The sequence below is a fragment of the Heptranchias perlo genome, chromosome 20, assembly GCF_035084215.1.
Source record: "Heptranchias perlo isolate sHepPer1 chromosome 20, sHepPer1.hap1, whole genome shotgun sequence".
Taxonomy (NCBI): Eukaryota; Metazoa; Chordata; class Chondrichthyes; order Hexanchiformes; family Hexanchidae; genus Heptranchias; species Heptranchias perlo.
Window position 1 is genome coordinate 16128787 of NC_090344.1, and position 72089 is coordinate 16200875.

Genomic DNA, 72089 nt, shown 5'->3' on the forward strand with positions numbered 1-72089 from the left:
TAAATATGAGCTAGTCACGAATAAATCCAATCGGAATTGAAGAGAAACATCTTTACTGAAAGTTTGGTAAGAATGTGAAACTCCCAACAAAAGGAATAGTTCAGGCGAATGGCATAGATGCTTTAAAGGGGAAGCAAGATAAGCAGATGAAGTAAAGGGCAGGGTGATCGTGTGAGATGAAGTAGGGAGGGAGGAGGCTCATGTGGAGCGGAAACATCAGGATGGAACAATCGAGATGAGTGGACTTCTCAACTGCTGTCGGCATAACGTAACAGAACAGAAGCAAAAATCCAGCTTCTGCAGGGAGGGTACACTTACCCTACGCATCACACGATAAGCAATTACAATGCAAAGGGGTACCTGGATTTGAACCAAATACCTCATAATCTGAAGTCAAATGGTCTGCCACTGAACTACACCCCCACAACCAGCCCCGCTTCTTACACACACAAGGTAACGGAGCTCAGTACTTGGCAGTGATCAATGTTGAAAAACCAACATGAAAAGAAGCTTTATCAGTTATTCAGGGAGACAAATCACTCGGGCAATCAGTCATGTTTCATGAATAGAGTGAGTGACACTATTGTGTACAGATGCGATGCACAACCCAATATGGAAAGCATTGTCACGAAGCTTCAGTGAACACATCCTTACCAGAGAACACGGAACATGAAGCTCCAGACAAACGAAATCTGAATTTCAACCAGACTTTTCGCCAGCTGCAGTCAAATGCTCTCTCACTCTGCTCTGACCCCGCTCTTTACATCGTTACAGTCAACACAAGAAACACCAGGTTCAATGTGCAGTTTCACAAGATCATGCTATCAGTGCCATATATTCAAGTGTACAGAATATCGAATCAATGTAATAAATAAACATCCAGCAGGCATGTGCAAGAGCGGACAGGAGGAGATAGTGTGTGAAGTGACTGTAATATTTGTTAAGTCAATAGATTCATTTAAAGGTTACGGAACAGAAGTGGGACTTAACGAAAGGGAAAGTGTGTAAATTGCATCCTGGCCATGAAATAAGAAGCTGTGAGTGTCGAAAGTGTGACGTCGCCAGGAAATAAAAGTGGAAAATGCTGAAAGCTTCTATTTGGCCCGCGGATGCTCGCAGAGAGTGCTGGCAATAGGCGTGTGGCCGTCTTTCTCAATTATTATTTTAAACCTTATCACTAGTGCCTCGATATTCGCCTACACTTACTTCTATCTCCTCCGTTTCATTTCCCATTACTAGATCCAGCAGTGATTCCTCTCTTGTCTGCCTGTCTCTGTTTTGTAATGTTATCACTCCTGTCTGCTCTCCATACCTCCCTCTCGCTCTCACTCATTCAGTCACTCGCACAATCACGAACACGCTAATTCACTCACTCTATCCATCCCTCATTCCATCCTTCCCTCACTCCCTCCATCCCTCCCTCAGTCACTCACAAACTAACACCCTACCTCAATCCCTCCAACGTAAAAGATTGAGAAAGACATAAGTAAGACAAAGACCAAATTAATAGATTGGAAACAAATTATTTTTGATGGGGTGAGATTGGAACCTCGGAAGGTGAACTTGGAAAAAATCTTGACACAGATGGAGAACAGGTTTTGGGAAATATTTGAAACGGTGATCAATAGAGTTGAAGAAAACTATATTCCTCTAAAGAAAACAACAAATAGTCAATAATGAAACATTGTGGATGAATAAAGAGATAAGGGTAAAATTGAAATTAAACAAAGGCATCTTCGAATCACATGGACAATAAAGGAAAGGATGATAAAGGGGAAATGAAGATGTTAGGAAGGATGTCAAAAAGCAATCAGGAAAGCAGAAAGGAAATACAAGATTAAATTATCAAGAAATAGTCAATTATTCCACTGCAACGTCAATAACATCAGGATAGGGAAAGGGCCAACAAGCGATACACAATATAAGCTCAGAGCTAATAACAGTGAAATGGCTGGAATATTGAATAGTTACTTTGCCTCAGTATTTATCAGGGAGACTATACATGCTTAACATAACTTCTCCGCTTTTCAATTCTGTCCCCCTGGAAATGAACCCCAGTGCTTGGCTTGTTTTTATTTATGTCGTCGCCACTTTTAGTGATTTGTGTACCTGTAGTCCGAGATCCTTGGTTAAACCACACTTGGAGCACAGTGAACACTTCTGGTCTCCCTGTTATAAAAAGGATATCGAGGAATTGGCGAAGGTGAAAATAATGATGATGCCAGAACTGAAAGATAATACCTGTCAGGATAGATTTAACAGGCTGATGGCTGACATGATGGAGGTCTTTGGATAATGAAAGGATTTGATTGGGTCGACGGAGAGAAAATGTTTCCACTCGTAGGGGACTCTAAAACTATCGGTTATAAGATAGTCACTAATAAATCCAATAGAGAATTCATGGGAAACTTCTTCACCAAAGAGTTGCAATAATGTGGAATTCGCTACCTTAAGGAGCAGTTGAGGCAAATAACATCGATACATGAAATGGCAAACGAGATAAACACACGGGGCGAAAGGAATGGAAGAGTGTGCGGATGGGGGCAAATGAAGTCGGGAGGGAGATGTCTTGTGTGAAGCATGAAGACTGGCACAGACCCGTTGGGTCAAAAGGCCTGGATCTGTGCGGCAAACTCAATCGAAACAACGACAGCGACAGATTGATGATTTTCTGAGTCCCCAAAAGAAGCACTTAGAATGTGCAAGGGGGCGCCTGGATTCGAACCAGAGACCTCTTGATCTGCAGTCAAATGCTCTACCACGGAGCTACACCCCCACATCTGTTGACCACTCTTGCACGCACAATGTAATGGAGCTCAGTAGCTGGCTGTGACCAATGTTGATATTACCAATATGAAAAGAAGCTTCATGAGTTATTCTGGGAGACAAATAATTACGGCAATCAGAAATGTTTCATGAATGGAGTGAGTCACATTATTGTGTACAGATGCGATGCACGACCCAACTTGGAACGCCTTGTCTCTCGGCTTCAGTGAATACATCCTCACCACAGAACGCGGAACTCGAAGCACCAGCCAAACAACATCAGAATTTCAAGCAGAGGTCTTCAGCTTCTTTAAATCCTCTGTCAATGTGATCTGCCCCCATCGCTTTGGATACTTGCAGCCAACAAAGGCAGTGCCAGGTTCAATGCGTGGTTTTCCAAGATCATGCTATCAGTGCTATATGTGTAAGTGCACAGAATATAATAAAGATGCATCCAGCAGGCATGTGGCAAGTGTGGCAGGAGGAGCTAATGTGTGTAGCAACTGTAGTTAGGAGGCAATGATGGATCTGGTTCTAGGGAATGAGATAGTTAATGTGGAGCAAGTGTCCCTGGGGGAGCATTTAGGGAATAGCGAACAGAGTATCATGAGGTTTAGAATAGCAATGGAAAAGGAGAAGGAGTAATCTGGAGTAAAAACACTTAATTGGAAGAGGGTCAATTACAGAGGGTTGAGAACTGATCCGGCCCTGGTAAAATGGAATCAAAACTGTAATCGAGCAATGGGCGGCTTTTGAAGAGGAGGTTTTTCGGGTACAGTCTGTGTACATTCCCACAAGAAGCAACGAAAGCCAGAGCTCTCTGGATGACGTAGGAGATAGAGAATAACATGAAGCAGAGGAAGTGGACGTATGGCAGATGTCAGGTTGATAATACAAGTCAGAACCAGGCTGAGAATGGAAAGTTCAGAGGTGAAGTGAAAAAGGAAACCACACTTGGAGTAACGTGAACAATTCTGGTCGACACATTATAAGATGAATAAAGAGGAATTGGCAAAGCTGAAAAAAAGATTCACAAGGATAATTATAGAACTCGGAGCATATACTTCTCAGGAGGACTAAACAGGTTGAAGCTCTTTTCTCCAGAAAAGGGAAGACTGAGGGGTGACCTGATAGAGGTCTTTAAGATTTTGAAAGGATTCGATTGGGTGGCCAAGAAAAAAACTGTTCCATTTGTGAGGGAATTCAAGAGAATCTTCTTTACCCAAAGGGCGGTAAGAATGTGGAACTCGCCACCAAAAGGAATCGTTGAGGCAAATGGCATAGATGCTTTAAAGGGGAAGCTCGATGAAGAGATGAAAGAGAAAGGAATGTATGGCTGATAGAACGAGATGAAATATGGCAGGAGGAGACTCATGTGGTGCATAAATACCGGAAGTGACCAATCGAGACAGCAAACCTGTTTCTCTGCTGAAGCTTCAATGCAAACAACAATCCTGCTGCTACAGGGAATTCAGACTTACTGTATGAATCACAAAATCATTTAGAAAGAAGAGGGAGTATCGGGATTTAAACCAGCGATCGCTTGATTTATAATTAAACACTGCAATTAAGCAATGCACACACTGACATCGTCCACAGACAAGGGAATGCAACAGAGTTCAGTACCTGGCAGTCATCACTGTTGAAAGAACCAATCTGAAAAGAAGCTTCATCAGTTATTCTGGGAGACAAATAATTACAGCAATCAGAAATGATTCATGAACGGATTGAGTCACACTATTGTACACAGATGCGATGCACAACCCAACATGGAAAGCCTTGTCACTAAACTTCAGTGAACACATCCTAACCACAGAACGTGCAACTGGAAGCACCAGACAAACGACACCTGAATTTCAACCAGATGTTTCTCCAGCAGCAATCAAGTGCTCTCTCACTGTGCTCTGCCCCAATTCTGTAGATCGTTACAGTCAACACAAGAAACAATAGGTTCAATGTGCAGATTCACAAGATCATGCTCTCAGTGCCATATATGTAAGTGTACAGAATATCGAATCAATGTAATAAATAAACATCCAGCAGGCATTTGGCAAGAGCGGACAGCAGGAGATAGTGTGTGAAGTGACTGTAATATTTGTTAAGTCAACAGATTCATTTACAGGTTACAGAACAGAAGTGGGACTCAACGAAAGGGAAAGTGTGTAAATTGCATCCTGGCCATGAAATCAGAAGCTGTGAGTGTCGAAAGTGTGACGTCGCCAGGAAATAAAAGTGGAAAATGCTGAAAGCTTCTATTTGGCCCGCGGATGCTCGCAGAGAGTGCTGGCAATAGGCGTGTGGCCGTCTTTCTCAATTATTATTTTAAACCTTATCACTAGTGCCTCGATATTCGCCTACACTTACTTCTATCTCCTCCGTTTCATTTCCCATTACTAGATCCAGCAGTGATTCCTCTCTTGTCTGCCTGTCTCTGTTTTGTAATTTTATCACTCCTGTCTGCTCTCCATACCTCCCTCTCGCTCTCACTCATTCAGTCACTCGCACAATCACGAACACGCTAATTCACTCACTCTATCCATCCCTCATTCCATCCTTCCCTCACTCCCTCCATCCCTCCCTCACTCACTCACAAACTAACTCCCTACCTCAATCCCTCCACCGTAAAAGATTGAGACAGACATAAGTAAGACAAAGACCAAATTAATAGATTGGAAACAAATTATTTTTGATGGGGTGAGATTGGAACCTCGGAAGGTGAACTTGGAAAAAATCTTGACACAGATGGAGAACAGGTTTTGGGAAATATTTGAAACGGTGATCAATAGAGTTGAAGAGAACTATATTCCTCTAAAGAAAACAACAAATAGTCAATAATGAAACATTGTGGATGAATAAAGAGATAAGGGTAAAATTGAAATTAAACAAAGGCATCTTCGAATCACATGGACAATAAAGGAAAGGATGATAAAGGGGAAATGAAGATGTTAGGAAGGATGTCAAAAAGCAATCAGGAAAGCAGAAAGGAAATACAAGATTAAATTATCAAGAAATAGTCAATTATTCCACTGCAACGTCAATAACATCAGGATAGGGAAAGGGCCAACAAGCGATATACAATATATGCTCAGAGGTAATAACAGTGAAATGGCTGGAATATTGAATAGTTACTTTGCCTCAGTATTTATCAGGGAGACTATACATGCTTAACATAACTTCTCCGCTTTTCAATTCTGTCCCCCTGGAAATGAACCCCAGTGCTTGGCTTGTTTTTATTTATGTCGTCGCCACTTTTAGTGATTTGTGTACCTGTAGTCCGAGATCCTTGGTTAAACCACACTTGGAGCACAGTGAACACTTCTGGTCTCCCTATTATAAAAAGGATATCGAGGAATTGGCGAAGGTGAAAATAATGATGATGCCAGAACTGAAAGATAATACCTGTCAGGATAGATTTAACAGGCTGATGGCTGACATGATGGAGGTCTTTGGATAATGAAAGGATTTGATTGGGTCGACGGAGAGAAAATGTTTCCACTCGTAGGGGACTCTAAAACTATCGGTTATAAGATAGTCACTAATAAATCCAATAGAGAATTCATGGGAAACTTCTTCACCAAAGAGTTGCAAGAATGTGGAATTCGCTACCTTAAGGAGCAGTTGAGGCAAATAACATCGATACATGAAATGGCAAACGAGATAAACACACGGGGCGAAAGGAATGGAAGAGTGTGCGGATGGGGGCAAATGAAGTCGGGAGGGAGATGTCTTGTGTGAAGCATGAAGACTGGCACAGACCCGTTGGGTCAAAAGGCCTGGACCTGTGCGGCAAACTCAATCGAAACAACGACAGCGACAGATTGCTGATTTTCTGAGTCCCCAAAAGAAGCACTTAGAATGTGCAAGGGGTCACCTGGATTCGAACCAGAGACCTCTTGATCTGCAGTCAAATGCTCTACCACTGAGCTACACCCCCACATCTGTTGACCACTCTTGCACGCACAATGTAATGGAGCTCAGTAGCTGGCTGTGACCAATGTTGATATTACCAATATGAAAAGAAGCTTCATGAGTTATTCTGGGAGACAAATAATTACGGCAATCAGAAATGAATCATGAATGGAGTGAGTCACATTATTGTGTACAGATGCGATGCACGACCCAACTTGGAACGCCTTGTCTCTCGGCTTCAGTGAATACATCCTCACCACAGAACGCGGAACTCGAAGCACCAGCCAAACAACATCAGAATTTCAAGCAGAGGTCTTCAGCTTCTTTAAATCCTCTGTCAATGTGATCTGCCCCCATCGCTTTGGATACTTGCAGCCAACAAAGGCAGTGCCAGGTTCAATGCGTGGTTTTCCAAGATCATGCTATCAGTGCCATATATGTAAGTGCACAGAATATAATAAAGATGCTTCCAGCAGGCATGTGGCAAGTGTGGCAGGAGGAGCTAGTGTGTGAAGCAACTGTAGTTAGGAGGCAATGATGGATCTGGTTCTAGGGAATGAGATAGTTAATGTGGAGCAAGTGTCCCTGGGGGAGCATTTAGGGAATAGCGAACAGAGTATCATGAGGTTTAGAATAGCAATGGAAAAGGAGAAGGAGTAATCTGGAGTAAAAACACTTAATTGGAAGAGGGTCAATTACAGAGGGTTGAGAACTGATCCGGCCCTGGTAAAATGGAATCAAAACTGTAATCGAGCAATGGGCGGCTTTTGAAGAGGAGGTTTTTCGGGTACAGTCTGTGTACATTCCCACAAGAAGCAACGAAAGCCAGAGCTCTCTGGATGACGTAGGAGATAGAGAATAAAATGAAGCAGAGGAAGTGGACGTATGGCAGATGTCAGGTTGATAATACAAGTCAGAACCAGGCTGAGAATGGAAAGTTCAGAGGTGAAGTGAAAAAGGAAACCACACTTGGAGTAACGTGAACAATTCTGGTCGACACATTATAAGATGAATAAAGAGGAATTGGCAAAGCTGAAAAAAAGATTCACAAGGATAATTATAGAACTCGGAGCATATACTTCTCAGGAGGACTAAACAGGTTGAAGCTCTTTTCTCGAGAAAAGGGAAGACTGAGGGGTGACCTGATAGAGGTCTTTAAGATTTTGAAAGGATTCGATTGGGTGGCCAAGAAAAAAACGGTTCCATTTGTGAGGGAATTCAAGAGAATCTTCTTTACCCAAAGGGCGGTAAGAATGTGGAACTCGCCACCAAAAGGAATCGTTGAGGCAAATGGCATAGATGCTTTAAAGGGGAAGCTCGATGAAGAGATGAAAGAGAAAGGAATGTATGGCTGATAGAACGAGATGAAATATGGCAGGAGGAGACTCATGTGGTGCATAAATACCGGAAGTGACCAATCGAGATAGCAAACCTGTTTCTCTGCTGAAGCTTCAATGCAAACAACAATCCTGCTGCTACAGGGAATTCAGACTTACTGTATGAATCACAAAATCATTTAGAAAGAATGACACTTTTTGATTGGTGTGATGCTGTCCCAACATCGTATAAGATATGCGATTTGAGAACCTTTTCATTCAATCATCTGACGAAGGAGATAATCTCCGAAAGCTTGTGATTTTAAAATAAATTTGTTGGACTATAACCTGGTGTTGTAAGATTCCTTACATTTGTCCACCCCAGTCCATCACCGGCATCTCCACATCATATTTAGAAAGAAGAGGGAGTATCGGGATTTAAACCAGCGATCGCTTGATTTATAATTAAACACTGCAATTAAGCAATGCACACACTGACATCGTCCACAGACAAGGGAATGCAACAGAGTTCAGTACCTGGCAGTCATCACTGTTGAAAGAACCAATCTGAAAAGAAGCTTCATCAGTTATTCTGGGAGACAAATAATTACAGCAATCAGAAATGATTCATGAACGGATTGAGTCACACTATTGTACACAGATGCGATGCACAACCCAACATGGAAAGCCTTGTCACTAAACTTCAGTGCACACATCCTAACCACAGAACGTGCAACTGGAAGCACCAGACAAACGACACCTGAATTTCAACCAGATGTTTCTCCAACAGCGATCAAGTGCACTCTTACTGTGCTCTGCCCCAATTCTGTAGATCGTTACAGTCAACACAAGAAACAATAGGTTCAATGTGCAGATTCAGAAGATCATGCTCTCAGTGCCAGATATGTAAGTGTACAGAATATCGAATCAATGTAACAAATAAACATCCAGCAGGCATTTGGCAAGAGCGGACAGGAGGAGATAGTGTGTGAAGTGACTGTAATATTTGTTAAGTCAACAGATTCATTTACAGGTTACAGAACAGAAGTGGGACTTAACGAAAGGGAAAGTGTGTAAATTGCATCCTGGCCATGAAATCAGAAGCTGTGAGTGTCGAAAGTGTGACGTCGCCAGGAAATAAAAGTGGAAAATGCTGAAAGCCTCTATTTGACCCGCGGATGCTCGCAGAGAGTGCTGGCAATAGGCGTGTGGCCGTCTTTCTCAATTATTATTTTAAACCTTATCACTTGTGCCTCGATATTCGCCTACACTTACTTCTCCTATCTCCTCCGTTTCATTCCCCATTCCTAGATCCAGCAGTGATTCCTCTCTTGTCTGCCTGTCTCTCTTTTGTAATTTTATCACTCCTGCCTCCTCTCCACACCTCCCTCTCGCTCTCACTTATTCAGTCACTCGCACACTCACGAACACGCTAATTCTCTCACTCCTTCCCTCCTTCCCTCACTCCCTCCCTCACTCACTCACACATCACTCCCAACCTCAATCCCTCCACCGTAAAAGATTGAGAGAGACATCAGTAAGACAAAGAACAAATTAATAGATTGAAAACAAACTATTTTTGAGGGGGTGAGATTGGAACCTGGGAAGGTGAACTTGGAAAAAATCTTGACAAAGATATAGAACAGGTTTTGGGAAATATTTGAAACGGTGATGAATACAGTTCAAGAGAAATACATTCCTCTAAAAAAAACAACAAATAGTCAATAATGAAACATTGTGGATGAATAAAGAGATAAGGGTAAAATTGAAATTGAACAAAAGCATATTCTAACTACATGGACAATAAAGGAAAGGATGATAAAGGGGAAAATGAAGACGTTAGGAAGGATGTCAACAAACAATCAGGAAAGCAGAAAGGAAATACAAAATTAAATTATCAAGAAATAGTCAATTATTCCACTGAAACGTCAGTAACATCAGGATAGGGATAGGGCCAACAAGGGATACACAAGATATGCTCAGAGGTAATAACAGTGAAATGGCTGGAATATTGAACAGTTACTTTGTCTCAGTATTTATCAGGGAGACTATACATGCTTAACATAACTTCTCCGCTTTTCAATTCTATCCCCCTGGAAATGAACCCCAGTGCTTGGCTTGTATTTTTTAATGTCGTCACCACTTTTAGTGATTTGTGTACCTGTAGTCCGAGATCCTTGGTTAAACCACACTTGGAGCACTGTGAACACTTCTTGTCCCCGTATTATCAAAAGGATATCGAGGAATTGGCGAAGGTGAAAATAATGATGATGCCAGAACTGAAAGATAATACCTGTCAGGATAGATTTAACAGGCTGATGGCTGACATGATGGAGGTCTTTGGATCATGAAAGGGTTTGATTGGGTCGACGTAGAGAAAATGTTTCCACTCGGAGGGGACTCTAAAACTATCGGTTATCAATATAAGATAGTCACTGATAAATCCAATCGAGAATTCATGGGAAACTTCTTTACCAAAGAGTTGCAAGAATGTGGAATTCGCGACCTTCAGGAGCAGTTGAGGCAAATAACATCGATACATGAAATGGCAAACGAGATAAACACACGGGGGCGAAAGGAATGGAAGAGTGTGCGGATGGGGGCCAATCAAGTCGGGAGGGAGGTGTCTTGTGTGAAGCATCAAGGCTGGCACAGACCCGTTGGGTCAAAAGGCCTGAATCTGTGCGGCAAACTCAATGTGAACAACAACAGCGACAGATTACTGATTTTCTGAGCACCCAAAAGAAGCACTTAGAATGTGCAAGGGGGCACCTGGATTCAAACCAGAGACCTCTTGATCTGCAGTCAAATGCTCTACCACTGAGCTACACCCCCACATCTGTTGACCAATCTTGCACGCACAATGTAATGGAGCTCAGTAGCTGGCAGTCACCAATGTTGATATTACCAACATGAAAAGAAGCTTCATCAGTTATTCTGGGAGACAAATAAATACAGCAATCAGAAATGAATCATGAACGGAGTGAGTCACACTATTGTGTACAGATGCGATGCACAACCCGACATGGAAAGCCTTGTCACTAAACTTCAGTGAACACATCCTCACCACAGAACGCGGAACTGGAAGCACCAGACAAACGACACCTGAATTTCAACCAGATGTTTCTCCAGCAGCTGTCAAGTGCTCTCTCACTGTGCTCTGCCCCTAGTTCTGTAGATCGTTACAGTCAACACAAGAAACAACAGGTTCAATGTGCAGTTTCACAAGATCATGCTCTCAGTGCCATATATGTAAGTGTACAGAATATCGAATCAATGTAATAAATAAACATCCAGCAGGCAAGAGTGGACAGGAGGAGATAGTGTGTGAAGTGACTAATATTTGTTAAGTCAACAGATTCATTTACAGGTTACGGAACAGAAATGGGACTTAACGCAAGGGAAAGTGTGTCAATTGCATCCTGGCCATGAAATAAGAAGCTGTGAGTGTCGAAATTGTGACGTCGCCAGGAAATAAAAGTGGAAAATGCTGAAAGCCTCTATTTGGCCCGCGGATGCTCGCAGAGAGTGCTGGCAATAGGCGTGTGGCCGTCTTTCTCAATTATTATTTTAAACCTTATCACTAGTGCCTCGATATTCGCCTACACTTACTTCTCCGATCTCCTCCGTTTCATTCCCCATTACTAGATCCAGCAGTGATTCCTCTCTTGTCTGCCTGTCTCGCATTTGTAATTTTATCGCTCATGACTGCTCTCCCTGCCTCCCTCTCGCTCTCACTCATTCAGTCACTCGCACACTCACGAACACGCTAATTCACTCAATCTATCCATCCCTCATTCCCTCCTTCCCTCACTCCCTCCCTCACTCACTCACACATCATTCTCTACCTCAATCCCTCCACCGTAAAGATTGAGAGAGACATCAATAAGACAAAGACCGAATTAATAGATTGGAAAAAACTATTTTTGAGGGTGTGAGATTGGAACCTGGGAAGGTGAACTCGGAAAAAATCTTGACAAAGATATAGAACAGGTTTTGGGAAATATTTGAAACGGTGATCAATAGATTTCAAGAGAAATTCATTCCTCTAAAAAAAAAGCAACAAATATTCAATAATGAAACATTGTGGATGAATAAAGAGACAGAGATAAGGTAAAATAGAAATTGAACAAATGCATATTCTAACTGCATGGACAATAAAGGAAAGGATGATCAAGCGGAAAATGAAGACGTTCGGAAGGATGTCAACAAGCAATCAGGAAAGCAGAAAGGAAATACAAAATTAAATTATCAAGAAATAGTCAATTATTCCACTGAAACGTCAATAACATCAGGATAGGGAAAGGGCCAACAAGCGATACACAAGATATAGTCAGAGGTAATAACAGTGAAATGGCTGGAATATTGAATAGTTACTTTGTCTCAGTATTTATCAGGGCGACTATACATGCTTAACATAACTTCTCCGCATTTCAATTCTATCCCCCTGGAAATGAACCCCAGTGCTTGGCTTGTTTTTATTTATGTCGTCGCCACTTTTAGTGATTTGTGTACCTGTAGTCCGAGATCCTTGGTTAAACCACACTTGGAGCACTGTGAACACTTCTGGTCTCCCTATTATCAAAAGGATATCGAGGAATTGGCGAAGGTGAAAATAATGATGATGCCAGAACTGAAAGATAATACCTGTCAGGATAGATTTAACAGGCTGATGGCTGACATGATAGAGGTCTTTGGATAATTAAAGGGTTTGATTGGGTAGACGTAGAGAAAATGTTTCCACTCGTAGGGGACTCTAAAACTATCGGTTATAAGATAGTCACTAATAAATCTAATAGAGAATTCATGGGAAACTTCTTTACCAAAGAGTTGCAAGAATGTGGAATTCGCTACCTTAAGGAGCAGTTGAGGCAAATAACATCGATACATGAAATGGCAAACGAGATAAACACACGGGGCGAAAGGAATGGAACAGTGTGCGGATGGGGGCAAATGAAGTCGGGAGGGAGGTGTCTTTTGTGAAGCATGAAGGCTGGCACAGACCCGTTGGGTCAAAAGGCCTGGATTTGTGCGGCAAACTCAATCGAAACAACGACAGCGACAGATTGCTGATTTTCTGAGTCCCCAAAAGAAGCACTTAGAATGTGCAAGGGGGCGCCTGGATTCGAACCAAAGACCTCTTGATCTGTAATCAAATGCTCTACCACTGAGCTACACCCCCACATCTGTTGACCATGCTTGCACGCACAATGTAATGGATCTCAGTAGCTGGCAGTCATCAATGTTGACATGACCAATATGAAAAGAAGCTTCATGAGTTATTCTGGGAGACAAATAATTACGGCAATCAGAAATGTTTCATGAATGGAGTGAGTCACATTATTGTGTACAGATGCGATGCACAACCCAACTTGGAACGCCTTGTCTCTCGGCTTCAGTGAATACATCCTCACCACAGAACGCGGAACTCGAAGCACCAGCCAAACAACATCAGAATTTCAAGCAGAGGTCTTCAGCTTCTTTAAATCCTCTGTCAATGTGCTCTGCCCCCATCGCTTTGGATACTTGCAGCCAACAAATGCAGTGCCAGATTCAATGTGTGGTTTTCCAAGATCATGCTATCAGTGCTATATGTGTAAGTGCACAGAATATAATAAAGATGCATCCAGCAGGCATGTGGCAAATGTGGCAGGAGGAGCTAATGTGTGAAGCAACTGTAGTTAGGAGGCAATGATGGATCTGGTTCTAGGGAATGAGATAGTTAATGTGGAGCAAGTGTCCTTGGGGGAGCATTTAGGGAATAGCGAACAGAGTATCATGAGGTTTAGAATAGCAATGGAAAAGGAGAAGGAGTAATCTGGAGTAAAAACACTTAATTGGAAGAGGGTCAATTACAGAGGGTTGAGAACTGATCCGGCCCTGGTAAAATGGAATCAAAACTGTAATCGAGCAATGGGCGGCTTTTGAAGAGGAGGTTTTTCGGGTACAGTCTGTGTACATTCCCACAAGAAGCAACGAAAGCCAGAGCTCTCTGGATGACGTAGGAGATAGAGAATAAAATGAAGCAGAGGAAGTGGACGTATGGCAGATGTCAGGTTGATAATACAATTCAGAACCAGGCTGAGAATGGAAAGTTCAGAGGTGAAGTGAAAAAGGAAACCACACTTGGGGTAACGTGAACAATTCTGGTCGACAGATTATAAGAAGAATAAAGAGGAATTGTCAAAGCTGAAAAAAAGATTCACAAGGATGATTATAGAACTCGGAGCATATACTTCTCAGGAGGACTAAATAGGTTAAAGCTCTTTTTTCCAGAAAAGGGAAGACTGAGGGGTGACCTGATAGAGGTCTTTAAGATTTTGAAAGGATTCGATTGGGTGACGGAGAAAAAAACGTTTCCATTTGTGAGGGAATTCAGGAGAATCTTCTTGACCCAAAGGGCGGTAAGAATGTGGAACTCGCCACCAAAAGGAATCGTTGAGGCAAATGGCATAGATGCTTTCAAGGGGAAGCTCGATGAAGAGATGAAAGAGAAAGGAATGTATGGCTGATAGAACGAGATGAAATAGGGCAGGAGGAGACTCATGTGGTGCAGAAATACCGGAAGTGACCAATCGAGATAGCTAACCTGTTTCTCTGCGGAAGCTTCAATGTAAACAACAATCCTGCTGCTACAGGGAATTCAGACTTACTGTATGAATCACAAAATCATTTAGAAAGAAGAGGGAGTATCGGGATTAAACCAGTTATCGCTTGATTTATAATTAAACACTGCAATCAAGCAATGCACCCACTGACATCGTCCACAGACAAGGGAATGAAACAGAGTTCAGTACCTGGCAGTCATCACTGTTGAAAGAACCAATCTGAAAAGAAGCTTCATCATTTATTCTGGGAGACAAATAATTACAGCAATCAGAAATGATTCATGAACGGATTGAGTCACATTATTGTGTACAGATGCGTTGCACAAGCCAACATGGAAAGCCTTGTCACTAAACTTCAGTGAACACATCCTTACCACAGAACGTGGAACTGGAAGCACCAGACAAACGACACCTGAATTTCAACCAGATGTTTCTCCAGCAGCTATCAAGTGCTCTCTCACTGTGCTCTGCCCCTAGGTCTGTAGATCGTCACAGTTAACATAAGAAACAAGAGGTTCAATGTGCAGTTTCACAAGATCATGCTCTCAGTGCCATATATGTAAGTGTACAGAATATCGAATCAATGTAATAAATAAACATCCAGCAGGCATTTGGCACGAGCGGACAGGAGGAGATAGTGTGTGAAGTGACTGTAATATTTGTTAAGTCAATAGATTCATTTACAGGTTACGGAACAGAAGTGGGACTTAACGAAAGGGAAAGTGTGTAAATTGCATCCTGGCCATGAAATAAGAAGCTGTGAGTGTCGAAAGTGTGACGTCGCCAGGAAATAAAAGTGGAAAATGCTGAAAGCCTCTATTTGACCCGCGGGTGCTCGCAGAGAGTGCTGGCAATAGGCGTGTGGCCGTCTTTCTCAATTATTATTTTAAACCTTATCACTAGTGCCTCGATATTCGCCTACACTTACTTCTCCTATCTCCTCCGTTTCATTCCCCATTACTAGATCCAGCAGTGATTCTTCTCTTGTCTGCCTGTCTCTCTTTTGTAATTTGATCACTCCTGCCTGCTCTCCATACCTCCCTCTCGCTCTCACTCATTCAGTCACTCGCACACTCACGAACACGCTAATTCACTCACTCGATCCATCCCTCATTCCCTCCTTCCCTCACTCCCTCCATCCCTCCCTCACTCACTCACAAACTAACTCCCTACCTCAATCCCTCCACCGTAAAAGATTGAGAGAGACATCAGTTAGAGAAAGACCAAATTAATAGATTGGAAACAAACTATTTTTGAGGGGGTGAGATTGGAACCTGGGAAGGTGAACTTGGAAAAAATCTTGACAAAGATATAGAAAAGGTTTTGGGAAATATTTGAAACGGTGATTAATGGAGTTCAAGAGAAATACATTCCTCTAAAAAAAAACAACAAATAGTCAATAATGAAACATTGTGGATGAATAAAGAGATAAAGGTAAAATTGAAATTGAACAAATGCATATTCTAACTACATGGACAATAAAGGAAAGGATGATCAAGCGGAAAATGAAGACGTTCGGAAGGATGTCAACAAGCAATCAGGAAAGCAGAAAGGAAATACAAAATTAAATTATCAAGACATAGTCAATTATTCCACTGAAACGTCAATAACATCAGGATAGCGATAGGGCCAACAAGGGATACACAAGATATACTCAGAGGTAATAACAGTGAAATGGCTGAAATATTGAATAGTTACTTTGTCTCAGTATTTATCAGGGAGACTATACATGCTTAACATAACTTCTCCGCTTTTCAATTCTATCCCCCTGGAAATGAACCCCAGTGCTTGGCTTGTTTTTATTTATGTCGTCGCCACTTTTAGTGATTTGTGTACCTGTAGTCCGAGATCCTTGGTTAAACCACACTTGGAGCACTGTGAACACTTCTTGTCCCCCTATTATCAAAAGGATATCGAGGAATTGGCGAAGGTGAAAATAATGATGATGCCAGAACTGAAAGATAATACCTGTCAGGATAGATTTAACAGGCTGATGTCTGACATGATGGAGGTCTTTGGATAATGAAAGGGTTTGATTGGATCGACGTGGAGAAAATGTTTCCACTCGTAGGGGACTCTAAAACTATCGGTTATCAATATAAGATAGTCACTGATAAATCCAATAGAGAATTCATGGGAAACTTCTTGAACAAAGAGTTGCAAGAATGTGGAATTCGCTACCTTAAGGAGCAGTTGAGGCAAATAACATCGATACATGAAATGGCAAACGAGATAAACACACGGGGCGAAAGGAATGGAAGAGTGGGCGGATGGGGGCAAATGAAGGAGGGAGGGAGGTGTCTTGTGTGAAGCATGAAGGCTGGCACAGACCCGTTGGGTCAAAAGGCCTGGATCTGTGCGGCAATCTCAATTTTAACAACGACAGCTGCAGATTGCTGATTCCCCAAAAGAAGCACTTAGAATGTGCAAGGGGGCGGCTGGATTCAAACCAGAGACCTCTTGATCTGCAGTGAAATGCTCTACCACTGAGCTACACCCCGACATCTGTTGATTACTCTTCCACGCACAATGTAATGGAGCTCAGTAGCTGGCAGTCACCAATGTTGATATCACCAATCTGAAAAGAAGCTTCATGAGTTATTCTGGGAGACAAATAATTACGGCAATCAGAAATGTTTCATGAATGGAGTGAGTCACATTATTGTGTACAGATGCGATGCACGACCCAACTTGGAACGCCTTGTCTCTCGACTTCAGTGAACACATCCTCACCACGGAACGCGGAATTCGAAGCACCAGACAAACAACATCAGAATTTCAAGCAGAGGTCTTCAGCTGCTTTAAATCCTCTGTCACTGTGCTCTGCCCCCAGCTCTTTCGATACTTGCAGTCAACAAATGCAGTGCCAGGTTCAATGCGTGGTTTTCCAAGATCATGCTATCAGTGTCATATATGTCAGTGCACAGAATATAATAAAGATGCATCCAGCAGGCATTCGGCAAGTGTGGCAGGAGGAGCTAGTTTGTGAAGCAACTGTAACCTATTAGTTAGGAGGCAATGCTGGATCTGGTTCCAGGGCTTGAGATTGTTAATGTGGAGCAAGTGTCCTTGGGGGAGCATTTAGGGAACAGCGAACACAGTATCATAAGGATTCGAATAACAATGGAAAAGGAGAAGTATTAATCTAGAGTAAAAATACTTAATTGGAAGAGGGTCAATTGCAGAGGGTTGAGAACTGATCCGGCCGTGGTAAAATGGAATCAAAAGTGTAATCGAGCAATGGGCGTCTTTTGAAGAGGAGGTTTTTCGGGTACAGTCTGTGTACATTCCAACAAGAGGAAAAGTTCGGGCAACTGAACCCAGAGCTCTCTGGATGACGAAGGAGATAGAGAATAAAATGTAGCAGAGGAAGTGGCCGTATGGCACATGTCAGGTTGATAATACATGTCAGAACCAGGCTGATAATGGAAAGTTCAGAGGTGAAGTGAAAAAGGAAACCACACTTGGAGTAACGTGAACAATTCTGGTCTCCAGATTATAAGAAGAATAAAGAGGAATTGGCAAAGCTGAAAAAAAGATTCACAAGGATGATAATAGAACTCGGAGCATATACTTCTCAGGAGGACTAAACAGGTTGGAGCTCTTTTCTCTAGAAAAGGGAAGACTGAGGGGTGACCTGATCGAGGTCTTTAAGATCATGAAAGGTTAGATAGGGTAGACGGAGAATGTGGAACTCGCCACCAAAAGGAATAATTGAGGCAAATGGCATAGATGCTTTAAAAGGGAAGCTAGATAAAGAGATGAAAGAGAAAGGAATGTATGGCTGATCGAACGAGATGAAATCGGGCAGGAGGTGACTCATGTGGTGCATAAATAACGGAATTGACCAATCGGGATTGCTAACCTGTTTCTCTGCTGAAGCTTCAATGCAAACAACAATGCTGCTGCTGCAGGGAATTCAGACTTACTGTATGAATCACAAAATCATTTAGAAAGAAGAGGGAGAATCGGGATTTAAACCAGCGATCGCTTGATTTACAATGAAACACTGCAATTAAGCAATGCACCCACTGATATCGTCCACGGATGAAGTAATGCAACGGAGTTCAGTACCTGGCAGTCATCACTGAAGTGAGAACAAATCTGAAAAGAAGCTTCATCAGTTATTCTGGGAGACAAATAATTACAGCAATCAGAAATGATTCATGATCGGAGTGGGTCACAATATTGTGCACAGATGCGATGCACAACCCAACATGGAAAGCCTTGTCACTAAACTTCAGTGAACACATCCTTACCACAGAAGGCGGAACTGGAAGCACCAGACAAACGACAACTGAATTTCAACCAGATGTTTCTCCAGCAGCTGTCAAGTGCTCTCTCACTGTGCTCTGCCCCAATTCTGTAGATCGTTACAGTCAACACAAGAAACAATAGGTTCAATGTGCAGATTCACAAGATCATGCTCTCAGTGCCATATATGTATGTGTACAGAATATCGAATCAATGTAACAAATAAACATCCAGCAGGCATTTGGCAAGAGCGGACAGCAGGATATAGTGTGTGAAGTGACTGTAATATTTTTAAGTCAACAGATTCATTTCCAGGTTACAGAACAGAAGTGGGACTTAACGAAAGGGAAAGTGTGTAAATTGCATCCTGGGCATGAAATAAGAAGCTGTGAGTGTCGAAATTGTGACGTCGCCAGGAAATAAAAGTGGAAAATGCTGAAAGCCTCTATTTGACCCGCGGATGCTCGCAGAGAGTGCTGGCAATAGGCGTGTGGCCGTCTTTCTCAATTATTATTTTAAACCTTATCACTAGTGCCTCGATATTCGCCTACACTTACTTCTCCTATCTCCTCCGTTTCATTCCCCATTACTAGATCCAGCGGTGATTCCTCTCTTGTCTGCCTGTCTCTCTTTTGGAATTTTATCGCTCCTGCCTGCTCTCCCTGCCTCCCTCTCGCTCTCACTCATTCAGTCACTCGCACACTCACGAACACGCTAATTCACTCACTCTATCCATCCCTCATTTCCTCCTTCCCTCCCTCTCTCACTCACACTTCACTCCCTACCTCAATCCCTCCACCGTAAAGATTGAGAGAGACATCAGTAAGACAAAGACCAAATTAATAGATTGGAAACAAACTATTTTTGAGGGGGTGAGATTGGAACCTGGGAAGGTGAACTTGGAAAAAATCTTGACAAAGATATAGAACAGGTTTTGGGAAATATTTGAAACGGTGATCAATAGAGTTCAAGAGAAATACATTCCTCTACAAAAAACAACAAATAGTCAATAATGAATCATTGTGGATGAATAAAGAGATAAGGGTTAAATTGAAATTGAACAAATGCATATTCTAACGACATGGACAATGCAGGAAAGGATGATAAAGGGGAAATTAAGACGTTAGGAAGGATGTCAACAAGCAATCAGGAAAGCAGAAAGGAAACACAAAATTAAATTATCAAGAAATAGTCAATTATTGCACTGAAATGTCAATAACATCAGGATAGGGATAGGGCCAACAAGGAATACACAAGATATGCTCAGAGGTAATAACAGTGAAATGGCTGGAATATTGAATAGTTACTTTGCCTGAGTATTTATCAGGGAGACTATACATGCTTAACATAACCTCTCCGCTTTTCAATTCTATCCCCCTGGAAATGAACCCCAGTGCTTGGTTTGTTCTTTTTTTGTCGACACCACTTTTAGTAATTTGTGTATCTGCAGTCCTAGATCCTTGGTTAAACCACACTTGGAGCACTGTGAACACTTCTGGTCTCCCTGTTATAAAAAGAATATCGATGAATTGGCGAAGGTGAAAATAATGATGATGCCAGAACTGAAAGATAATACCTTTCAGGATAGATTTAACAGGCTGATTGCTGACATAATAGAGGTCTTTGGATAATGAAAGGGTTTGATTGGGTCGACGTAGAGAAAATGTTTCCACTCGTAGGGTACTCTAAAACTATCGGTTATCAAGATAAGATAGTCACTAATAAATCCAATCGAGAATTAATGGGAAACTTCTTTACCAAGAGTTGCAATAATGTGGAACTCGCTATCTTAAGGAGCAGTTGAGGCATATAACATCGATACATGAAATGGCGAACGAGATAAACACACGCGGGCGAAAGGAATGGAAGAGTGTGCGGATGGGGGTAAGTGAAGTAGGGAGGGAGGATTCTTGTGTGAAGCATAAAGGCTGGCACAGACCCGTTGGGTCAAAAGGCCAGGATCTGTGCGGCAAACTCAATATAAACAACGACAGCGACAGATTACTGATTTCCCAAAAGAAGCACTTAGAATGTGCAAAGGGGCGCTTGGATTCGAACCAGAGACCTCTTGATCTGCAGTTAAATGCTCTACCACTGAGCTACACCCCCACATCTATTGACCATTCTTGCACGCACAATGTAATGGAGCTCAGTAGCTGGCAGTCACCAATGTTGATGTTACCAACATGAAAAGAAGCTTCATCAGTTATTCTGGGAGACAAATAAATACAGCAATCAGAAATGAATCATGAACGGAGTGAGTCACACTATTGTGTACAGATGCGATGCACAACCCAACTTGGAACGCCTTGTCTCTCGGCTTCATTGAATTCATCCTCACCACAGAACGCGGAACTCGAAGCACCAGCCAAACAACATCAGAATTTCAAGCAGAGGTCTTCAGCTGCTTTAAATCCTCTGTCACAGTGCTCTGCCCCCAGCTCTTCAGATACTTGCAGTCAACAAATGCAGTGCCAGGTTCAATGCGTGGTTTTCCAAGTTCATGCTATCAGTGTCATATATGTAAGTGTACAGAATATAATAAAGATGCATCCAGCAGACATTTGGCAAGTGTGGCAGGCGGAGCGAGTGTGTGAAGCTACTGTAACCTATTCGTTAGGAGGCAATGCTGGACCTGGTTCCAGGGATTGAGATAGTTAATGTGGAGCAAGTGTCCTTGGGGGAGCATTTCGGGAACAGCGAACAGAGTATCATAAGGATTAGAATAACAATGGAAAAGGAGAAGGATTAATCTGGAGTAAAAATACTTAATTTGAAGATGGTCAATTTCAGAGGATTGAGAACTGATCCGGCCCTGGTAAAATGGAATCAATCGAGCAATGGGCGGCTTTTGAAGAGGAGATTGTTCGGGTACAGTCTGTGTACATTCCCACAAGAGGAAAAGGTAGGGCAACTAAAGCCAGAGCTCTCTGGATGACGAAGGAGATAGAGAATAAAATGAAGCAGAGGAAGTGGCCGTATGGCAGATGTCAGGTTGATAATACAAGTAAGAACCAGGCTGAGAATGGAAAGTTCAGAGGTGAAGTGAAAAAGGAAACCACACTTGGAGTAACGTGAACAATTCTGGTCTCCAGATTTTAAGAAGAATAATTGGCAAAGCTGAAAAAAAGATTCACAAGGATGATAATAGAACTCGGAGCATATACTTCTCAGGAGGACGAAACAGGTTGGAGCTCTTTTCTCTGGAAAAGGGAAGACTGAGGGGTGACCTGATAGAGGTCTTTAAGATTTTGAAAGTGTTCGATAGGGTAGACGTAGAAAAAACGTTTCCATTTGTGAGGGAATTCAGGAGAATCTTCTTTACCCAAAGGGCGGTAAGAATGTGGAACTCGCCACCAAAAGGAATAATTGAGGCAAATGGCATAGATGCTTTAAAAGGGAAGCTCGATGAAGAGATGAAAGAGAAAGGAATGTATGGCTGATCGAACGAGATGGAATCGGGCAGGAGGAGACTCATGTGGTGCATAAATACCGGAATTGACCAATCGAGATAGCTAACCTGTTTCTCTGCTGAAGCTTCAATGTAAACAACAATCCTGCTGCTACAGGGAATTCATACATACTGTATGAATCACAAAATCATTTAGAAAGAAGAGGGAGTATCGGGATTTAAACGAGCGATCGCTTGATTTACAATGAAACACTGCAATTAAGCAATGCACGCACTGATATCGTCCACGGATGAAGTAATGCAACTGAGTTCAGTACCTGGCAGTCATCACTGAAGTGAGAACCAATCTGAAAAGAAGCTTCATCAGTTATTCTGGGAGACAAATAATTACAGCAATCAGAAATTAATCATGAACGGATTGAGTCACACTATTGTACACAGATGCGATGCACAACCCAACATGGAAAGCCTTGTCACTAAACTTCAGTGAACACATCCTAACCACAGAACGTGCAACTGGAAGCACCAGACAAACGACACCTGAATTTCAACCAGATGTTTCTCCAGCAGCGATCAAGTGCTCTCTCACTATGCTCTGCCCCAATTCTGTAGATCGTTACAGTCAACACAAGAAACAATAGGTTCAATGTGCAGATTCACAAGATCATGCTCTCAGTGCCATATATGTATGTGTACAGAATATCGAATCAATGTAATAAATAAACATCCAGCAGGCATTTGGCAAGAGCGGACAGCAGGATATAGTGTGTGAAGTGACTGTAATATTTTTAAGTCAACAGATTCATTTCCAGGTTACAGAACAGAAGTGGGACTTAACGAAAGGGAAAGTGTGTAAATTGCATCCTGGGCATGAAATAAGAAGCTGTGAGTGTCGAAATTGTGACGTCGCCAGGAAATAAAAGTGGAAAATGCTGAAAGCCTCTATTTGACCCGCGGATGCTCGCAGAGAGTGCTGGCAATAGGCGTGTGGCCGTCTTTCTCAATTATTATTTTAAACCTTATCACTAGTGCCACGATATTCGCCTACACTTACTTCTCCTATCTCCTCCGTTTCATTCCCCATTACTAGATCCAGCAGTGATTCCTCTCTTGTCTGCCTGTCTCTCTTTTGTAATTTTATCACTCCTGCCTGCTCTCCACACCTCCCTCTCGCTCTCACTCATTCAGTCACTCGCACACTCACGAACACGCTAATTCTCTCACTCTATTCATCCCTCCTTCGCTCCTTCCCTCACTCCCTCCCTCACTCACTCACACATCACTCCCAACCTCAATCCCTCCAACGTAAACGATTGAGAGAGACATCAGTAAGACAAAGTCCAAATTAATAGATTGGAAACAAACTATTTTTGAGGGGGAGAGATTGGAACCTGGGAAGGTGAACTTGGAAAAAATCTTGACAAAGATATAGAACAGGTTTTGGGAAATATTTGAAACGGTGATCAATAGAGTTCAAGAGAAATACATTCCTCTAAAAAAAAACAAATAGCCAACAATGAAACATTGTGGATGAAGAAAGAGATAAGGGTAAAATTGAAATTGAACAAATGCATATTCTAACTACATGGACAATAAAGGAAAGGATGATAAAGGGGAACATGAAGACGTTAGGAAGGATGTCAACAAGCAATCAGGAAAGCAGAAAGGAAGTACAAAATTAAATTATCAAGAAATAGTCAATTATTGCACTGAAATGTCAATAACATCAGGATCGGGATAGGGCCAACAAGGGATACACAAGATATACTCAGAGGTAATAACAGTGAAATGGCTGGAATATTGAATAGTTACTTTGTCTCAGTATTTATCAGAGAGACTATACATGCTTAACATAACTTCTCCGCTTTTCAATTCTATCCCCCTGGAAATGAACCCCAGTGCTTGGCTTGTTTTTATTTATGTCGTCGCAACTTTTAGTGATTTGTGTACCTGTAGTCCGAGATCCTTGGTTAAACCACACTTGGAGCACTGTGAACACTTCTGGTCTCCCTATTATAAAAAGGATATCGAGGAATTGGCGAAGGTGAAAATAATGATGATGCCAGAACTTAAAGATAATACCTGTCAGGATAGATTTAACAGGCTGATGGCTGACATGATAGAGGTCTTTGGATAATAGAAGGGTTTGATTGGGTCGACTTAGAGAAAATGTTTCCACTCGTAGGGGACTCTAAAACTATCGGTTATAAGATAGTCACTAATAAATCCAATAGAGAATTCATTGGAAACTTATTTCCCAAAGAGTTGCAAGAATGTGGAATTCGCTACCTTCAGGAGCAGTTGAGGCAAATAACATCGATACATGAAATGGCAAACGAGATAAACACACGGGGCGAAAGGAATGGAAGAGTGTGCGGATGGGGGCAAATGAAGTCGGGAGGGAGGTGTCTTGTGTGAAGCATGAAGGCTGGCACAGACCCGTTGTGTCAAAAGGCCTGGATCTGTGCGGCAAACTCAACAGAAAAAACGACAGCGACGGATTACTGATTTTCTGAGTCCCCAAAAGGAGCACTTAGAATGTGCAAGGGGGCGTCTGAATTCGAACGAGAGATCTTTTAATCTGCAGTCAAATGCTCTACCACTGAGCTACACCACAACATCTGTTGACCATTCTTGCACGCACAATGTAATGGAGCTCAGTAGCTGGCAGTCACCAATGTTGATATTACCAATATGAAAAGAAGCTTCATGAGTTATTCTGGGAGACAAATAATTACGGCAATCAGAAATGTTTCATGAATCGAGTGAGTCACATTATTGTGTACAGATGCGATCACAACCCAACTTGGAACGCCTTGTTTCTCGGCTTCAGTGAATACATCCTCACCACAGAACGCGGAACTCGAAGCACCAGCCAAACCACATCAGAATTTCAAGCAGAGGTCTTCAGCTTCTTTAAATCCTCTGTCAATGTGCTCTGCCCCCATCGCTTTGGATACTTGCAGCCAGCAAATGCAGTGCCAGGTTCAATGCGTGGTTTTCCAAGATCATGCTATCAGTGCCATATATGTAAGTGCACAGAAAATAATAAAGATGCATCCAGCAGGCATGTGGCAAGTGTGGCAGGAGGAGCTAGTTTGTGAAGCAACTGTAGATAGGAGGCAATGATGGATCTGGTTCTAGGGAATGAGATAGTTAATGTGGAGCAAGTGTCCTTGGGGGAGCATTTAGGGAATAGCGAACAGAGTATCATGAGGTTCAGAATAGCAATGGAAAAGGAGAAGGAGTAATCTGGAGTAAAAACACTTAATTGGAAGAGGGTCAATTACAGAGGGTTGAGAACTGATCCGGCCCTGGTAAAATGGAATCAAAACTGTAATCGAGCAATGGGCGGCTTTTGAAGAGGAGGTTTTTCGGGTACAGTCTGCGCACATTCCCACAAGAAGCAACGAAAGCCAGAGCTCTCTGGATGACGTAGGAGATAGAGAATAAAATGAAGCAGAGGAAGTGGACGTATGGCAGATGTCAGGTTGATAATACAAGTCAGAACCAGGCTGAGAATGGAAAGTTCAGAGGTGAAGTGTAAAAGGAAACCACACTTGGAGTAACGTGAACAATTCTGGTCGACAGATTATAAGAAGAATAAAGAGGAATTGGCAAAGCTGAAAAAAAGATTCACAAGGATGATTATAGAACTCAGAGCATATACTTCTCAGGAGGACTAAACAGGTTGAAGCTCTTTTCTCTAGAAAAGGGAAGACTGAGGGGTGACCTGATAGAGGTCTTTAAGATTTTGAAAGTATTCGATTGGGTGGCCAAGAAAAAAACGGTTCCATTTGTGAGGGAATTCAAGAGAATTTTCTTTTCCCAAAGGGCGGTAAGAATGTGGAACACGCCACCAAAAGGAATCGTTGAGGCAAATGGCATAGATGCTTTAAAGGGGAAGCTCGATGAAGAGATGAAAGAGAAAGGAATATATGGCTGATAGAACGAGATGAAATAGGGCAGGAGGAGACTCATGTGGTGCATAAATACCGGTAGTGACCAATCGAGATAGCTAACCTGTTTCTCTGCGGAAGCTTCAATGTAAACAACAATCCTGCTGCTACAGGGAATTCAGACTTACTGTATGAATCACAAAATCATTTAGAAAGAAGAGGGAGTATCGGGATTTAAACCAGTGATCGCTTGATTTATAATTAATCACTGCAATTAAGCAATGCACCCACTGACATCGTCCACAGACAAGGGAATGCAACAGAGTTCAGTACCTGGCAGTCATCACTGTTGAAAGAACCAATCTGAAAAGAAGCTTCATCAGTTATTCTGGGAGACAAATAATTACAGCAATCAGAAATGATTCATGAACGGATTGAGTCACACTATTGTGTACAGATGCGTTACACAAGCCAACATGGAAAGCCTTGTCACTAAACTTCAGTGAACACATCCTTCCCACAGAACGTGGAACTGGAAGCACCAGACAAACGACACCTGAATTTCAACCAGATGTTTCTCCAGCAGCTATCAAGTGCTCTCTCACTGTGCTCTGCCCCGAGGTCTGTAGATCGTTACAGTTAACATAAGAAACAACAGGTTCAATGTGCAGTTTCACAAGATCATGCTCTCAGTGCCATATATATAAGTGTACAGAATATCGAATCAATGTAATAAATAAACATCCAGCAGGCATTTGGCAAGAGCGGACAGGAGGAGATAGTGTGTGAAGTGACTGTAATATTTGTTAAGTCAATAGATTCATTTACAGGTTACGGAACTGAAGTGGGACTTAACGAAAGGGAAAGTGTGTAAATTGCATCCTGGCCATGAAATAAGAAGCTGTGAGTGTCGAAAGTGTGACGTCGCCAGGAAATAAAAGTGGAAAATGCTGAAAGCCTCTATTTGGCCCGCGGATGCTCGCAGAGAGTGCTGGCAATAGGCGTGTGGCCGTCTTTCTCAATTATTATTTTAAACCTTATCACTAGTGCCTCGATATTCGCCTACACTTACTTCTCCTATCTCCTCCGTTTCATTCCCCATTACTAGATCCAGCAGTGATTCCTCTCTTGTCTGCCTGTCTCTCTTTTGTAATTTTATCACTCCTGCCTGCTCTCCCTGCCTCCCTCTCGCTCTCACTCATTCAGTCACTCGCACACTCACGAACACGCTAATTCACTAACTCTATCCATCCCTCATTCCCTCCTTCCCTCACTCCCTCCATCACTCCCTCACTCACTCACACACAAACTCCCTACCTCAATCCCTCCACCGTAAAAGATTGAGAGAGACATAAGTAAGACAAAGGCCAAATTAATAGATTGGAAACAAACTATTTTTGAGGGGGTGAGATTGGAACCTGGGAAGGTGAACTTGGAAAAAATCTTGACAAAGATGGAGAACAGGTTTTGGGAAATATTCGAAACGGTGATCAATAGAGTTCAAGATACCTATATTCCTCTAAAGAAAACAACAAATAGTCAATAATGAAACATTGTGGATGAATAAAGAGATAAGTGTAAAATTGAAATTGAACAAATGCATATTCTAACCACATGGACAATAAAGGAAAGGATGATAAAGGGGAAAATGAAGACGTTAGGAAGGATGTCAACAAGCAATCAGGAAAGCAGAAAGGAAATACAAAATTAAATTATCAAGAAATAGTCAATTATTCCACTGAAACGTCAATAACATCAGGATAGGGAAAGGGCCAACAAGGGATTCACAAGATATACTCACAGGTAATGACAGTGAAATGGCTGGAATATTGAATAGTTACTTTGCCTCAGTATTTATCAGGGAGACGATAGATGCTTAACATAACTTCTCCGCTTTTTAATTCTATCCCCCTGGAAATGAACCCCAGTGCTTGGCATGTTTTTATTTATGTCGTCGCCACTTTTAGTGGTTTGTGTACCTGTCGTCCGAGATCCTTGGTTAAACCACACTTGGAGCACTGTGAACACTTCTGGTCTCCCAATTATCAAAAGGATATCGAGGAATTGGCGAAGGTGAAAATAATGATGATGCCAGAACTGAAAGATAATACCTGTCAGGATAGATTTAACAGGCTGATGGCTGACATGATGGAGGTCTTTGTATCATGAAAGGGTTTGATTGGGTCGACGTAGAGAAAATGTTTCCACTCGTAGGGGACTCTAAAACTATCGGTTATCAATATAAGATAGTCACTGATAAATCCAATAGAGAATTCATGGGAAACTTCTTTACCAAAGAGTTGCAAGAATGTGGAATTCGCGACCTTCAGGAGCAGTTGAGGCAAATAACATCGATACATGAAATCGCAAACGAGATAAACACACGGGGGCGAAAGGAATGGAAGAGTGTGCGGATGGGGGCCAATGAAGTCGGGAGGGAGGTGTCTTGTGTGAAGCATAAAGGCTGGCACAGACCCGTTGGGTCAAAAGGCCTGGATCTGTGCGGCAAACTCAATGTGAACAACGACAGCGACAGATTACTGATTTTCTGAGCACCCAAAAGAAGCACTTAGAATGTGCAAGGGGTCACCTGGATTCGAACCAGCGACCTCTTGATCTGCAGTCAAATGCTCTACCACTGAGCTACACCCCCACATCTGTTGACCATTCTTGCACGCACTATGTAATGGAGCTCAGTAGCTGGCAGTCACCAATGTTGATATTACCAACATGAAAAGAAGCTTCATCAGTTATTCTGGGAGACAAATAAATACAGCAATCAGAAATGAATCATGAACGGAGTGAGTCACACTATTGTGTACAGATGCGATGCACAACCCGACATGGAAAGCCTTGTCACTAAACTTCAGTGAGCACATCCTTACCACAGAACGCGGAACTGGAAGCACCAGACAAACGACACCTACATTTCAACCAGATGTTTCTCCAGCAGCTGCCAAGTGCTGTCTCACTGTACTCTGCCCCAATTCTGTTGACCGTTACAGTCAACACAAGAAACAACAGGTTCAATGTGCAGTTTCACAAGATCATGCTCTCAGTACCATATATGTCAGTGTGCAGAATATCGAATCAATGCAATAAATAAACATCCAGCAGGCATTTGGCAAGAGCGGACAGGAGGAGATAGTGTGTGAAGTGACTGTAATATTTGTTAAGTCAATAGATTCATTTACAGGTTACGGAACTGAAGTGGGACTTTACGAAAGGGAAAGTGTGTAAATTGAATCCTGGCCATGAAATAAGAAGCTGTGAGTGTCGAAATTGTGACGTCGCCAGGAAATAAAAGTGGAAAATGCTGAAAGCCTCTATTTGACCCGCGGATGCTCGCAGAGAGTGCTGGCAATATGCGTGTGGCCGTCTTTCTCAATTATTATTTTAAACCTTATCACTTGTGCCTCGATATTCGCCTACACTTACTTCTCCTGTCTCCTCCGTTTCATTCCCCATTACTAGATCCAGCAGTGATTCCTCTCTTGTCTGCCTGTCTCTCATTTGTAATTTTATCACTCCTGCCTGCTCTCCCTGCCTCCCTCTCGCTCTCACTCATTCAGTCACTCGCACACTCACGAACACGCTAATTCACTCACTCTATCCATCCCTCATTCCCTCCTTCCCTCACTCCCTCCCTCACTCACTCACACATCACTCCCTGCCTCAATCCCTCCACCGTAAAGATTGAGAGAGACATCAGTAAGACAAAGACCAAATTAATAGATTGGAAACAAACTATTTTTGAGGGGGTGAGATTGGAACCTGGGAAGGTGAACTTGGAAAAAATCTTGACAAAGATGGAGAACAGGTTTTGGGAAATATTTGAAACGGTGATCAATGGAGTTCAAGAGAAATACATTCCTCTAAAAAAACAACAACAAATAGTCAATAATGAAACATTGTGGATGAATAAAGAGATAAGGGTAAAATTGAAATTGAACAATTGCATATTCTAACTACATGGACAATAAAGGAAAGGATGATGAAGGGGAAAATGAAGACATTCGGAAGTATGTCAACAAGCAATCAGGAAAGCAGAAAGGAAATACAAAATTAAATTATCAAGAAATAGTCAATTATTGCACTGAAATGTCAATAACATCAGGATAGGGAAAGGGCCAACAAGGGATACACAAGATATACTCAGAGGTAATAACAGTGAAATGGCTGGAATATTGAATAGTTACTTTGCCTCAGTATTTATCAGGGAGACTATACATGCTTAACATAACTTCTCCGCTTTTCAATTCTATCCCCCTGGAAATGAACCCCAGTGCTTGGCTTGTTTTTTTTATGACGTCACCACGTTTAGTGATTTGTGTACCTGTAGTCCGAGATCCTTGGTTAAACCACACTTGGAGCACTGTGAACACTTCTGGTCTCCCTATTATCAAAAGGATATCGAGGAATTGGCGAAGGTGAAAATAATGATGATGCCAGAACTGAAAGATAATACCTTTCAGGATAGATTTAACAGGCTGATGGCTGACATGATGGAGCTCTTTGTATAATGAAAGGGTATGATTGGGTCGACGGAGAGAAAATGTATCCACTCGTAAGGGACTCTAAAACTATCGGTTATCAATATAAGATAGTCACTAATAAATCCAATGGAGAATTCATGGGAAACTTCTTTACCAAAGAGTTGCAAGAATGTGGAATTCGCTACCTTAAGGAGCAGTTGAGGCAAATAACATCGATACATGAAATGGCAAACTCGATAAACACACGGGGCGAAAGGAATGGAAGAGTGTGCGGATGGGGGCAAATGAAGTAGGGAGGGAGGTGTCTTTTGTGAAGCAAAAAGGCTGGCACAGACCCGTTGGGTCAAAAGGCCTGGATCTGTGCGGCAAACTCAATTTTAACAACGACAGCGACAGATTGCTGATTTTCTGAGTCCCCAAAAGAAGCACGTAGAATGTGCAAGGGGGCGCCTGGATTTGAACCAGAGACCTCTTGATCTGCAGTCAAATGCTCTACCACTGAGCTACACCCCCACATCTGTTGACTACTCTTGCACGCACAATGTAATGGAGCTCAGTAGCTGGCAGTCACCAATGTTGATATTCCCAACATGAAAAGAAGCTTCATCAGTTATTCTGGGAGACAAATAATTACGGCAATCAGAAATGTTTCATGAATGGAGTAAGTCACATTATTGTGTACAGATGCGATGCACAACCCAACTTGGAACGCCTTGTCTCTCGGCTTCAGTGAATACATCCTCACCACGGAACGCGGAATTCGAAGCACCAGCCAAACAACATCAGAATTTCAAGCAAAGGTCTTCAGCTGCTTTAAATCCTCTGTCACTGTGCTCTGCCCCCAGCTCTTTAGATACTTGCAGTCAACAAATGCAGTGCCAGATTCAATGCGTGGTTTTCCAAGATCATGCTATCAGTGTCATATGTGTAAGTGTACAGAATATCATCAAGATGCACCCAGCAGGCATTGGGCAAGTGTGGCAGGAGGAGCTCGTGTGTGAAGCAACTGTAACCTATTAGTTAGGAGGCAATGCTGGACCTGGTTCTAGGGATTGAGATAGTTAATGTGGAGCAAGTGTCCTTGGGGGAGCATTTCGGGAACAGCGAACAAAGTATCATAGGATTAGAATAACAATGGAAAAGGAGAAGGATTAATCTAGAGTAAAAATACTTAATTGGAAGAGGGTCAATTACAGAGGGTTGAGAACTGATCCGGCCCTGGTAAAATGGAATCAAAACTGTAATCGAGCAATGGGCGGCTTTTGAAGAGGAGATTGTTCGGGTACAGTCTGTGTCCATTTCCACAAGAGGAAAAGGTCGGGCAACTAAAGCCAGAGCTCTCTGGATGACGAAGGAGATAGAGAATAAAATGAAGCAGAGGAAGTGGCCGTATGGCACATGTCAGGTTGATAATACAAGTGAGAACCAGGCTGAGAATGGAAAGTTCAGAGGTGAAGTGAAAAAGTAAACCACACTTGGAGTAACGTGAACAATTCTGGTCGACAGATTATCAGAAGAATAAAGAGGAATTGGCAAAGCTGAAAAAAAGATTCACAAGGATGATAATAGAACTCGGAGCATATACTTCTCAGGAGGACTAAAGAGGTTGGAGCTCTTTTCTCTAGAAAAGGGAAGACTGAGGGGTGACCTGATAGAGATATTTAAGATTATGAAAGGGTTCGATAGGGTAGACGTAGAAAAAACGTTTCCATTTGTGAGGGAATTCAGGAGAATCTTCTTTACCCAAAGGGCGGTAAGAATGTGGAACTCGCCACCAAAAGAATAATTGAGGCAAATGGCATAGATGCTTTAAAAGGGAAGCTAGATAAAGAGATGAAAGAGAAAGGAATGTATGGCTGATAGAACGAGATAAAATCGGGCAGGAGGTGACTCATGTGGTGCATAAATACCGGAATTGACCAATCGAGATAGCTAACCTGTTTCTCTGCTGATGCTTCAATGTGAACAACAATCCTGCTGCTGCAGGGAATTCAGACTTACTGTATGAATCACAAAATCATTTAGAAAGAAGAGGGAGTGTCGGGATTTAAACCAGCGATCGCTTGATTTGCAATGAAACACTGCAATTAAGCAATGCACACACTGATATCGTCCACGGATGAAGTAATGCAACGGAGTTCAGTACCTGGCAGTCATCACTGAAGTGAGAACCAATCTGAAAAGAAGCTTCATCAGTTATTCTGGGAGACAAATAATTACAGCAATCCGAAATGATTCATGATCGGAGTGAGTCACAATATTGTGCACAGATGCGATGCACAACCCGACATGGAAAGCCTTGTCACTAAACTTCAGTGAACACATCCTCACCACAGAAGGCGGAACTGGAAGCACGAGACAAACGACACCTGAATTTCAACCAGATGTTTCTCCAGCAGCTGTCAAGTGCTGTCTCACTGTGCTCTGCCCCTAGTTCTGTAGATCGTTACAGTCAACACAAGAAACAACAGGTTCAATGTGCAGTTTCACAAGATCATGCTCTCAGTGCCATATATGTAAGTGTACAGAATATCGAATCAATGTAATAAATAAACATCCAGCAGGCATTTGGCAAGAGCGGACAGGAGGAGATAGTGTGTGAAGTGACTGTAATATTTGTTAAGTCAACAGATTCATTTACAGGTTACGGAACAGAAGTGGGACTTAACGAAATGGAAAGTGTGTGAATTGCATCCTGGCCATGAAATAAGAAGCTGTGATTGTCGAAAGTGTGACGTCGCCAGGAAATAAATGTGGAAAATGCTGAAAGCCTCCACTTGGCCCTCGGATGCTCGCAGAGAGTGCTGGCAATAGGCGTGTGGCCGTCTTTCTCAATTATTATTTTAAACCTTATCACTAGTGCCTCGATATTCGCCGACACTTACTTCTATCTCCTCGGTTTCATTTCCCATTACTAGATCCAGCAGTGATTCCTCTCTTGTCTGCCTGTCTCTCTTTTGTAGTTTTATCACTCCTGCCTGCTCTCCCTGCCTCCCTCTCGCTCTCACTCATTCAGTCACTCGCACACTCACGAACACGCTAATTCACTCACGCTATCCATCCCTCATTACCTCCTTCCCTCACTCCCTCCCTCCCTCCCTCACTCACACACTCACTCTCTACCTCAGATTTCAGTGAACACATCCTTACCACAGAACGTTTGTCTGGAAGCACCAGACAAAGGACACCTGAATTTCAACCAGATTTTTCTCCAGCAGCTGTCAAGTGCTCTCTCACTCTGCTCTGCCCCTCGCTCTGTAGATCGTTACAGTCAACACAAGAAACAACAGGTTCAATGTGCAGTTTCACAAGATCATGCTCTCAGTGCCATATATGTAAGTGTACAGAATATCGCATCAGTGTAATAAATAAGCTTCCAGCAGGTATTAGGCAAGTGTGGACAGGAGGAGATAGTGTGTGAAGCGACTGTAACATGTGTTAAGTCAAAATATTCAGTTACAGGTTACGGAAGAGAAGTTGGTTTATCAAATGGAAAAGTGTCTAAATTGCAGAATTCAAATCCTAACCATGAAATAAGAGACCGTGAATGTCCAAAGTGGACAATGCTCAAAAGCCTCTGTTTGACCCTCCGGATTCGAATAGAAATTGCTGGCCACAGGCTTGTTGCCGTGTTTCTCAATCATTATTTTAAATCTTGCCGTTTGTGCCTGGCTGTTCTCCTACACTTACTTCTCTTACCTGCACCGTTTCATTTTCCATTATTGGATCAAGCAGTGATTCTTCTCTTGCCCACCTATCTCCCTTTTATCATTACGTCGTTCCTGCCTGCTCTATTCGTCACCCTCTCGCTTTCACTCATTCATTCACTCAAACGCTCACGAACTCACTCACTCCCTCCCTCCCTCGCTCACTTCCTCCCTCCCTCACTCACTCACACACTCACTCCCTCCCTCAATCCCTCCTCAGTAAAATATTTAGAAATACTTAAGTAAGACAAATAACAAATTAATTGATTTGAAACAAACTTATTTTGAACGGATTGGAATAGAACTGGGGAAGTTGAAAAAAATTGACAAAGAGATAGAACAGGAGTGGGAAATATTTAAGAAGGTGATTAATCTCTCTCTGGCACTCCCTCAAAGTGGAGAGGGGACGGGAATGGAAGGGTGAGATGAACGAGGGAGGAAGAGGGCCTGTGTGGAGAATGGACGCTGGCATCGAACAAGTGGGCAAAATGGCCAACTGTGGACTCAATGTGAATAACAATCCTGCAGCTGCAGGAACAGACTGACTGCATGACTTCCGACAGGGAACAATTAAAAGACAGAGGGGGCGCTTGGATTTGAACCAAAGACCTCTTGATCTGCAGTCAAATGCTCTACCGCTGAGCTACACCCCCGCATCTGCGTGAAGTGTTAGCACACACAAGTCAATGGAGTCTCGCACCTGGCCATCATCAACATTGATCGCACCATTCTGAAAAGAACCTTCATGAGTTATTCTGATAGGCAAGAATATGACTCCACCTCCAGAGCCTGACCCGTCCCTCAGAATCTAACTCTTCCCTTCGATTCTGCCTCCGCCCTCAGAATCTGACACGGCACTCAGTGTCGGATCCCCTCCCCCAGCCTTTGACCTCTTCCCCAGAGTCTGACCCTTCCCCAGAGTCTGACCCTACCTCCCGAGTCGGACTCCTCCCCCAGAGTCTGAACCTTGCCCCAGAATCTGACACCTCCCCCAGAGTCTGACCCGACACCGAGTCTGACTACTGTCCCAGAGCCTGACTCCTCCCCCAATGACTGACTCCTCCCCCAATGACTGACTCCTCCCTCAATGACTGACTCCGCCCGAAGAGCCGGACACCTCCACAGCGTCTGAGTCCTCCCTCAGAGCCTTACTCCTCCCTCAGAGTCTAACTCCTCCCCAGAGCCTTACTCCTCCCTCAGAGTCGGTCCCCTCCCCCGAGTCTGACTGTTCCCCCAGAGCCTGATTCCGCCTACAGAGACTGACTCCTCCCCCAGAGCCTGACTCTTCCCCAGAGCTTTAATCCTGCCTCAGAGCCAGACACCCACCCCGACCCGATAATCTGACTCTTCCCCCAGAAAGTGAACCCACCACTGTATCTGACTCCGCCCTCAGGGCCTGACCCTGAAGAGGAGAGATTGGGTTGACTCGGCCTGTATTCACTCGAATTTAGAAGAATGAGAGCTGATCTCATTGAAACAAAAAAATTCTGACAGGACGAGACGGATTGGATACTGGGAGGATGTTTCCGCTGGCCGAGGGGTCCAGAACAAGGGGTCACAGGTCCGGGGTAGGACATTTAGGACTGAGATGAGGAGAAATTTCTTCACTCAGACGGTGGTGAACCTGTGGAATTCTCTACCACAGAAGGCTGTGGAGGCCAAATCACTGAATAATTTGAAGAATGAGAGAGATCGATTTCAAGACACTGAAGGCATCAAGGGGTATGTGGAGAGAGCGGGAATATGATATTGAGATAGAGGATCAGCCATGGTCATATTGAATGGCAGAGCAGGCTCGAAGGGCCGAATATGCTCCTATTTTCTATGTTTCTTCGCCGGAGCAGCAGACGAGGGAGAAAAGAACGGAAGGGGAGGGAGATCACGTGAGATGAAGTCGGGTGGGAGGATGCTTGTGTGGAGCATCAACGATGGCAGAAACCAAACGAGTGGGCCTGTTTCCCTGCTGTCGACTCGATGTAAACAACAATTTTACTGCTGCAGTGAAGGCAGACTGAGTGCACGGTTCCCAAGGTAAGAAGTAAAAGGTGCAAGGAGGCGTTTGGATTTGAACCGAAAATCTTGTAATCTGCAGTTATATGCTCTAACACTGAGCCACACCTTGACATCTGTGATGATTTGGTGCACTTACAAACTGATGAAGCTTCTTTTCAGGTTGGTTATATTAACATTGCTGACTGCCAGGTACTGAGCTCCGTTACGTTTTGTGAGCAAGAAATCATCACAGATGTGGTGGTGTAGCTCAGTGGTAGAGCATTTAACTACAAATCGTGATGTCGTTGGTGCAAATCCAGATATCCACTCTCCCTTTTTTAACTGCATCCTGTTGGGAGTCATTCCGTCGGTCTACCTTCCCTGCAGCTGCAGGTTTGTTGTTTATGTTGAGCAAAATTGAGTCGACAGCAGAGAAACAGGCCACTCGGCCCAACTGGTCTATGCTGACACTGATGCTCCACAATAGCCTCCTCCCTCCCTACTTCATCTGACCCCATCATCATATCCTTCGATTCATTTCTCTCCCATATGATAATCCAGCTTCCACTAAAATGCATCTACAATATTCCCCTCAACTATTCCTTGTGGTAGCGAGTTCCACATTCTCACCGCTCGCTGGGAAAATAAGTTTCTCCTGAATTCCCTATTGGATTTATCAGTGACGATCTTATATTGATGACCTATGCTTTTGGACTCCCCAACAAGTGGAAACATTTTCTCTGTGTCTAAAATGTTTATAATCTTAAAGACCTCGATCAGGTCACCCCTAAGCCTTCTCTTTTCTAGAGAAAGGAGCCCCAGCCTGTTCAATCTTTCCTGATAGATGTCTCATCTCAGTTCTGGTATCATCCCAGTAAATCTTTTACGCACCTTCTCCAATGCCTCGATATCCTTTTTATAATATTGTGTAATTTTATTATTTTATGTATTGTCTACAGATGGGGATGGGCAACCCAATGGTGTTTCAATGTTGACTAGTTTGTTTTTTGAGGAATATATTTCTGCTAAACTCTATTGATCTCCGTTTTCAATATTTGCCTCTGCTGTTCCATCTCTTTGTCTGTCAAAATGTTTAACAGTTTATTTAACGTAGTTCCAATCTCATCCGCTGAAAATTAGCTTTGTTCCAATCTATTACTTTGTCTTACTAATGACTTTCTCAATCTCTTCGGGTAGAGGGATTGTGGGAGTGAGGCAGTGAATGAGTTAGTGTGTGAATGAGTGAGTGTTTGAGTGATTGAATGCGAGAGGGAGGCAGGGAGAGCAGGCTGAAGCGATGAAATGATAAAACAGAGACAGGCAGACAAGAGAGGAATCACTGCTGCATCTAGTAATGGGAACTGAAACGGAGGAGATAAGAAATGTCAGTTTCGGGGAACATCTAGGCAATAGCGATCATAACATAACGAAGTTTCGAATAATGATTGAGAAAGACGGCCACAAGCCTGTCGCCACCAATTTATGCCTCCATCTGACGGAAAAAATGAGACTTTTCAGAATTTTCCACTTTCTTTTCCTGGAGGATTCACACTTTGGACACTCACAGCCTCCTATTTCATGGCCAGGTTGTGAATTCTGCATGTTACACACTTTTCCATTCATTGAGGCCCACTTCTGTTCCGCAACCTGCAATCGAATGTATTGACTTCAAACAACTTACAGTCACTTCACACACTGTCTCATCCTGTCCACACTTGCCTAATACCTGATGGACGATTATTTATTACATTGATGCGATATTCAGTACACTTCCATATATGGCAGACAGAGCATGATATTGTGAAACTGCACATTGAACCTGCTGTTTCTTGTGTTGGCCGCTGGGGCAGAGCACAGTGAGATTGCATTTGACTGCAGCTGGAGAAACCTCTGGTTGAAATTCAGGTTTCGTTTGGCTGGTGCTTCTTGTTCCGCGTTCTGTGGTGAGGATGTGTTCACTGAAGCTTAGTCACAAGGCTTTCCATGTTGGGTTGTGCATCGCACCTATACACAATAGTGTGACTGACTGCATTCAGGAAACATTCTGATTGTCATAGTTATTTGTCTCCCAGAATAACTTATGAAGCTTCTGTTCAGGTTGGTTATATCAACAATGGTGACTGCCAGATACTGAGCTCCGTTACCTTGTGTGTGCACGAAATCATCACCGAGCATTTAACGGCAGATAAAGAGGTCTCTGGTTCAAATCCAGTTTCCTCTTTTTAAATTCTTATCTCGGGAATCAGACACTCAGTCCGTCCTTCCCTGCAACAACAGAATTGATGTTTTTATCGAGTCTACAGCAGGGAAGCAGGCCACTCATCTCCTTTGGTCAATGCCGCTGTTGATGCTCCACACGAGCATCCTCCCTCCACACTTCATCTCACCCAATCACACTCCCCTTCCGTCACTGTCCCCCAACCTGTGCTCATCCATCTTCCCTTTCACCCATCTGTCCTGTTTGCTCCGACTTCTCCTCCTGGTGGCGAGTTCCACATTCTCACCACACTGGTGACCATCTTATAGCGATGACCTCTCGTTCTGGTCTTCCCCACATGATGGAAACATTTCCTCCACCCCAGTCCACCTTATTAAAGCCATTATTTATTTTAAGGAAAGTGTTTATGATCTGGAATGCGCTGCCTCATTCGGACAGTGGATGCAGATTCAATTGCAGCTTTCAGAAAGGTAATTGGATAAACACTTGAAGGGATTAAAATTGCAGGGCTACGGGGAAAGAGCGGGGGAATGGGACTAACTGCATTGCCCTTACAAAGAGCCGGCACGGGCTCGATGGGCCAAATGGCTTCCTTCTGTGCTGTAACCAATCATTGATTCTATAATTCTACGTCTGCACAGTGACTGATCAAAGTCAAGCAAACTGAGTCATTGGGAGGAGTCAGACTGTGGGGGAGGATTCAGGCTCTGGGGGAGGAGTCAGTGTCTGGAGGAGGACTCAGGCTCTGAATGAGTTATCAGGCTCTGGTGGAGGAGTTAGACTCTGTAGGTGGAGTCACACTCTATGGAGGGGTTAGACTCTGGGGCAGGCGTCAGACGCGAGGAGCGGGGTCCGAATCTGGGGTAGAAGTCCAGTCTCTGGGTTTGGAGTCAGACGCCGAGGGCGGGGTCAGACTCTGGGGGATTGCTCAGGCAAAAGGGAATAGAAAGAGGTTTGGGGCAAAAGGGAACAGGAAGAGGTTTGGAAGGATGTCAAAAAACAATTCAGAAAGCGATGAGAAACAAGGAAATTAATTCTTAAGGAATATAAAATGAAATAGAAAATTATTCGACAGACACATCAATAACAAAAGTATACTTGCCAGATTATTAGGACCACTAGGGGATACATAAGATAGGGTAAACGTAGAGAAAATGTTTCCACTTGTGGGGAGTCCATTACTGGAGGTTATCAATATCAGATAATCTAATAAATCCACAAAGGAATTCAGAAGAAACTTCCTTACCCAAAGGGTTGTAAGGATGTTGAAAAGGCTATCAAATGGAATAGTTGAGTTAAATAACTTCGATGCATTGAAGGGGAAACTAGATTAGCACACGAAGGAGAAAGGAATGGAAGCTGGATGGGGAGTTTTAGATGAACGAGTCTGGATGCTGACATAGAACACTTGAGCCAAATGGCCTGCTGTAGACTCAATGCAACTCAACGTAAATAACAAACCTGCAACTGCAGGAACAGACTTACTGTATGACTCTCTGGAGAAAACATTTTAAAGATAGAGAGGGCGCCTGAAGTTGAATCAAAGACCGCTTGTTCGCCAATCAAATGCTGTACTACCGAGCTAAACCCCCACACCTAGGCGGTTTTTTGCACACACAAGGTAATGGAGCTCAGTACCTGGTCATCATCAATATTGATATCGCCATGCTGAAATGAAACGCCATCAGTTATTCTGAGAGACAAATAACTACGACAATCAAAAATGTTTCATGAATGAAAAGAGTCACACTATTGTGTACAGATGCGATGCACAACCAGACATGGAAAGCCTTGTCACTAAGCTTCAATGAACACATCCTGACCACAGAACGTGGAAATAGAAGCACCAGACAAACGACACCTGAATTTAAACCAGAGTTTTCTCCAGCTGCGGTTAAATGCTCTCTCACTGTTCTCTGTCCCAAGCTCTTTAGATCGTTGCAGTCAACACAAGAAACACTAGGTTCAATGGGCCGTTACTCAGTGCCATATATGTAACTGTACAGAATATCGCATCAATGTAATAAATACGCATCCAGCAGGCATTAGGCAAGTGTCAACAGGAGGAGATAGTGTGTGAAGTGACTGTAACACGTGTCAAGTCAATATATTCAGTTACAGGTTACGGAACTGAAGTGTGTCTTAATGAATGGAAAAGCGTGTAAATTGCAGAATTCATATCCTGGCCATGAAATAAGAAGCTGTGAGTGTTCAAAGTGTGAATTGTCCATGAAATAAAAGTGGAAAATGCTGAAAGGCTATCTTTGACCGTAAAATGGAGGCAGCAAGTGCTGATGACAGACTTCTGGCCCTCTTCCACCATCATTCTTTTAATCCCTATTATGTTATGATCGCTAGTGCCGACATGTTCCCCTACGATTACTTTTCTTTTCTCATCCGTTTTATTTGCCATGACTAGATCCAGAAACGACACATCTCTTGTCTGCCTGTCTCCATTTTGTGATTTCGTTGATCCTACCAGCCGTCCCAGCCCCTATCTCACACTCACTCAATCACTCACTCACTCATTCACAGACTCACTCACATTCACACTCTCTCACTTTCAGACTCATTCACTAAGTGACACACTCATTCACATCCTCACACAGTCACTCCCTCCCTCAATTCCTCCACGGTAAAAGATTGAAAAAGACAGAAGTAAGACAACGACCAAAGTGATAGATTGGAACAAAGCTCATATTGAGCAGACGAGAATGGAACTAGGGAAGATAAACTGCAATAAATGTTGACGGACAAAGAGATAGAACAGGAGAGGCAAATATTTAAAACGGAGACCAATAGAGTTCATTCGAAATATATTCCTCTAAATAGAAATACTATCGGGCCAATAATGAAAGAACAATTGTTTGTGGATCCTTGTCGGTACATAATACATGAGGACACTTTTTTACACAGCGAGTTGTTAGGATCTGGAATGCACTGCACTAGGGGCTGATGGAGGCAGATTAAATCACGGCCTTCAAAAGGGAACTGGATAAGTACTTGAAACGAAAAAATGTGCAGGGCTACCGGGATTGGGCGGGGGAGTGGGACTGGCTGGATTCCTCTTCCATCAAGCTGGCACGGACTTGATGGGTTGAATGGCCCCCTTCCCTGATGTAACATTTCTATGATTTTATTCTAAGTTAGTTAAACACGATTTGCCTTCAACAAATCCGTGCCGGCTTTCCTTTATTAATCCACATTTGTCCAAGTGACTATTAATTCTGTCCTGGATTATTCTTTCGAAAAGCTTCCTCACCACTGCGGTTGAACTCACTGGCCTGTCGGTGCCGGGTTTATCCAAACACCCTTTTTTGAACAAGGCCTGTAACATTGGAGATTGTCTTGTGTGGGTTTAGTTCAGCAGTAGAACACTTGACTATAAATCAGAAAAGTTCTTTGTTTAAATCCATCGACGCACCTTACTATTGGGTCATTTTAGCCTCTTGTGGTGAAGTTGATTTATTACTTTCCCCACTGCGCACATTGTTTGGTGACTTTAGTTCAGACCCATTTCTGTTCCGTAACCTGCAACTGAATGTATTGACTTAACATGTGTTACCATTGCTTTGCATACGAGCTCCTCCTCTCCGCACTTGCCGAATCCCTGCTGCATGCTTATTTATTAGGCAATTGGGAAAGCAAGTGGCATGTTGGCCTTTATTGCAAGTGGGTTGGAGTAAAAAAGTAAGGAAGTCTTGTTGCAATAGTACAGAGCTTTAGTGAGACCTCACTTGGAGTACTGTGTACAGTATTGGTCTCCTTATCTAAGGAAGGATATACTTGCCTTCGAGGCGGTGCAACGAAGGTTCACTGGATTAATTCCTGGGATGAGGTGGTTGTCCTATGAGGAGAGATTGAGTAGAATGGGCCGATACTCTCTGGAGTTCAGAAGACTGAGCGGTGAACTCATTGAAACATACAAGATTATTGGGGGACTTAACAGTGTAGTTACTGAGAGGATGTTTCTGGAGAGTCTAGAAGTAGAGGGCATAGTCTGAGGATAAGGGGTCGGTCATTTAAGACTGAGATGAGAAGGAATTTCTTCGCTCAGAGGATTGTGAATCTTTGGAATTCTTTACCACAGAGGGCTGTGGATGCTCAGTCGCTGATTATATTCAAGGCTGAGATGGAGAAATTGTTGGACTCTCGTGGAATCAAGGGATTTGGGGATAGAAAGCGAAAGTGGAGTTGAGGTCGAAGATCAGCCATGATCTGATTGAATGGCAGAGCGGGCTCAAGGGGCTGTATGGCCTACTCCTGCTCCTATTTCTTATGTTCTTATCTTATCTTCTTATTACATTGATGCGATATGCTGTACACTTACATATATGGCACTGATAGCATGATCTTGTGAAACTGCACATTGAACCTGGTCTTGCTTGTGTAGACGTCAACGATCGAAAGAGCTGGGGTCAGAGCACAGTGAGAGAGCATTTAACTGCAGTTGGAGAAACATATGTATGAAAATCAGATGTCGTTTATCTGGTGCTTCCAGTTCCGCCTTCTGTGGTAAGGTTGTGTTCACTGAAGCTCAGTGACAAGAGTTTCCATGTGCATCGCATCTGTGCGCAACAGTGTGAATCACTCCATTCATGAAACATTTCTGATTGCCGTAGTTGTTTGTCTCCCAGAATAACTGATGAAGCGTCTGTTCAGGTTGGTTGTATCAACATTGGTGACGGCCAGGTACTGAGCTCCGTTACCTTGTGTGTGCAAAAAATGATCGCAGATCTGGGGGTGTAGCTCAGTGGCAGAGCATTTGACTGCAGATCGGAAGGTCTATGGTTCAAATCCCAACGCCCCCATTTTTTAAAGTTCATCCTGTTGTGAGTCAGACCCTCAGTCTGCCTTCCCTGCAGCTGCAGGAATCTTCTTTCTGTTGAGTTGCATTGAGTCTGCAGCAGCGAAACAGGCCATTTGGCCCAACTGGTCTATGCCTGCATTGATGCTCCACGTGCACCTCCTCCCTCCTTCATCTAAGCCTATCAGCAAACCCTTCCATTCCTTTATCCTTCGTTATTTTATCGAGCTTCCCCTTCAATGCATTTAAGCTACTGGCCTCAACTATTCCTTATGGTAGCGAATTCCACCTTTTCATCACCTCTCTGCGTAAATAAGTTTCTCCTGGATTCCCTGTTGGATGTATTAATGACGATCTTATATTTATGACCTATGGTTTTGTACTCCCCCACAAGTGGAAACATTTTCTCCATGTCTAACAATTTCATAATCTTAAAGACCTCTATCAGGTCACCCCACAGCCTTCTCTTTTCTAGAGAAAAGAGCCCCAGCCCATTCAATCTTTCCTGATAGTTATATCCTCTCAGTTCTGATATCATCCTGGTAAATCGTTTTTTTGCATCTTCTCCAACGCCCCTATAACTTTTTTATAATATTATTTAATTTTATTATTTTATGTATTGTGTACATATGGGATGGGCAACCCAATGGTGTTTCATTATTGACGAGTTTGTTCATGTTTTTTTGAGGAATATATTTATCCTGATCTCCGTTTTAAACATTTACCTCTGCTGTTCTATCTCTTTGTCTGTCAAAATATTTTCCAGTTTATCTGACGTAGTTCCATTCTGATCCCCTCAAAAGGAGCTTTGTTCCAATTTATCACCTTGGTCCTTGTCTTAATTATGTCTTTCTCAATCTCTTCGTATGGAACGATTGTGTGAGTGAGTGAGTGAGTGAGTGAGTGAGTGAGTGAGTGAGTGAATGAGTGAGTGAGACTGAGTGAATGAGTGAGTGAGTGAGACTGAGTGAGTGAGTGAGTATGATTGAGTGAGTGTGTGCGTGAGGGCCTGCGTGAATGAGTGAGTGAGTCAGTCAGTCAGTGAATGTGTGAGTGAGTGAGTGTGTGAGTGAACGGGTGAGTGCATGAGTGAGTGAGTGAGTGCATGAGTGAATGAGTGAGTGAGGGATTTAGTGAAAGTGTGAGTGATTGAGTGTGTGAGTGAACGAGTGAGTGCATGAGTGAGTGAGTTAGTGAATGAGTGAATGAACGACTGAGTAAGTGAGTGAATGAGTGAGTTTGTGAGTGAGTGTGTGAGTGAATGAGTGAGTGTGTGATTGAATAAGTGAATGAGTGAGTGATTGAGTGGGAGAGTGAGGCAGGGAGAGCAAGCTGGAGTCTTGAAATGATAAAACAAAGACAGGCAGACAAGAGAGGAATCACTGCTGGATCTCGTAATGGGAAGTGAAACGGAGGAGACAAGAAATGTCAGTGTAGGGAAACATCGAGGTAATAGCGATCATAACATAATAAGGTTTAAAACAATGATTGAGAAAGACGGTCACAACCCTGTCACCAGAACTTTCTGCTTGAATCTGATGGATGAAAAGAGACTTTTTAGCATTTTCCACTTTTATTTCCAGGAGGATTCACACTTTGAACTCTCACAGCCTCTTATTTCATGGCCAGGATGTGAATTCTGCAATTTACACACTTTTCCATTCATTACGACCCACTTCTGTTCCGCAAGCTGCAAACGAGCTTATTGACTTCACACAAGTTACAGTCACTTCACACATTGTCTCCTCCTGTCCACACTTGCCTAATGCCTGCTGGATGAATATTTATTACATTGGTGCGATATTCTGTACACTTCCATATATGGCACCGATCGCATGATGTTGTGAAACTGTACATTGAACCTGGTGTTTCTTGTGTTGACTGCAACGATCTAAAGAGCTGGGGGCAGAGCACAGTGAGAGAGCATTTGACTGCAACTGGAGAAAACTCTCGTTGAAATTCAGGTGTCGTTTGTCTGGTGCTTCGAGTTCTGCGTTCTGTGGTAAGGATGTTTTTCACTGATGCTTCGTGACAAGGCTTTCCATGTTGGGTTGTACATCGCATCTGTGCACAATAGTGTGACTCACTCCATTCATGAAACATTTCTGATTGCCGTAGTTATTTGTCTCCCAGAATAACTGATGAAGCTTCGATTCAGGTTGGTTGTATCAACATTGGTGACTGCCAGGTACTGAGCTCCGTTAACCTGTGTGTGCAAGAAATCATCATAGGTGTCGGGGGTGTAGCTCAGTGGCAGAACATTTGACTATCGCTCAAGAGGTCTTTGGTTCAAATCCAGATGTTTCCTGTACCTTTAAGTTCTTATCTTGGGAATCACAACCTCAGTCTGCCTTCCGTGCAGCTGCAGGATTGATGTTCACGTCGAGTCCACAGCAGGGAAACAGGCCACTTATCTCGTTTGGTTCATGGCACAGTTGAAGCTATCTCACCCTATCACGTGCTCCTCCATCTGTCCTGTTTGCTGCGACTGCTCTTCGTGGTGTCGCGTTCCACATCAGAGACCATCTGATATCAATGATCTCTCGTTCTGGCCTCCGCCGCAAGATAGAAACATTTCCTCTCTCTGTCTGCCCGATGGAACCTTTTAATTATCTTAAAGTAAGTGTTCCTTATCTGGAATGTGCTGCCTGATAGAACGGTGGAGGCAGATTCAATTGCAGCTTTTAAAAAGTGAATTGGATAAACACTTGAAGGGTTTAAATTTGCAAGACGACAGGGAAAGAGAGGGGGAATGGGACTAACTGGACTGCTCTTACAAAGAGCTGGCACCGGCTCGATGGACCAAATGGCCTCCTTCTGTGCTGTAACCAGTCTATGATTGTAAGATTCTGCGTCTGCACAGTGCCTGATCAAAGTCAAAGAAACTGAGGCAAGCGGAGGAATCAGGCTCAGGGGAAGGAGTCACATTCTGGAGGAGGAATCCGGCTTTGGTGGAGGAATCAGGCTCTGGAGGAGGAGTCAGCCTCTGAAGAAGGAGACAGGGTCTGGGGGAGGGGTCAGACTCTGGTGGCGGAGTCAGACTCTGGGGGCGGAGTCAGACTCTGGGGGAGGAGTTAGACTATGGAGGAGGATTCAGACATTGGGGAGGTGTCAGAAACTGTGCGGGGGAGTCAGGTCTCTGGGGGCGGAGACCGGACTCTGGGGCGAAGTCAAACTCGGAGGGTGGAGTCAGGCTCTGGGGGAGCGGTCGGGCTCTGGAGGAGGAGTCAGACTCTGGGGAAGGAGTCAGACTCTGGGGGAGCCTTCAGACTTTCAGGCAGGTGTCAGGCTCTGGGGCAAAAGGCAATAGGAAGAGGTTAGGAAGGGTGTCAAAAAACAATTCAGAAAGCAATGAGAATCTAGGAAATTAATTCTCAAGGAATATAAAAAGAAATAATAAATTATTCTACAGACACATCAATTAGAAAAGGGTACTTACCAAATTAATTGAGCCACTAAGTGATACACAAGATAAACTCACAGATCCAGTTGGAAACCTGACTGAAGGAACATGCAGTCTGACAGAGCCGGAAGTCCAGCAGATTGACATTTGTGGTGAGCAGATGATGTGCCTCCTTCTTGAGAGTGTTTCGCCAATCCAGCTCAGAGTGGATTAAGCATTATAAATTCGGGTGGGACTGGAGCCACTTGTATCAGATGAAGTGTAGGGGGTTATTTCCCTTCCTTGACGGGCATTAATGATCCTGTTGCGGTTTTGCTGCAAAATTTCACTTCCCAGCGCCGAAATCACCGAACCCTGAACTAAAATTCAACGATGGTGAGATTCGGACACACAACCTTTGCAGTGATTAGAAGAAGTCCCACGTGCTACCCATGGCGCCACAAATCGGCTATCGATTAGGTTATTTCACGTTACCCATATGCTGTTTTGGAACTTTTGCTGCGGTGCAGTCAGTGGTTCAAAAGCTCAGTGGGGATTCATAGCGCTCCTGAGAAATCGACACAGGGGCGGTTTGTGCAATGCATAGTCCTCTCTCTCTCTCCCATTTGCTCACTCTCGCTTTCTCTCTTGAGCTCTCACTCTCCCCGTTTATCTCAAGAGGGCTGGAAAACAAGGGGTGGATGTTATGTTACAGCTGCACAGAGCTCTGGTGAGACCCCATCTGGAGGATTGCATTCAGTTCCGGGCACCCACCTCAGGAAGGATGTATTAACCTGGACGCTCGAGGGGCTGGATGGTCTACTCATGTTCCTAAGTTCCAATAAATGGAACAATAATTCAAGTATCGAGACCCTAATATATCAGGATGAGTGAGTGAAGAATGTTTTCTGTTTGAAGTACTGATTTCATTAATTGAATACTCCCAGTGTCCTACCTCATTGCAGCCCAGTCCGGACAAACTGCTCGCACAAAGTGGCATTTTCTGTGAGAACACGAAAGACTTGTTCAGGCCATGACAGTACCGAGTGCGGGCAGGCCTGAGCGTGAAATGGAAAATGAGGTGAAATACTCCAACAAGCAGCGGATGTCTCTGTTCCCATTTCCAAAATGCACGCACGCACGGGCCGATGATCCCCACTCACACTCTCCTTCCAATCTCACACACCTCGCTTTGGTTTGAAATCGTGTATGTTTTCACAATGGGATTTAATTTGAAGAAAACAGTGGTGTAACAACCCGGGGATATTGAAGAGATGCAGTACAAGAAGATACCTTAAAGGCAAATGATAACAATGACTGTTCTCACACTGTGAGCTACAGTTAAAGGCTGACAACATTTAAAGTCTCATGCAGCAGGTCCGGGTCCAAATCTTTCACGTGGCATCTCCTTCTGTTTCTGTCACTCCTTTTCCTCCACGGAGAGTGGATTTGGAATTCCTGTGCGGCTGCATTGCGCATTTTCCAGATCTGCTTCGAGCGCAATTCACTCCAGTTCATCAATTGCAAACATTAGTTTGATCAAGGGGAGAGGACACCTTTTCACAGACAAGGGCTGTTCATCCTATTGTTTTTCTAGCAGAGTAGGGCAGATGATCAAAGTAACCGGATTGGGTGAACTGTCCGTACAGGTGCCTGGTGGGCTCGTGGTTATGATTCGGCGTTCACACCTCTATAATTAATTACATGAAACCAAATAAACTCGACGAAAAGAGGAATATTTCTGTAAACACCATTAACCAACCGATAACTTTCTGTTGCAGACTGAAACAGACGCTAACGTGGTTACCGAGTGACAGTCACAAGTTTAATAATGATTTATTTTGTATGTGAAACGCTTTTCAGACTGCATTTTAGGAGAATGGTTGCACAGCTTGCTGGAGTAAAACATGCCATCATGTCGTGATCGCGGGTTTGATTGCTGTATGGGCTGATAAGGGCCTTTGTTTTGGGTTTTCGTAATTTTAAAATCCAAGCTTTACAATCAGATCCACAGACAAATTCACGGGACAATTTTATTGAATAACATCCATTGCAACTTTACCCCTGGGCCGGAGAAACACGTCTTTCTTTTTCTTTTTCTTTCTCCGGTTTGCAGAGAAACGTTCAACTCGCGGCCTGTTCCCATTAATGATCATCAGCAACAACAGAAAGACAGAGCGGGTCTGACCGCCCCGAGATGTGGAAAAGGGATCAGTTTAGAACAAATGCATCAAATCAAATGGTCACCCGGCACCGAGAGAGGAAAAACCAAGAGGAAAAGGCAGAAGGTAACAGAGAAATAAAAACCAAATACAGACGATATAAATATTTCACATCGTTGATGTCTCTCTGTTCCATTCCCAATCCTTCAGTGGCGGGGATAACATTTCACTGCAAATAAATGCGAGAATCGACCCAAAGAAGAAGAAACTAAATAACAAAAAACTGCCAAACACTGGGTTACACCAAAGACCTTTAAGTTTTCAGTCTAATGCAACCGCGACTGAGCTGTTGGGACACCAAAGCAAATGCAATTTTTCGCCATTGTCTTGCAAGAAAATATCACCCCAGCGACGCCTTGCTGTTCATTACTACACTTCATATATAAACATCACACTCATATATACACACTCACAGTTCATATATAAACATCACACTCATATATACACCCCCACAGTTCATATATAAACATCACACTCATATATACACACCCACAGTTCATATATAAACATCACACTCATATATACACCCCCACAGTTCATATATAAACATCACACTCATATATACACACTCACAGTTCATATATAAACATCACACTCATATATACACCCCCACAGTTCATATATAAACATCACACTCATATATACACACTCACAGTTCATATATAAACATCACACTCATATATACCCAACCACAGTCCATAGATAAACACCACACTCATATATTCACATCCACTGTTCAAGATATAAACACCGCACTCATGCACACAACAACAGTTCATATATAAACATCGAACTTATATATACACACCCACAGTTCATAGATAAACATCGAACTTATATATACACACCCACAGTTCATATATAAACATCGCACTCATATATACACACCCACAGTTCATATATAAACATCGCACTCATATATACATACCCACAGTTCATATATAAACATCGCACTCATATATGCACACCCACAGTTCATATGTCAATACTGCACTCATATATACACATCCACTGTTCGTATATAAACATCTCACTCATATACACTCACACACAGTTCATATTTAAACATCGCACACCTATATATACACCGACAGTTCATATATAAACATCGCACCCACATATACAAATCCACAGTCCATATATCAACATCGCACTCATATATACATACCCACATTTCATATATAAACATCGCACGCATATATAAACACCCACAGTTCATATGTAAACATTGCATTCATATACACTCACCCACAGCTCATATATAAATATCGCATTCATTGATAGTCACCCACAGCTTATATATAAAAATCGCATTTTTTTTATTCGTGCATGCGATGTGGGCGTCGCTGGCGAGGCCAGCATTCATTGCCCATCCCTAATTGGCCTTCCAGAATTGCTGCAGTCCGTGCGGTGAAGCTTCTCCCACAGTGCGGTTAGGAAGGGAGTTCCAGGATTTTGACCCAGCGACGATGAAGGAACGGCGATATATTTCCAAGTCGGGATGGTGTGTGACTTGGCGGGGAACGTGCAGGTGGTGTTGTTCCCATGTGCCTGCTGCCCTTGTCCTTCTAGGTGGTAGAGGTCGCGGGTTTGGGAGGTGCTGTCGAAGAAGCCTTGGCGAGTTGCTGCACTGCATCCTGTGGATGGTAAACACTGCAGCCACTGTGCGCCGGTGGTGAAGGGAGTGAATGTTTACGGTGGTGGATGGGGTGCCAATCAAGCGGGCTGCTTTGTCCAGGATGGTGTCGAGCTTCTTATGTGTTGTTGGAGCTGCACTCATCCAGGCGAGTGGAGAGTATTCCATCACACTCCTGACTTGTGACTTGTGGATGGTAGAAAGGCTTTGGGGGGTCAGGAGGTGAGTAACTCGCTGCAGAATATCTGACCTGCTCTTGCAGCCACAGTATTTATATGGCTGGTCCAGTTAAGTTTCTGGTCAATGGTGAGACCCAGGATGTTGATGGTGGGGGATTCGGCAATGGTAATGCCTTTGAATGTCAAGGGGAGGTGGTTAGACTGTCTCTTGTAGGAGATGGTCATTGCCTGGCCCTTGTCTGGCGCCAATGTTACTTGCCACTTATGAGCCCAAGCCTGGATGTTGTCCAGGTCTTGCTACATGCCGGCTCAGACTGCTTCGTTATTTGAGGGGTTGCGAATGGAACTGAACACTTTGCAATCATCAGCGAACATCCCCATTTCTGACCTTATGATGGAGGGAAGGTCATTGATAAAGCAGCTGAAGATGGTTGGGCCAAGGACACTGCCCTGAGGAACTCCTGCAGCAATGTCCTGGGGCTGAGATGTTTGGCCTCCAACAACCACTACCATCTTCCTTTTTGCTAAGTATGACACCAGCCACTGGAGAGTTTTCCCCCTGATTCCCATTGACTTCAATTTTACTGGAGCTCCTTGGTGCCACACTCGCTCAAATGCTGCCTTGTTTTCAGGGGCATTCACTCTCACCTCACCTCTGGAATTCAGCTCTTTTTTCCATGTTTGGACCAAGGCTGTAATGAGGTCTGGAGCCGAGTAGCCCTGGCGGAAACCAAACAGAGCATCGGTGAGCAGGTTATTGGTGAGTAAGTGCCGCTTGATAGCACTGTCGACGACACGTTCCATCACTTTGTTGATGATTGAGAGTAGACTGATGGGGCGTTAATTGGCCGGATTGGATTTGTCCTGCTTTTTGTGGACAGGACATACCTGGACAATTTTCCGCATTGTCAGGTAGATGCCAGTGTTGTAGCTGTGCTGGAACAGCTTGGCTAGAGGCACAGCTCGTTCTGGAGCACAAGTCTTCAACACTACAGCCGGGATGTTGTCGGGGCCCATAGCCTTTGCTGTATCCAGTGCACTCAGCCGTTTCTTGATATCAAGTGGAGTGATTCTAATTGGCTGAAGACTGGCTTCTGTGATGGTGGAGATATCGGGATGAGGCTGAGATGGATCATCCACTTGGCACTTCTTCCTGAAGATGGTTGCAAACGCTTCAGCCTTGTCCTTTGCACTCACGTGCTGGATTCTGCCATCATTGAGGATGGGGATGTTTACACAGCCTCCTCCTCCCGTTAGTTGTTTAATTGTCCACCACCATTCACGACTGGATGTGGCAAGACTGCAGAGCTTTGATCTGATCCGTTGGTTGTGGATTCGCTTAGCTCTGTCTATGGCATGTTGCTTCCGCTGTTTAGCATTCATGTAGTCCTGAATTGTAGCTTCACCAGGTTGGCACCTAATTTTTAGATACGCCTGATGCTGTTCCTGGCATGCTCTTATGCACTCCACATTGAACCAGGGTTGATCCCCTGGCTTGTTTATTAATGGTAGAGTGAGGAATATGCCGGGCCAAGATATTACAGATAATGCTGGAATACAATTCTGCTGCTGCTGATGGCCCACAGCACCTCATGGATGCCCAGCTTTGAGCTGCTAGACCTGTTCTGAATCTATCCCATTTCGCACGCTGATAGTGCCACACAACACGTTAGATGGTATCCTCAGTGCGAAGACGGGACTTCGTCTCCACGAGGACGGTGCGGTGGTCACTCCGACCAATACAGTCATGGACAGATGCATTTGCGACAGATAGATTGGTGACGACGAGGTCAAGCAACTTTTTCCCTCGTGTTGGTTCTCTCACCATCTGCCGCAGTTCCAGTCTGGCAGCTATGTCCTTCATGCCTCGGCCAGCTCAGTCAGCAGTGATACGACCGAGCCACTCTTGGTGATGGACATTGAAGTCCTCCATATGGAGTACATTCTGTGCTCTTGCTACCCTCAGTGCTTCCCCCAAGTGGTGTTCAACATGGAGTGGGATTGATACATCAGCTGAGGGAGGACGGTAGGTGGTAATCAGCAGGAGGTTTCCTTGCCCATGTTTGACCTGATGCCATGAGATTTCATGGGGTCCAGAGTCAATGTTGAGGACTCCCAGGGCCACTCACTCCTGACTGTATATCACTGCACCGCCACCTCAGGTGGGTTTGTCCTGCCGGTGGGACAGGACATACACAGGCATGGTGATGGACGAATCTGGGACGTTGGCTGAAAGATATGATTCTGTAAGTATGGCTATGTCAGGCTTTGCTTGACTAGTCAGTGGGACAGCTCTCCCAATTTTGGCACAAGTCCCCAGATGTTAGTGAGGAGGACTTTGCAGGGTCGACTGGGCTTGGTTTGCCTTTGTCGTGTCCGGTGCCTAGTGGTCCGATGCCGGGTGGTCCGTCCGGTTTTATTCTTATTATGACTTTTACTAGCGAGATTTTACAACTGAGTGGCTTGCTAGGCCTTTTCAGAGGGCAATGAAGAATCAACCACATTGCTGTGGCTCATTTATACTCACTCACAGTTCACATATAAACATCGCATTCATATATACTCACCCACAGTTCATATATAAACATCGCACTCATATATATATACACCCACAGTTCATATATAAACATCGCTCTCATATATAAACTCATTCGGTTTATAAAGCAACAGCGCGCTCATACACCCACACCCAGTTTATAGTAGCAGATCGGTACCGATCGCCGATAGAGCTCTCAGATTCCGAGAGTCCGAAGTAGCAGCGACCGAACAAATTCTGGATCTCATCCTTAACACAGACCGGTCGATCCACCTGTAAAATTACATCGCACTTGGATATCAGGGAGGGTAATGGTTTCTGAGAATGTATCAGGGAGCCTAATGGCTTCTTAGTGGCGATCCATTGGGGCAAGGGGATCTCAGAGAGGGGAAGGGACTGTCAGAGGGTATCAGAGAGTGCAAGGGGATCTCAGAGCGGGGAAGGGATAGTCAGATGTCATCAGAAAGTGTCAGGGGGCTCAGAGAAGGGAAGGGACTGTCAGAGGGCATCGGAAAGTACATTAAGAACTGAGAGAGGGGAAGGACTGCCGAGTCTGAGAGAGTGTAAGGGGGCTCAGGGCAGATCTGTGTAAGGGGAACTCAGTGGGCATGAGAGAAGGTAAAGAACGCTGACAAGGTTCAAAGATGATCATGGACTCTCTGAGGTCAGAGACAGAGTGTATCAGAGAAGTTAAGGAGCTCAGCGAGAATCAAAGAGGGTAAGGGGGGCTCAGGATGGATCAGAGAGGCGAATGGATCCAGAGATGTCATCTTCCAAATATTACAATTTCGATCATTCAACATTTTTTATAACAGCAATAAATGAAGCCGATTGAACCGATAATCTGCCGTGTCCCATCTGGAGGGAATGGAGAATCGGGAGGGACTGGATATTTAGCAACGCTCAAGGTTTCATTTCACACAGCTCAGTGTTGTGTCTGTTTTTTAACTGGATTTCATGAACTCGAGAAAAGAAGTTGCAATTTGACAATTTTATCACCCATTGTGAAAAATAGAACACAAATCGCCCAACGTGGGCCTCGAACCCACGACCCTGAGATTAAGAGTCTCATGCTCTACCGACTGAGCTAGCCGGGCTGGTTGCTAAAATTCTTCCCATTCTATTATTGTAGAGAGACAGCTGTTGGCTTTGCTGCAGGGGTTCAGTTCGTTCTGCAATCTCAGGGTTTCTCCTTCTGTGCACCTGATTTTCATTCTGGAGTCAGTCTGATGCCTTTTGAACGTCATTCAGCACCACGCTGAGCTGAAAATGAACATCGGAACAGGAGAGGGCCATTCAGCCCCTCTTCCTGCTGTGCCATTCAATTCGATCATGACGTGATCTGCAACTCAACTCTCCTTCCCCGCCTTGGACACATATCCCTTGGAACCCAAACCGAGAAATGATCTATCAATATCAGTCTTGAAAACTTGAATTGAGCCACAATCCACATCCTTTTGGCCGAGAGAGTTCCAGCTTTCGGCCTTATTTTGTTTGCTAAAGTAATTCCTGATTTCTTGCCTGATTGGTCTGTCTCCAATTTCAAGATTAAAACCCCTCATTATGGATTCCGCCAACATCGAGAGAGATGACACAAAGATAGACAGAATTATAAGCAGTGCAGATGGAAGAATGAGATTACAGAGAGATATTACTCGATTGAGTGAATGGGCAAAACTGCGGCAAATGGATTTCAACGGAAGCAAGTTTGAGGCCGTCCACTTTGGACCTCAACAAGATAGATCAGAAAACATATTAATGGATGTTACTCCAAAAAATTGACCTCATGACATTTTGTGTGGATTCGCTTGTTTCCAAAGTCTGCCAAACTTTTAAAAGTTACCAACGCATTGCAATAGGAACCTTATGGCCCGTACGGGGATCGAACCCGCGGCCTTGGCGTTATTAGCACCACGCTCTAACCAACTGAGCTAACCGGCCATGTATGTAGTTTAGCTTTATGGGCTTACCCGCGTGCTGGGTAGTTTGTGTTTATTTTTACACCAGCTGACAGGGTTTTGCAACGAATATTGAATAAACCACATCCCTTAAACATTGTTACTTGTTTCTGTATATACTGTCGAGGATGTAGATCAAAATTAACAAACAAAGAGCACTTTAATGTAACAAATTAAATTCCGATCAATAATATTTTACTCACAATGAACAGACCATCCATAAAACACTGCCCCGCTATAAAACCTGTGGGCAGGACCCTGAGCTACTGTGAAAATGATATCACCGCAACGTGATTCGATCACGCTGCGTTTCGACGTTGAGTCAGATGTCTGTCTGTCTATCCGTCTGATTGGGTCTCTGCCTTATTCTCAGGCCAGGCTTTTTCTTTGCTGGCTGCAGGCCTCGCTCCCCGACTGACTGAACAACTTCCGGGCCGTGTGTCAGAATCAATGACTGTGACTGACTGTCTGCCCATTTATGGCCACATTTCTGAGTTCCTGCCTTCGCTCCGTGTCGCAGGCCTGTCTCTGTCCCTTCGGATCACAACACACCCACAAGCTTCACGACTGAACGCAGGTTTGGTCAGTCTGTCCTCGCAGGTCCTTCGGAAGCGAATGATTTTGAACTGAATTATTTTTCCTGAGTGACTTGTGAAGTTTGGTTCAGTGATATGTTTGCGAAAGAGAACGGAGGAAATAGTTAGTGTGCAACTCGACATTTCTCTACATCGGAATAGAAAACGTGATTGGATGGATAGAAGAGGTCTGAAAGGATGGCCGATCGGCTGTGGGTGGCACCGAATTCTGCAGTGGCTGCAGTGGTTCATTACCGGTAATGAAAATGAGGTAATATGCTACCACAAGCTGCCGGTGCAAATCGTTCAATTTCCCAAACTTGACCCACCGAATCAAATGAAGCTCCTGGGAAAGCTACAAGACAACGCCGGTCTATCGGGCATCGTTTGAAGCAACTGGCAGTGTAAAGTAGCATCGACAGCCATGCAAGTACTGCCATGTGCCGCTGCGATCGCCGAGTGGTTGAAGCGTTAAATTCAAGATCAAATGGAGTTTTCCTTCGCAGGTTTGATTTCTGCTCGCTGAATTATTGTTTAAAGATCCGTTCAATGCTCAAATGAATGAACTGGATCTAACTCACTTCATTTGTCTCTCTCAGAGCATGAGAGATACTCGAGCGTGGCCGGCGCTTTTAATTGGGTGCCCAATGTACTCTTGCAAAATTCAAATACACAAGAAAGAATCTTGCCCAATCTGCAACTAAAATTCTTCTACTTTGCAGAACCACCCATTTATAAGCGACTTTATTTGCACGAATCTCTCCATCTCTCCTTGTCTCTTGTCTCCACGTTGTCCCCTGATGGACTTCTCAGGCTTCCTGGAACGGTAAAGGCTGATCTAACCTGCAACACCAGCAGGGAAAGGTAAAGGGAAAAAAGACTGAGACGGTCGGAAAAGTAAAGTTGCAACCCAGCTGATAAATTCGTAGCTAATGTCTCCACATTTTTGTCTCTTCGCCCTCACAGTGAAAGAAAACAGCAATGTGAGTAAAATATACTTATGGTAGCTTGTATACTCTGACGATGCCGAGACAGATGCTTCAGATTAACTAATTCTGAAAAGTATTATTTGAAAAAACAAGTCGTACATTGTAAACGAATTTAGTAAAGAGAGGCTAATATTGGTGACTGGAAATAGGTAGTGTACAACTTGATATTGCTGTATATAGGAATAGAAAACGAGATTGGGTGGACAGAAGCGGTTGCAAAGGATAGCCGATCGGCTGAAGACTATGGTGAAATTTTAGACCGGCTGCAGGACTTTCTAGCAAGCGGCTCGTTGGTTTAGGGGTATGATTCTCGCTTTGGGCGTTTTTCTAATGGGATATGCGAAAGGTCCCGGGTTCAAATCCTCGACGAGCCATGTTATCTCACTGCTTTTTAGTGAAAAGTCACCAATTGGATTCTGACATCTTTGCAGTTGTTCGAATTGAATTATATTTGAGCTCCAGAGGACAAAGTGCAGAAGTTTCCAAGGCGCAACACACACGGAGTAAATAAAATGTCTCAAGATGATGTGGAGATTGAAGCTGAATGTGAATTTACCCCAATTTAGGCGGTCTCATTGATATTAGATGACGGGATCGAGAACCACATATCCAAGTTTGCCGATGACACAAAGATAGACAGAATTATAAGCAGTGTGGATGGAAGAATGAGATTACAGAGAGATATCACTCGATTAAGTGAATGGGCAAAACTGCGGCAAATGGATTTCAACGTAAGCAAGTTTGAGGCCGTCCACTTTGGACCTCAAAAAGATAGATCAGAAAACATATTAATGGATGTTACTCCAAAAAATTGACCTCATGACATTTTGTGTGGATTCGCTTGTTTCGCAAGTCTGCCAAACTTTTAAAAGTTACCAAAATATTGCAATAGGAACCATATGGCCCGTACGGGGATCGAACCCGCGACCTTGGCGTTATTCGCATCACGCTCTAACCAACTGAGCTAACCGGCCATGTAGACATCTTAGCTTTATGGGCTTACCCGCGTGTTGGGTAGTTTGTGTTTATTTTTCACCAGCTGACAGGGTTTTTGAACGAATATTCAATGAACAACATCCCTTAAACATTGTTACTTGTTTCTGTATATACTGTCGAGGATGTAGATCAAAATTAACAAACAAAGAGCACTTTAATGTCACAAATTAAATTCCGATCAATATTATTTACTAACAATGAACAGCCCATCCATAAAACACTGCCCCGCTTTCAAACCTGTGGGCAGGACCCTGAGCTGCTCTGAAAATGATATCACCTCAACGTGATTCGATCACGCTGCGTTTTGACGTTGAGTCAGATGTCTGTCTGTCTATACGTCTGATTGGGTCTCTGCCTTATTCTCAGGCCAGGCTTTTGTTTGCTGGCTGCAGGCCTCGCTCCCCGACTGACTGAACAACGACCGGGCCGTGTGTCAGAATCAATGACTGTGACTGACTGTCTGCCCATTTATGGCCACATTTCTGAGTTCCTGCCTTCGCTCTGTGTCGCAGGCCTGTCTCTGTCCCTTAGGATGACAACACACCCACAGGCTGCACGACTGAACGCAGGTTTGGTCAGTCTGTCCTCGCAGGTCCTTCGGAAGCTAATGATTTTGAACTGAATTATTTTTCCTGAGTGACTTGTGAAGTTTTGTTCAGTGATATGTTTGCGAAAGAGAACGGAGGAAATAGTTAGTGTGCAACTCGACATTTCTCTACATCGGAATAGAAAACGTGATTGGATGGATAGAAGAGGTCTGAAAGGATGGCCGATCGGCTGTGGGTGGCACCGAATTCTGCAGTGGCTGCAGTGGTTCATTACCGGTAATGAAAATGAGGTAATATACGACCACAAGCTGCCGGTGAAAATCATTCAATTTCCCAAACTTGACCCACCGAATCAAATGAAGCTCCTGGGAAAGCTACAAGACAACGCCGGTCTATCGGGCATCGTTTGAAGCAACAGGCAGTTTAAAGTGGCATCTACAGCCATGCAAGTACTGCCATGTGCCGCTGCGATCGACGAGTGGTTGAAGCGTTAACTTCAAGATCAAATGGAGTTTTCCTTCGCAGGTTTGATTTCTGCTCGCTGAATTATTGTTTAAAGATACGTTCAATGCTCAAATGAATGAACTGGATCTAACTCACTTCATTTATCTCTCTCAGAGCATGAGAGATACTCGAGCGTGGCCGGCGCGTTTAATTGGGTGCCCAATGTACTCTTGCAAAATTCAAATACACAAGAAAGAATCTTGCCCAATCTGCAACTAAAATTCTGCTACTTTGCAGAACCACCCATTTATACTCGACTTTATTTACATGAATCTCTCTATCTCTCCCTGTCTCTTGTCTCTATGTTGTCCCCTGATGGACTTCTCAGGCTTAAAAGTTAGCAAAATATTGCAATCGGAACCTTATTCCACGAACCCGCGACCTTTGCGTTATCAGCACCACGTTCTGCACAAACTGAGCCAATGGACCATGTATACAGATTTGCTTTTTAGGCTTACCCACGTGTTGGGCAGTTTGTGTTTATTTTTACTCCAGCTGACAGGGTTTTTGAACTAATATTGAATAAACCACATCCCTTAAACATTGTTACTTGTTTCTGTATATACTGTCGAGGATGTCGATCAAAATTAACAAAGACCACTTTAATGTAAAAAATTAAATTCCGATCAATATTATTTGACTAACAATGAACAGCCCATCCATAAAACACTGCCCCGCTATAAAACCTGTGGGCAGGACCCTGAGCTGCTGTGAAAATGATATCACCGCAACGTGATTCGATCACGCTGCGTTTTGACGTTGAGTCAGATGTCTATCTGTCTATCTTTCTTTCTGTTTATCCTTCTGATTGTGTCTCTGCCTTCTTCTCATGTTTTTTCTTTGCTGGCTGCAGGCCTCGCTCCCCGACTGACTGAACAACTACCGGGCCGTGTGTCGGAATCAATGACTGTGACTGTCTGTCTGCCCATTTATGGCCTTGAATGGCCACATTTCTGAGTTCCTGCCTTCGCTCTGTGTCACAGGCCTGTCTCGGTCCCTTAGGATGACAACACACCCACAAGCTTCACGATTGAATGCAGGTTTGGTCAGTCTGTCCTCGCAGGTCCTTCGGAAGCTTATGATTTTGAACTGAATTATTTTTCCCGGGTGACTTGTGAAGTTTTGTTCAGTGATATGTTTGCGAAAGAGAACGGAGGAAACAGTTAGTGTGCAACTCGACATTTATCTACATCGGAATAGAAAACGTGATTGGATGGATAGAAGAGGTCTTAAAGGATGGCCGATCGGCTGTGGGTGGCACCGAATTCTGCAATGGCTGCAGTGGTTCATTACCGGTGATATATTACCGGTGGCTTCTTATTTTCGGGGTATAATTCTCGCTTTGGAATATTTGACGATTCATTCTGAGCGAGGTCCCGTTTCTTAATGTTGTTTAAAGCTCAAATAAATATGAACCAGATTTAACCAACAGCATTTCTCTCCTTCAAAGAGATATTTCAGCAGACGTGTTTAATTCGAGAGCCCAATGGTCTCTTAAAAAACATTGAAAGGAAACTCTCCCGAGCTCCGTGTTAAATTCTTGCTCGTTTGCAGAACTTGACATTTGTTTCTTTACTTTAATCTGTCTCTTGACTCTCTGTGTTTTCCCCTCATGCACTTCTTAGGCTTTATTAAACGGCCAAGGATGATCGAAACTGCAGAGAAGTGTAAAGATAGGAAGACGGAGAAGGTCAGAGAAGCAAAGGTGCAACCCAGCTGATGAATTCATAACTGAGGTCCACTAAAGTCTCTTCGCCGTCACAGTGAAAAAATCAGCAATTCGAGTACAGTATACTTTTGGTAGAGTGTATAATAGGCAGATGTTGAGACAGACGCCAATCGAACTGTTGCCGTGGCGATGAAAGCGCCAAATGCGAAACACTGGACCACAAGGTAACGCTGAACATTCTTTGCTGTGAACAAGCAGACAAACGCGGCCTTTCCCACTTGCCCCTTTGTAATTTCGGTCATTTTCGGGCCAGACAAGCTGCTCGCACAAAATAGCATTTTCTGTTCGAACTACTATTGGGACAGAAGTTGATGTTCAGGCAATAACAGCACCAAGTGCAAGTAGACATGTACATGAAATAGCAAATGAGGTGATATCCTGCCACAAGCTGCCGGTGAAAATCATTCAATTTCCCAATATTGACCCACCGAATCAAATGTTGATCCTGGGAAAGCTGCAAGACAACGCAGTCTATCGGGCATCGTTTGAAGCAACTGCCAGTTGAAAGTGGCATCTCCTGCTGCTTCTGTGGGGAGTGAGAGGGAACTGAGCATCGATTTATTGGTTATTGGTGAGTTCGTGCCGCTTGAAAGCACTGTCGACGATATCTTCCATCACTTTGCTGACGATTGAGAGCAGACTGATGGTGCGGCAATTGGCCGGATTCGATTTGTCCTTCTTTTTGTGGACTGAATAACGGAACAGGCTCGATGGGCGAAATGGCCGAGTCCTTTTCCCGTGTTCCTCATTGGTTCAGAATGTAAAACGATCCTGCATTGGCCACGGATCAAGCTCGAGTCGCATGATAAGTCGGCGAGAATTCAACGCCACCACCACCAATCCTCGCATGGCCACTTGCTGCATGTGTCCATTTGGAATCCTGTTTGAAAGCATATGCAGTCTGGCGGAGGTACTGTGATAACCCTACGCAGTCACGCAGTCTGACCTACAGCTGTGCAAGAACTGCTGTGTGCAGCTGCGATGGCCCAGTGTTTGAAGCGTTCGACTCATAAGCCACTGGGGTTTTCTTGCACCGGTTTGAATTATACTCGGTGTGTTACTGTTTAACGATCTGTTCAATGTCCAAATATATAAACTAGATCGAATTGACGCAATTACCCTTTTCAAAGCAGGAGAGACATTCCACCGTGGCGGGCGCCCAAAGTTCTCTTTCAAGATTTCAAGACACGAGAAGGAATATCTCCCAATCAGCAATTTAAATTCTGCTAGTTTGCTGAACCTGGCATTTATACTCTTCGTTTATTTCCTTGCATCTCTCTATCTGTCACTGAATCTGTCTCTTGTCTCTCTGATATAATTCTCAGGCTTCCTTGAATGGCGAAGGCTGATCTAACCTGCAAGACAAGCAGGCTGAGATGGTCGGAAAAGTAAAGTTACAACCCAGCTGATGAATTCGTAGCCAATATCTCCACATTTATGTCGCTTCAGAGCAATTCATTCTGCAAAGTGTTTCAGGATAATGCAAGTCGTACATTCAAAACGAATTTGGTGAAGAAAGGCTGATATTGTTAACTCGAAATAATTAGTGTTGAATCTGATCTCGCTGTACATCATATTTTGTACAAGAAAACGAGATTGGATGGACATTCTATTCTGAAAGGATGGTTGATCGGCTGCGTGGCAGCGAAAATTTACATTGCCTGCACGGCTCTGTTGCCAGTTGCTCTTTGGATCTGATTCTCGCTCATGGAGTTTCACTGGTTCAAATCCTGGAGCTCTTATTCACTTTCACTGGATTTCCCACGAAAGCCAAATAAAGTTTCACTCTCTCCGGTCCTCCATAAATCCTGATGTCGCAGCCTCTCTCACTCCGGGAGCTGGGGAATAGCGGAAAACTGATGAGTTTGTTGTCCCATCTGGAATGCGGTTTTGAACTGTTGTTATTCGCCGAGACAGCGTTGCTGAAGCCTTTAATGATCTCTCACAAATCAGCTGAACACGGTCGGAATGTGCAAACCATGTTACTTTTCCGAAATAAAGGAGTGACGTTCATTGTAGAAACACGGTAGAAGACTGCTCTCGCTCACTGCACAAATATCCTTATCTGAATGAACCAGCTCTCCGGCAACCATTGAGTCCTCCCTTCGGACCTTGTCTGTGAAGAAGAATTCTGAGTTCCGTGCAGCCAATCTCGGATTTTTAAATATTTTTCATGTGCCTGCTATCGGACCGCAGGGTCACTGGTGGAATATCAGCCGTGCTCCGCTGGCAATTTTTACCCTGCATTTTCTTGCAGACAAAACACACATTGGAAACCTGGCGCTGTGAGGCAATGAATCCTGAGGTAAAAGATATCCAGGGCGGGCTGAAACCACCAACCTTTCAATTAAAAGCCGAACGCCCTGGCCGATTACACCACAGAGACACTATGTTCTTTATACTAAACCATTAATTCACCGCGCTAAAGTTTGAGTTTGCAGCGACCAATACAGCAGCTGTCCATCATCAGTTTACTTTTCTAAATAAAAGGTGTGCAGCTTGCACGAGTGAATATTTTTGCTGTATTATTTCTGAGCATTAGGCTCATAACTGCCTGTATGTTTGAAGGCTCAGTCCGCAGTGGGAGAGAGAAGTGGTTTTTTGAACTGTTATTTGACCAGGTTCTATTTCAGTAAAATTCCCGTGACCAGAAAATGAGATGAGATGAATCGAGCAGGTCCAACCTGCCGTTCTGTAACACTACACGGCATCTACAAAGTTGCCTCTTTGCACTTACAGTGAAGCGGAGGGCAGTTTTCACCCTAAAACCACCAAGATAGTTGGCGCAGTAAATAGTGTCGATGGGAGCAGAAAGCAGCAAAGGGCCATTGATGATTTAATGTGAGGGCAAAACTGTGACAGATGGAGTTCAATGTGGGGAAGTTTGATATAATCCACTGAGAAACGAAGATAGATCAGAGTGTTTTCTAAATGGAGAGAAGTTAGGAACTGTCGAGGAGCGGAGATATTCAGGGGTCCAAGTACAGAAATCTTTGCGTCAACTGATTTTTTGCTGATCTGCTGGCTGGCAGCTGGTGTTTACGATATAATTGTTTCACTTTCATACTGCGGGTTCGATTCTCGGTCAAGGAAATCATCTTAACAAAACAATTATGAACATTACCAATTTAATACATGAAACCGATGATTCTCTGTGAAAGATGAATGTTTGTGATCGTCATTAATGAACCGATAACTTTCTGCTGCAGACCGGTGGAAATATTAACATGGTTAACGAGTGACAGCGAAACTTTGTGCTTTGCATGAGATGAACTTCCATCCGTTCTCATTTCCCAGACAGTATTTTAAGAGTCTGGTTAAAAATGTTCAGTGTTTATGACACCAGGACTGTGATAGAGCCGTTGTTAAATTGAACAGGAACAAACAATTGACGGCGCCTTTTCACAGGTGAATCTCAGCCCTGGAGGATTATCAGGAGTAACTTCCCAAATAACGTTTCCGCCTCCGATCTAACCGGGGACTTTTCGCATGTGAGACGAACGTGACGACCGCTAAACTAGCGAAACCTTTGCTCAGTTCATAGCACTGTGTCGCTTCTCGGTGAGACAACATCACTTCTGTCCCACACTAAACGCCGCCAATCCTCTTCCGCTTTCCTTCACAAACATCTCAATGATCAAAACTTCACAAGTTACACAGGAAAAAATCTTCAAAATTTCAAAATCATTAAACTCCAGAAGGAACTAAGATGTTAATTCGTGGGATTTAGGTGTCGCTGGCAAGGCCAGCATTTATTGCCCATCCATAATTGCCCTTGAGAATGTGGTGATGGGCCGCCTCCTTGAACCGCTGCAGTCGGTGCGGTGAAGGTTCTCCCACAATGCTGTTAGATTGGGAGTTTCAGGATTTTGATCCAGCGACGATGAAGGAATGACGTCACCATTCCAAGTCGGGATGGTGTGTGACTTGGAAGTGAACGTGCTCTTCCCATGTGCCTGCAGCCGTTGTCCTTCTAGGTGGTAGAGGTCGCAGGCTTGGGAGGTGCTGTCGAAGAAGCCTTGGCGAGTTGGTGCAGTGCATCTTGTAGATGGTACACACTGCAGCAGATTAAAGTTGCGTTCAGTCAAAGTCGGTGTGTGAATGTTGTGTGTGTATTGTCATCCTGAGAGACAGAGACAGGATTGTGACACAGAGCGAAGATATGAACTCAGAAATGTGGCCATTCAGGTTCATAAAAAGGAAGACGGTAAGTCAAAGTCATTCATTCTGACACACGGTCCGGTACTTGGTCATTCAGTCGGGGAGTGAGGCCTGCAGCCAGCAATCAGAAAGTCTGAGAATAAGGCAGACACGCATTCATACGGATATACAGGTAGACAGCCAGATAGACAGGCAGACAGACAGGCAGAGAAGCAGACCGTGTCCTTTGCCTTTTATCCTGATTTGTCAGTAACAATTTTAAACAGCTTCTGGATCCGTCCCTTCCTTTAATACTGTGCAGCAGCAGTGAAAATAACTTTGTGGATTTGAGGGTTGAGCCGAATCGGAGACCGATCCCCAGTCCCCAGGAGAAATTCCCTAATTCCTGGGCACTTTGCGTTAAGCAGAGGTGAGCAGCAAAAAGTGTTAATAATGGGAATAGTGGGACTGAGATTTGCTTAAACAGCCGGCACCCTGTAAAACAGAGCTCCAAGTATCGGTTTAAATAAAGTCCTGAATTGACAGAGGGGAGGGAAGATGAGGATTGAATTAAATCCCAATTCACTGAATCTAAACAAGGTTTAAAGAAGTGAATCTTTCAGGAGTTGGATTCCTGAGCCTGTGTGTGAGCTGAAACTGGATCGGTCCCGTTCAGTGAAAGAGACCGACAGGCGGATCCCAGACAGGGCTCAGGCCGGGACCGGGCAGCGGCTGGATGAGAGAGCGGGGCTCCTGCGCTGTTGCTGCGACTGCTTCCGCCTCTGTGAGTCCCTGCGGCGGCCGGTACTGATTTCCCTCTTATGGATCCGGCTCCAAACTTTCGTTGTGAACCTCGTGGCGCAACGGTAGCGCGTTTGATTCTAAATCCAAAAAATGCGTGTTCGAATTACGTTGGGGTTGTCGCATTTTCACCACGCTTCAGTGTCACTCTGTTTTATCGCGGGGCAGTCTTTTTGGGATGGTCCATTCACTGTGTGTAAAATAATATTTATCATAGAATGAACACACCACAGAAGGAGGCCATTCGACCCATCAATTCCTTACCTGCCTTTTGTAAGAGCAATCCCATTGGTCCCATTCCCCGTCCCTTTCCCCGTGGCTCTGCATTTTCCCCTTCAAGTATGTATCAAATTCCTTTTTGAAAGCCACGACTGAATCTGCTTCCATCACCTTTTCAGGCAGCGCATTCCAGATCATAGCTACTCGCTGCGTAAATAAGATTTTCCTCATGTCGCCTTTGGTTCTTTTGCCAATCACCTCAAATCTGTGTCCTCTGATTCTCGACACTTCCGCCAATGGGAACAGCTTCTCTTTATTAACTTTATCTGAACCCTTCATGACTTTGAACACTTCTATCAAATCTCCTCTGAACCTTCTCTGCTCCACGGAGAATAACCGCGGCACAGCGTAAATGCGGTCAATTAGCTCCAATTTATTTCTTTGGGCATTAAACAAAACGTGACAGACTGGCAAGGCGTTGTGCGAACGGAACTCACTGTTTGAGTATAATAAATCCAATCGCTGCGTGGGCGCTGGGTTCAAATCCTACCACTGATAGAATTTCTGGCAATGTTCATTTTGACCTGTTCGCAGAAATCCCGATTGCAGTGCGATGGAGCAGAGGATGTGAAAGAAGCTGAAAGTGGAAGTGCAGATATTAATTCCATCACAGTGACTGGACACGTTTCCACAGGTTCGGGCCTCTTACCTTAATATTCTTTCCAGCAGAAGGGGACAGGTGATCTGAGTGACCGGGCTCTCGCGGCGCAATCGGTCAGTGCGCGGTCCTGACATGACAGGACAGGATCAGGAAATACCGAGGTTGTTAATTCGAATCTCACCGAGATCAAACAATCATTTTGCTTGTGAACATTTCGACCGGAGTTAAAGGGACAATTGGTGTGTTCCAAAATGCATCCATTCATTTGTATTGCCACGTGGTTCCTCCGGACGACGCTGTTGTATTAGCAGATGAGATGTTCAGTATTACTTGTTTGTCGGAGGGAGGCTGCGGTTTTGGAGACGCAAATTATGATTTTGATCCATCGACAAATCGTGCGATTGAACTGGAGCTTTAAATCAGCGCCTTCGACCGCTCAGCCAGGATACTTTCCATCCGACACTTCTGGAGCTAGTTTTACAGGAACAGAACTACTACAAGCAAGAATTCTACCCCTCAAGCACCAATGCTCGCACGGCAGCCAGATGCATGTGTCCAGTTAAAAACCTGTCTGAAGGAACATGCAGTCTGACAGAACCGAAAGTCCAGCAGATTGACTTTCGGTCTGAGATGATGTTGAGTCTCCTCCTTGAGAGTGCTTCTCCAATCCAGCTCAGAATGGATTTAGAATCATAAATTCTGGTTTGACTGGAGCCACTTGTGCAAGATGAAGTGCAGGGAGCAGTTTCCCGTCCTTGACGGACATTAATGATCCTGTTGCGGTTTTGCTGCAAAATATCACTTCCCAGCTCCCGAAACTAAAACTCAACTCTGGTGGGACTCGAACCCACAACCTTTGAATATCTCCTCCAATCATTCAGTAGAAGTCCAACACGCTATCTATTGCGCCACAGAGTCAGTTATATAGTATACGGGAGAGCGGGGATCTTGTGCTGTGGTTGAGGCGGTCAGGCTGCTCCTGCTTCCACTTCTCACATTCCCAGAGCCGCGGCGGCAGACTGCACGGATCACCCTCCAATGGATCCGGCTCCAGCCGCTTGTTGTGGGCCTGGTGCAAGAACAGTCGCGCCTGACTCCAAATCAGAAGGCTGCGTGTTTTGAACCAGTTTGAAATCACAGCATTTTCACTGTGGCTCAGGGTCCTGCCGATAGATTTTTGATCGGGACAGTGTTTCAGTGATGGGATGTTCAGTGTTTGTGCAACAATATCAAAATTAAATTTGATACATAAATTAGCTTTTTTTCTGTTACTTTCTATTCACACCCTCTCCAGTTTTATGTAGAAACAGTTAACAATGTTTAAAGGATGTGGTGTGCAGTGTTTGTGGAATCAGTGTAATTAAATTGGATACTTTCATCAGTTCCTTCTCCAACCCAGACTCTTATCATTAGATTTGTAGCTTCACCCTGTTTAAAATAGGTTACTCAGTGATATAAATAAATCAGTTACAACCCCGAAACCTCAGCGGGTATATTTGTTCTAATGCTTTATGATCATAGAATCATAGAATCAGAGAAGTTACAACATGGAAACAGGCCCTTCGGCCCAACATGTCCATGTCGCCCAGTTTATACCACTAAGCTAGTCCCAATTGCCTGCACTTGGCCCATATCCCTCGATACCCATCTTCCCCATGTAACTGTCCAAATGCTTTTTAAAAGACAAAATTGTACCCGCCTCTACTACTGCATCTGGCAGCTCGTTCCAGACACTCACCACCCTTTGAGTGAAAAAATTGCCCCTCTGGATCCTTTTGTATCTCTCCCCTCTCACCTTAAATCTGTGCCCCCTCGTTATAGACTCCCCTACCTTTGGGAAAAGATTTTGACTATCGACCTTATCTATGCCCCTCATTATTTTATAGACTTCTATAAGATCACCCCTTAACCTCCTACTCTCCAGGGAATAAAGTCCCAGTCTGTCTAACCTCTCCCTGTAAGTCAAACCATCAAGTCCCGGTAGCATCCTAGTAAATCTTTTCTGCACTCTTTCTAGTTTAATAATATCCTTTCTATAATAGGGTGACCAGAACTGTACACAGTACTCCAAGTGTGGCCTCACCAATGCCATGTACAACTTCAACAAGACATCCCAACTCCTGCATTCAATGTTCTGACCAATGAAACCAAGCATGCTGAATGCCTTCTTCACCACCCTATCCACCTGTGACTCCACTTTCAAGGAGCTATGAATCTGTACTCCCAGATCTCTTTGTTCTATAACTCTCCCCAACGCCCTACCATTAACGGAGTAGGTCCTGGCCCGATTCGATCTACCAAAATGCATCACCTCACATTTATCTAAATTAAACTCCATCTGCCATTCATCGGCCCACTGGCCCAATTTATCAAGATCCCGTTGCAATCCTAGATAACCTTCTTCACTGTCCACAATGCCACCAATCTTGGTGTCATCTGCAAATTTACTAACCATGCCTCCTAAATTCTCATCCAAATCATTAATATAAATAACAAATAACAGCGGACCCAGCACCGATCCCTGAGGCACACCGCTGGACACAGGCATCCAGTTTGAAAAACAACCCTCGACAACCACCCTCTGTCTTCTGTCGTCAAGCCAATTTTGTATCCAATTGGCTACCTCACCTTGGATCCCATGAGATTTAACCTTATGTAACAACCTACCATGCGGTACCTTGTCAAATGCTTTGCTGAAGTCCATGTAGACCACGTCTACTGCACAGCCCTCATCTATCTTCTTGGTTACCCCTTCAAAAAACTCAATCAAATTCGTGAGACATGATTTTCCTCTCACAAAACCATGCTGACTGTTCCTAATTAGTCCCTGCCTCTCCAAATGCCTGTAGATCCTGTCCCTCAGAATACCCTCTAACAACTTACCCACTACAGATGTCAGGCTCACTGGTCTGTAGTTCCCAGGCTTTTCCCTGCCGCCCTTCTTAAACAAAGGCACAACATTTGCTACCCTCCAATCTTCAGGCACCTCACCTGTAGCGGTGGATGATTCAAATATCTCTGCTAGGGGACCCGCAATTTCCTCCCTAACCTCCCATAACGTCCTGGGATACATTTCATCAGGTCCCGGAGATTTATCTACCTTGATGCGCGTTAAGACTTCCAGCACCTCCCTCTCTGTAATATGTACACTCCTCAAGACATCACTATTTATTTCCCCAAGTTCCCTAACATCCATGCCTTTCTCAACCGTAAATACCGATGTGAAATATTCATTCAGGATCTCACCCATCTCTTGTGGTTCCGCACTTAGATGACCTTGTTGATCCTTAAGAGGCCCTACTCTCTCCCCAGTTACCCTTTTGCCCTTTATGTATTTGTAGAAGCTCTTTGGATTCACCTTTGCCTGATCTGCCAAAGCAATCTCATATCCCCTTTTTGCCCTCCTGATTTCTCTCTTAACTCTACTCCGGCAATCTCTATACTCTTCAAGGGATCCACTTGATCCCAGCTGCCTATGCATGTCATATGCCTCCTTATTTTTGACTAGTGCCTCAATCTCCCGAGTCATCCAAGGTTCCCTACTTCTACCAGCCTTGCCCTTCACTTTATAAGGAATGTGCTTACCCTGAACCCTGGTTAACACACTTGATGATCTCGATTTCCATTGAAATTTTCAATCAGCAAATCCCAACGGGTGTTTTGGGTTTGACAAACTAATTTTTTACTTGCCTGGTTCCTGGAAATTATCCAGTGGGGATTTGCTTACCCGTACAGATATAGAAATAAATACATTCCATCATTTCACAAATGACAGTTGTGTAAATAAATATATCGCGATATCCAACATGGAAAAGCAGCTCTTCATGTTCTTAAACAAATTTCCTCATTTTATTTTATTAATCCACTTACGTTTCAATGTAAAACATATATTCAGAGCATCTCTCTAAACTTAAAGAATGGTAAAACAATTGCAGGTTTTACAAACACATAACATGCGATCGTATAAGTAAGATTAAGGCTGACTTTGTGAAATTTTTATTCTAATTGTCTTTATGATGGTGCGAAAAATATTTCGAGATGTACGTCCCCAACATAACAGAGAAACTAAGATGAAAACCAAAAGGATTTTTCAAAAACTATTTGGAGCGATTTGATCGGTTCCCCTTCTCCTTTCTGTAATTGTTACCTTTTGATAATTGTTGATCTTGATCCGTTTGCTTCATTTTTTCCAGTCATTTATGGTGAATTTTCTATCCGTTAACGTTCTTAAATATTTGATTTGTTTGTTCCCTACCTCTTGACTTGTGATTTGTCGACCTTCAGGTAAAAATCTGAAACAGAAATGTGTTTATATTCAGGCGTGACTCTGAAGTGTGAGACCGAGAGGTGATGCCGGATGTGTGACCGAGAGAACAACTGCTGGAGGCAGAACTGTCCGTAAACTAACATACCCCGTGTGGCATTGCTCATGGTAGGTCGGATGACAATGTTTTATATTGACAGAACGGCTATGTACATAACGCAGAACGGATTTTACTGCTGCTTTAACTCCACAAACTTTAATCACCATAAATGACCAAAGTCTCAGATCAGTAAGAATTGAATTGCTGTTGGTGAGGGGAGTTTGCACATTGGAAGGCGTTTATACAATTACAGCTCCAGGTGAAACCTGCAAACCTCCCTCGCCTGTAGGTAAAGTCACTATGAGATGTCCAGCTTTCTTTGCGCTCCTGGACTTCTGAAGTGTGATTGAACCTTCCCAAAAGTTTCCTATAATTAGTGAGGAAGGAAGGTATCAGTGAAAATGTGATATATAAACGTTGATATTTCACTGGGTACCATGGGAACCTGATACACTGCTCATTCCAGTTATTTGTCCAGCAGGAAACTGAAATCATTCTCTTCAACTGTACTCGCCCGAAGAAAAAGGAAACAAACAAAACTGCTCAGTTCTTTGTTTTAGCTTCTTCTGCTGGTTTACTTTCACTCACCGAGAAAGTGACAGAGAGACTGAGAGATTGGATTATACTTTGTACTTATTGTCAGAGACGGTTCCATCCCAATTGTCATGTGCCTGATATTCTCATTAATACTAAGATGTGTTCAAAATGAGTTTCTGCTAATTTTACAAAAGCTGAACAGCGAAACTGCTCTGAAACGAGTATCGCTTCGTAACTTTTAATGGAGATGGGTTGCTGGTTGCAACTAAATTAGTTTGTAAAATCAGCCCTCTGGAACAGTATCCTCGAAACGTGTTTCGGAGACATTGTATGAGAGGTCCGTCTGTACAATGAAGGAACACTTCCGCACTGCAGTTCTGGAATCCTTTCCTTGTTGACTCCGAAACTAATACAAATATTATTTTGTTGAAGATCATTTTGTTGTTGAATTCACAAATTGGGTAAATATCACATCGGAGGCTTAAGACAATAAAGGACCCGATGAAACAGGCACTTTGAGCAGCGAAGCCACGGAGCCAAATCAAGCTGCAAAATCACCATCTCCTCTCACTGACACCTGTCAGATACTCGCCACTGTGTGTTGGAGTTTGAGGCCGTTTGGTTCATTTCGATTTCGCTTGCACATTTCGCTGTTTTTATCTGTCAACCTGTCGGTTGATTCTGGATGAAAATTGAAATAAAATAAATCAACTCCCATGACTTGGGCCA

At 43.7% G+C, this 72089-nt stretch overlaps 13 non-coding genes across 13 annotated transcripts in view; 1 reads left to right on the top strand and 12 right to left on the bottom strand.

The window, feature by feature from the left end:
• Positions 1-2704: 2704 nt before the first annotated feature.
• trnac-gca (transfer RNA cysteine (anticodon GCA)) lies at positions 2705-2776 on the bottom strand. The gene has a single exon. It is a non-coding gene; the product is annotated as a tRNA-Cys (tRNA).
• A 3852-nt stretch (positions 2777-6628) lies between these two features.
• Positions 6629-6700, bottom strand: trnac-gca (transfer RNA cysteine (anticodon GCA)). The gene has a single exon. It is a non-coding gene; the product is annotated as a tRNA-Cys (tRNA).
• A 4054-nt stretch (positions 6701-10754) lies between these two features.
• On the bottom strand, positions 10755-10826 carry trnac-gca (transfer RNA cysteine (anticodon GCA)). Its single transcript has one exon. It is a non-coding gene; the product is annotated as a tRNA-Cys (tRNA).
• Positions 10827-13101: 2275 nt separating this feature from the next.
• Positions 13102-13173, bottom strand: trnac-aca (transfer RNA cysteine (anticodon ACA)). Its single transcript has one exon. It is a non-coding gene; the product is annotated as a tRNA-Cys (tRNA).
• Positions 13174-20890: 7717 nt separating this feature from the next.
• trnac-gca (transfer RNA cysteine (anticodon GCA)) lies at positions 20891-20962 on the bottom strand. The gene has a single exon. It is a non-coding gene; the product is annotated as a tRNA-Cys (tRNA).
• Positions 20963-28744: 7782 nt separating this feature from the next.
• On the bottom strand, positions 28745-28817 carry trnac-gca (transfer RNA cysteine (anticodon GCA)). The gene has a single exon. It is a non-coding gene; the product is annotated as a tRNA-Cys (tRNA).
• A 2284-nt stretch (positions 28818-31101) lies between these two features.
• On the bottom strand, positions 31102-31173 carry trnac-gca (transfer RNA cysteine (anticodon GCA)). Its single transcript has one exon. It is a non-coding gene; the product is annotated as a tRNA-Cys (tRNA).
• A 3775-nt stretch (positions 31174-34948) lies between these two features.
• Positions 34949-35020, bottom strand: trnac-gca (transfer RNA cysteine (anticodon GCA)). The gene has a single exon. It is a non-coding gene; the product is annotated as a tRNA-Cys (tRNA).
• A 19343-nt stretch (positions 35021-54363) lies between these two features.
• Positions 54364-54436, bottom strand: trnak-cuu (transfer RNA lysine (anticodon CUU)). The gene has a single exon. It is a non-coding gene; the product is annotated as a tRNA-Lys (tRNA).
• A 770-nt stretch (positions 54437-55206) lies between these two features.
• On the bottom strand, positions 55207-55280 carry trnai-aau (transfer RNA isoleucine (anticodon AAU)). The gene has a single exon. It is a non-coding gene; the product is annotated as a tRNA-Ile (tRNA).
• A 2481-nt stretch (positions 55281-57761) lies between these two features.
• Positions 57762-57835, bottom strand: trnai-aau (transfer RNA isoleucine (anticodon AAU)). The gene has a single exon. It is a non-coding gene; the product is annotated as a tRNA-Ile (tRNA).
• A 9450-nt stretch (positions 57836-67285) lies between these two features.
• trnar-ucu (transfer RNA arginine (anticodon UCU)) lies at positions 67286-67377 on the bottom strand. Its single transcript is given in 2 exon segments — positions 67286-67321; positions 67341-67377. It is a non-coding gene; the product is annotated as a tRNA-Arg (tRNA).
• Positions 67378-72083: 4706 nt separating this feature from the next.
• Positions 72084-72089, top strand: part of trnar-acg (transfer RNA arginine (anticodon ACG)) — a 73-nt gene continuing 67 nt past the window's right edge. Inside the window, exon 1 of the tRNA in view lies at positions 72084-72089. This exon is cut by the window's right edge and continues 67 nt beyond it. This is a non-coding gene — a tRNA (tRNA-Arg).